The sequence below is a fragment of the Saccostrea echinata genome, unplaced genomic scaffold (genome assembly GCF_033153115.1).
Source record: "Saccostrea echinata isolate AGI-Se365-2 ecotype Australia unplaced genomic scaffold, CSIRO_AGI_Sech_v1 ptg000027l, whole genome shotgun sequence".
NCBI classification, from domain to species: Eukaryota; Metazoa; Mollusca; class Bivalvia; order Ostreida; family Ostreidae; genus Saccostrea; species Saccostrea echinata.
Genome location: NW_026889776.1, coordinates 3,059,689 through 3,131,777, shown reverse-complemented (window position 1 = coordinate 3,131,777; position 72,089 = coordinate 3,059,689). Strand labels below are relative to the sequence as shown.

Sequence of the window (72,089 nt, the reverse complement as noted above, 5' to 3'; positions counted from 1 at the left end):
TTAAAAATCTATATTTGAGAATTGATAATCTTCCCTGTATAATATGATTAACTAAATTGATGAACTTTCAAGAAATAACATGGATATATACACAATATATGTACTTTGTGAATTCAGTGACATGTTTATGAGCATTTTCAATTATTACTGCAGGACCCGAGGAACGGACTACCATAAGCTGAATGGAATACATAAATTAAATGAATTACGATGTATAGATGTATAATAATCAGGGCACACATTACATAAATTATATATATATATATATATATATATATATATATATATATATATATATATATATATATATATATATATATATATATATATATATATATATATATATATATTAATGAAACTAATTTTCACAATATTCATATTAGGATATATTCCAATATTGTGAAAAGGCCTTACAACAGCAAATTGCAGACATCAAACATGATTTGGAAAAAAGAACAAGGGAGCCTCGGTTTTTTTACGATAAAAAGGTGAAATCGAAAGAGGATTTCATTTTTTTAATGAAGATTTTCAATAAAAATTTAAAATTTTTGACAAGTTATTTGAAAAAGCATAAGAAAAGAGAAAAGAAAATTCTAGCAGTATAACATTATACTACTTCAAAATTGTATTAATTCATTTCTTATGCCGTATACTTTTAGTCATTTTCTGGGATTGGTAAAACAGATGAAATGTTGAGTTGGATGTGTGAAAAATATGCTACGGAGTTTCAGAAAGGAAACGCTGTGTATTCAGTGCAAGGTTTGACCAAGGTAAGGACTAGCGGTCACATGCATGTAATACTGTAATAGATGATATCGATACATGTATTAATGGGTCTTGCCTACATAGGCAAACATTTGAGCAATTAAAATGTAGAGACATTAAATTTCTATAATGAAACTGCATGGGCTGTAGATTAATTAATTCCAAATCAGGGATAAGTAAAGAATTAAAAAAAAACCAATATTCCTTCTTTTTAACACATTTTACACAGAAGAAACACAAAAAATGTACATAGATTTTTAAGTTGAAAGCCTTATGAACAAATCTAAAATTTAAATTCACAGACGCGCCTCGGATAGTCCCAGTCCATCACAACAGTTGCTCTCAACAATATTTATGATTATGATTCACATAAAAAAATCTCTTATTGTTTGAATAATGATATTTTCTTCCTTTTCAGATTTATAAAGATTATTGTAAACATAGGCAATTTTTAAACAGTTATCCTGGAATTATGGAGAAGATAGAATCATATGTGAACCTTGCAGTTGAGTTGTGTTGGTTGATGTGTGCACAGACCCCTCCCATGCAGCTACTCTTTGCAAGAAGGAACGATAAAGTTGATAAAACTTACTTCCGGTGCATGGGACACTCTGGAGATAAAGTTGATATTTGTATTTGGCCTGCGGTGTTACTCCATGATGGAGGCCCGGTTGTAATGAAAGGACAAATCTTACCTTTGTAAATTTAGATATAATTGGTCTCAAATATTTTGATAATTTTGCATGATCATCTTTAAGAATTTATTAAATTATGAGTGACTAATAGCATGTTGAGTCATTTGCATTTTTATTTTAAATAAATTGAGTGTCGTCCTGTTAATGCTAGTATTTTTGTACAGTACTGTCGAGTTATAGTACACGGATTTATCACTTTTTCTTGTTAAAAATGAATGAAAGAAACTGGATATCTGATTGGTAAATGACTCAATGTAGATATAAATATACAGATATTAAAACTGCACATCTTTGTATTTTGTTTTAATAGTTTTGAAATTGTTCATCTCAAGCAAATAATTTACATAGATTCACATTATTCCATTTATTCTGTCAAATGTTAATAAAAAAAATTAACAGAATATATTATATTCTTACAGTATACATGTGTAATTTACGGAAGCTCATATAGGACCTATCAAAAATCATTTTGAATTCGATGTATGGAATTGTTGAATTTGTTAAAACGAATTTCATGCGTTATATCAGTTTTTCCTTTGGTTATAATGAATTAAATTTGATAGTATAACAGTATTTGTTATTTGTTGAATTCGTTAATGCACATAGTTCCTACTGTATATTCTACCGCGCAATGATAAGGCTTCAGTGAGTGTAAATACAGTGAGTGTAAATACTGGTATGACAAATTTAAAAACAAGAGGCCCATGGGCCATATCGCTCACCTGAGTAACTTTGGCCATGCTGTTCTTTACCAGATTCCCCCCCCCCCCCCCCTTGTAATACCTATTGTGGCCCCGCCCTATCCCGGGGGGTCCTGTTTGAACAATTTAGAATCCCAGTGGTTCTTGAGAAGAAGATTTTTTAAGATTTTTCCTATATATTTCAATGTAAAACTTGGATTCCCTATTGTGGCCCCGCCCTACCCCCGGGGGTCATGATTTTAACAATTTAGAATCTACACTACCCAAGGATGCTTCCAAATAAGTTTCAGCTTTTCTGGCCCAGTGGTTCTTGAGAAGAAGATTTTTAAAGATTTTTCTTATATATTGCAGTGTGAAACTTGGATTCCCTATTGTGGCTCCGCCCTACCCTCAGGGGTCATGATTTTAACAATTTAGAATCTACATTATCCCAGGATGCTTCCATGTAAGTTTCAGCTTTTCTGGCCCAGTGGTTCTTGAGAAGAAGATTTTTAAAGATTTATTCCTCTATATGTCAATGTAAAACTTGGATTCCCTATTGTGGCCCCGCCCTACCCCCGGGGGTCATGATTTTAACAATTTAGAATCTACACTACCCAAGGATGCTTCCACATAAGTTTCAGCTTTTCTGGCCTAGTGGTTCTATTTTTGTCTTTTCTTGATTATCTCCCCTTGTAAGGGGACTTGGCCCTTTATTTTTACAATTTAAACTCCCCTTCACCCAGGAATACTTTGTACCAAGTTTGGTTAAAATTGGCCCAGTGGTTCTTGAGAAGAAGTTGAAAATGTGAAAAGTTTACAGACGGACGGACGGACGACGGACAACGGGTGATCAGAAAAGCTCACTTGAGCTTTCAGCTCAGGTGAGCTAAAAAAAACTGTTACAACAGATTGAATTCCTTCAAACGACTTCCAGAATTTATTAAACCGAATTAAATTCGTTTTATTGAATCCGACATTTAAGACCTGTAGAAAAATATTCAAAAAAGCGAATTGTCAGATTTCGTTTTAACGAATTTAATAAGCTATTGCAAAATTAAGAGTTTGTTTAAAAAATTTAATTCATTATAACAAAAATTTGATTTTGTCATAATGAATTCAAGAAATTTGTTGTAACACATTAAATTTGTTACAACGAATTTAAAAAAATTGATAGAACGAATTAAATGCGTTTTACAAAGTTAACAATCCATTACAAACCGTTCACGTAGTTCAGTCGGTAGAGCGCTCGCTCCGTGATCGGGAGGTTGTGAGTTCGAATCTCGGCCGCGACTGACCTAAGTCAATAAAAAATGGGTAGCAACTGTTCCTCCGCCATGCGCTCGGCACTTTGAAGTGAAAGTTGCGGGTCCCTCGGATGAGACCTTAAAAACCGAGGCCCCGTGTCACGGCAGGCGTTGGCACGATAAAGATCCCTCGCTGCTCAATGGCCCTGAGTGCCGAGTAAAGGTCAAAATTTGAAGCCCTTCACCGGTATATGGTGACGTCTCTATATGAGTCAAAAATCCTCGAATGGGACGTAAAACAACATACAATCAATCAATCAATCAATCAATCCATTACAATGTACATCGGATTAAAACATATTTTTTATGAGTCCTAAATGGGCTTCCGTAGCAGTTAACTGGATAATCACACATACACACACTTGAACATTTCAGGGTTTTATTACAGTTCAGAAGATAGCAATATCGAAACTATTCATCTATCTATCTACGGTTTAAAGTATACAGAATACTGGACATCTCTAACGTCGCGCAACAGAGATTTGTAAATTTACTTGTAACTACATGTAGTGCGACAATTATAATTCATTAAACATACTGCCTGCGAAAGCCAACTTTGAATGCTATGAGTATGATACAATGTATATTTTATTTTTTTTAAATCAAAGTACAGATTTAGAATCCAGATCATAGATTTTTTATTGGAAAAACCAAACACTAGATTTGGCGCATTCCCAATAATATGACACGTATAATTATATATGCTTTAAATGGACAAAACGGGAACAAAAAATCATTATCAAATCTGCATGTTAACAACATTGCTGTTAGTTATGCTTCAGTGGACAGAGACCCCCATAACCAGGAAGATTGTTCTGAAGGACTGCTAGAATGGCGTCCCTCTCTATTTTCAGTTTTTTCCTTTTGATGTATTTTTTGGACAAAGCTGGTAAGTTGATACATTTATTTGGGTCTAATGGCAGTAGTTTACTTCCCATTTTGTGAATAAATGTATACATCATGAATTTTCGTGAGGTAAACTATGAAAAAAAAAAATTTTAATTAATGAATGTTCTTTTCGATTCTCATGTTTCCCTATTTGGAGACATGATCAATATCTCTTTTCTCTCTGGTATATGATCAGTTGATTTTTTGCTTTAGATTTCAATCCATTATTAAAGTCTGTTAAACTATAATTATTTTTAAACAAATCTTCCTATTAGAATAACGACATTGATATTAAACAAATGTCTATTTCAGTCTGAAGGTATTAAAACTGTGACTAAAATAAAACGAAAGGAGGACAGTGATACTAAAATACAGCAATTTATTTAAAAATAGAGTCGTTATTTTAAACTTATAAGATCTTTAGTTTGGACATGGTGATTTATTTTATAAACAAGATTGACCAACAAAACGCACTCATGAAGAACTAAGCAAAACGTTGATAAATCACCAGGAACCACCAGAACTTATATGTACTTTTGACAATTATCAATTTGAAATAAAAAAGTGTAAATGTAGCTTGCATTGGGGGACCAGTACAGAATATATTTAACAAACGAGACAGAACATGACATATGGAATGACATTATTAAATAGACAAACCTGTACAGTGAGGCAGAACATACGTGGAATGACATTATTAGATAGAAAGAAACTGGGGGGATAAGCCGAGCCATATGCCTACATAACGATCGATAAAAAATCAATAAATTCATTTTACAAAAATTTCACTTTTTGTTGAATTAATGTAATGCTTATTACCATTTGCATATAAATTTGACAAAACCTGAATACTGTAACAGCGAAAATGATTCTGATTAACACAACAAAATGGCATCACGCTCAATTTTCACAGAAACTGACATAAATTGGATGATATAATTACATTTTTTAAATAGAGTGGGTCATCGTACCATTTTTTTGAGAACGATTAATGAAAGGCAATGGAAAGATGTTGCTTTTTACACTTGCAAAAATTTGGTATGAAGACCCACTCTACATAAAAAATTAAGTTAACTTACTTAAATTTTCACCGTGGTCTTAAAAAAATCTAAGTCCAAAAACGCTTGCTAAATATAGAGAACTGTATGCTATTTAAATGGAAATGTAAGTGTGACTCCGTGGTCTAGTAGTTAGCGATGAGCTCTTTAAAGGGACGTTTATTGAGGAAAGTGTTCGAGTCATGCTCCGATTTTTTTTTTTTTTTTTTTGTTGTTGTTGTTGTTGATTTTTTTGGTTTTAATTTTGTTTTACTTTATAAAAAATGTCTATAGGAATAACATATTTTTCACTGGAAATAAAATATATACATGTAGTAATGAACTTATTTACAGTAAATTATTTAAAATGCCGGATAAAAATTATAATAGATATTTGACTACTTTTATTCCCGTTTTATTTATTTTAAATAAAAGCGCTTCTAGATCACCATTATCATTATATACGATGTTAACATTTTTATAATATCCCCACAATAAGTGTAAACACTCAATATGCAGATTAATTAATAGAAGTCCTTACCCATGTTAGACATTTGTGACATTAAATGAAAGTCAACTGTTTAGCTTGTTTAGAATATAAATATCATTTTGAAAACTACGGTAAACATTAAAATGCTTAAGTAAATTCGAACAATTGAGAGATTTTTTCCAATAAATGTTCTTGCATAGCCGAAAAATGGGCATGGGCACATGGCTCGTCTTATCCCCCCAGATTCTTTCCCTTTTAGAAGGAGATCCGTGTTCTACGTACAGTGTATTGTCGGGAGAGATTCGCCGATCTACAGCCTATACCTTGACGCCTTCCGACACTGCCATCTGTGACAACTTCCTGACAGAGCAATGGTATCGGATAGACAGTCCAGCCGGGAACGAGATTGTCCGCTCCTGCCCTTCTATGACGCAGTGTGGAACAATGTATCCGATGTGGATGAATGGTATGTAAATGTTGCTCTCTCCTCGATTTTAAAACGTTATATGTGTGCACTTTAACTTAAAAAAATGAAGAAAAAAAAGGCTTGTAAAAATGGAGAGAAGACCCGGAAATCTTAAAAAAAAAATGAACTTTTTACAAAAAAATAAATCCATTGTATTAATTCGCGACTATTTTTAAAACCTATAATGTGGCGACGAATTCCCAGGGGTATGCATATCCTGTCCATTGCAGTGATTATCAATGAATCGATGTTTTTGGTTCGAACCTCGCATGGAGCGTATTTTTTTTTTTAAACAAACAATTAAGTCGTTTATAGTTTAATTTTATTTACTAATTTAATAAAAAATTTCAATATAATTCAATTTTATTTTTTTTGCACCAAAAGCGAAAGAAATTCTTCCAACGTACTGAAACTATTATGCGTTTACATCTAACTATTCCCAATTATCTTATAGGTGTTTATTATATATGTGAAACGCTGGCGGTTGTAGAGGGGGCAGGGGGCCCGCCTCCTCCCTTTGTGTCCAAAAACATACATAAGAAAACTTATTAATAAATCAATTCTTTAGGGTTTGGGATATTGCATTTGCATTACTTATTCCTAAAATACAGCTAAAGTAAGTCAAAAGACCGTACAAAAAAAATTCTAAAACCCGAGAGCTTTCAGGGGCTTTGCCCTCTGTGCCCCCACCCTACCCCAGCTAGTTCGCCCTCCCCCCCCCCCCCTTTTCAAGAATCCTGGATCCGCCACTGTGAATTGTTACTATTTTATTGTAAATATTAAGATAAAACAGACTTAAATATTACAATTTGACAAAGGTATTTAAATGCATTAATGTGATTTTTTTTTCTACGTGCGTTACTTTGTATGTCCAGCTGTGGGGAGCCGACCAAATCATCTGTTTAAGCTATAATTCGTACATACATGTACGATTCCTGCAGATCACGCGCCAAGTACGCTCATCTTCTTTATTATTCTCAACCACAATATACCTCTTTAAATCTGACATTTTTAAATCATTCACAATATTTCAGATTCCGTGGATTAAAAATTGATCTGTCTCATGTGTATTTTCGCAGGCAACCTTCCGTTGATATCTGACGGTGAAGTGGACAGGACAGTGTGTCAAAGTGGAATAAGCGGATGTTGCGAATCTTCGCTGACTATCAAAGTCAAGAATTGTGGGACATACTATGTGTACTTTCTGAAAAAGCCTTTTGGATGTCCAATTTCATATTGTTTCGGTTCGTATCTACTGCAAGAATAACTTTAAAGAGGCGTATTTTGCACCATTTTTATTTCAATCACATATACAGTATATATATATATAAATTTATGTATTTATAATAAATTTTACAATTACTTTTGGTGTATTTTGGATACAGAGTTTATAGCTTATAATTTTGAATATTTGCCCGTCTTTAGGTACACTGTATGTAAATGCAACAACGACGACAACAACAACAACCACGACCACAACCGCTCCTCCGACAACAGGAGGTCCGTCTACGACAACTGAATGTGACAAAGATGACAGAGACGACGACGAGAGAAATGAAAAAAGTAACTGTTGATATTTACACAATAATGCTTCACTAAAAGATTGGTGTTTTTTTTATTACTGCAAGCTTTTGAAAAAAATCTGAAATGGTATTTCAAAAGTGTAGTTGTAATTTTGATTTAATAAGCTAATTTATTTGTAAAAATATTACATTGTAATGACTAGCCTTTTTATTCTTTACCTGTGTTCGACATACATGTAGTATATTTTATGTGTTTACTTTTTAGAACACAAGCATGGTAGACGCTACAAGAAACATGCGATGATGGCATCCGCTGGTCTTGCTTTCGTGGTATTTCTTATACTGCTATCAATGTGCATCTACAAACTTTACAAGTAAGTTGTTATGCCAGAAAAACTTATTGAAAAATACGTCATAGTTACATAACCCTGCAAACAAAATTTGATGCATGCATATGGATCATCCTGTTTTTCTGTCCCTACGCGTATGCATATGGTCATGAGTTTGGAGCGAAAAAACATCGGAAGCTCACACGCATACTTGTTATACAATTGCTTGTGATCTACTGTATGAGAGATTTATGATCTTAATTTCTACCCAAGATCTCTTGAAAATTTTACCAGAAAAATGTAAAATAGAAAGATTAACTTTTTCATCATGGCATATGATGTTTACTTGCTTGATTTAAATGGCTGAATAGTTACGGTTGTCATGTTGCAAATGTGTCTAAAAACTTCATCTAAGGTTAGTGTCAATTGAAGAACGGAATAAATCGTGATAGGTGAAATCATTCTATGAATTCGTTAACAGTATCTCTAGTTTCACAATATATGATTATTAAAACTCCTGAATTATTGATGGTGTGAAATCTAAATTAATTTATATTTTAAAAACCAAATTTTATTTGTACATTTAACTAGACGGAAGAATCCAAAGGCAAACGATAAGGTGGAACCAATCGACTTTATTGAACCTGTTACTGGTTCTGAAAAGACCCCACTTCCTGAACAATGGGTAGTTGTTGTACCGTCCGCCCCTCCTATTCAGCTGCAAAACTCCTTCATCAAGAAGACCGCGAAGGAGGATGATTCTCAGCCATGATTTGACAGAGAGGAACACAAACTGTTGAATTTTTTTTAAAACTGAATGTTATCAATAAACATTGTCATTTGCTGTTCTGCTTTGGGTAAAAATAATTTTTGAAAGCTGGAATATTATTTTACAATAAAAAATTAATTATATTTTTTTTTATTTCAAAGGTGTGTATGCTTACGTAAAAAATAAGATATATTGCTTAAAGCAATATGAGCTGCAACTGTGATGTCGGAAATTTCTGTTGCAAAATAATTGTTATTAACTACTTCAAGGATAGAAAAAAGACCGATTATAAACTTTTGTTGATCATATTTGCAATGAAAGAACTATTTATAAGCTTTGATTGAAGCAAAACTACATTATTGTCGTCTTGTACAATTTTGATATCTTATATAATACTATATTTTCAATTGTACAGAAGTCTTTCTTCTGAAACAATTTAATACTTTATTTTAGTGTAATTGATCATACAAAAAATACATACAAATGTAGCATAATAACATATTTTAATAGCAAAATAAAATTCTCACAAAATGCAGCTCATATTTGCTTAACAAAATCACCTGATTCACTCATATGACATCGCTATCCACACTTTGTAAGGCACCCTTTGTACTTACAAAGTATGGCTTCTCTAAAATAACTGGTATATTTATCTAAAAAAAAAAAATCTAGTATCTACATGTACATGTGAATGGAAGCAACTTGTGTTGTTTCTTTTCACCCCCAACCTGCTGAATACTAGAGGTGGGATTAAGGCCGAATTTAAGTTGTGGCTAATTCGATCGTTAAGTAACGAATAATGCTAAATATCCGAAAATGCCAAAGTCTTTTGTACAAACAGTTCAGGAGCAGTAAATTAGTTTAAATTATATTTTTTGTTACTGTTAATCTCTTTCTTTCAGTTGTTTTATTTTTTTACTTATTTCTTTTTGCGTGGCGGGCTGTCATCGTTATGTTTATAATGTTATCATAATGTGTTACTCCTCCAAAAGTTTTCTCTGACATTAATAGATCCTGCTTGCTAGTACAAATATAGAATGCAATAGAGGACATTTTTTTATCAACAGTGTTTTTGCTGTTAATATTTTTATAATTATATAAAAGTCTGTAACACTATTCAAAATACTTCACTCCACTGCTGGTAAAGTTCATATGTACATATACCTATACTTAAGTAAATGGTTCTGTTTATAGCTATAGATTTTTCATGTAGAATGCGTTGCCTTTAACACGAGGAAACCAATCTATAAATGTTTTAAAAAATAAATGTTGTTTCCTCCCAAATATCCTTTATTTCAAGCCTGTAAGCTATAGTCGCATTGAAGACTTTTTTCTCCATTTTGAATTCATCTGTACATACTTTTCCAATTATTGAGTAGATTATGAAATTTGAGTACCCATCCGATATAAGTAGGATATACGTTTTTATATTTTGAAGTGGTTACATACATGTATGTAAATTTATCTTTTCAGCGAATCTTCATGTAGACAATTTTTTTCTTTAGAGTTTTAAAACGATGGTCACGAGTGATCAGATTTTTCTTCGTCACATCTTGAAAATTCACGTCGTTGTGAGATCTGATTTTTTTTTAAAATTGCTTTATATATTTTTTACTTCAATAAAACTAACGATTGTTTGAGAATTAAGTTTTATTAGAATTGCTGTGATATTTTTAATAAAAAATAAAATATTTTGTGCATAATTTTTCAACCATAAGATAAGAATTGTTGTTGATTTTTATGATAATTCAAATTATCATATTGTACACTAAATATGGTATTATAATTTGCTTTAAAATTTTCTAAAAGATATTGCAGAGAACACTGCTGGGGATTGTTCTACTTTAATAATTACTGAGAAACAAGTATCGAAATGATAATTTCCATATACTTGATTTCATTAACAAATATAATTATTGGCCACCGGAAATGGTGGGGATTCATTCATAATTTTATTACTTTTTAGTAAGTTACCCTTTTCCTCGGTCTTTTTTTTTTTGATAATTCACTTCTATGTGCCTTAATATATAGTTATATACATGTAATGATCTCTTGTATAGTTTTACTTTGAAGATCTGTCAATTAAATTGACTTGACCGCCAGACAACAGAGTTACCGCCCTTGTGCTCCAAATATTCATAAACATCAAACAAACATCCAAATCAAAATATAAAGTAAGAGTAAACGGGAAACGTGCGAGACAATACATAAAATGAAAAATGTCTCTGAAGATGCATCACAAAGAGATTAATGTCTTATGTATTCCTATGTAAAACTATGATCACTCATATTTCCTATGTAACATGCATGATCAGGTTCTTACAAGGGGTATATAGGTTTTCCTTTTACTCTGTGTGAATTAATGATTGGAATGATTATTAAGACATCTCTGTCTGAGGGTATATATCACACCGTTCTTGAATTTTCTCTTATCTAGAGACCAAGGTCGTATCTACCATTGAGGCAAGCGAGGCAAATGCCTCGCTAAAATTTTAGAATTTTTTGAAAAATGAAAAAAAAAGTTTTACCTTGAACTTTAATTAATTACATGTGTCTTTGTACTTTATTAATATTTTCAACTTTTATTTCAATTTCTGTAAATCGATCATTTCACCGGGTGCTTCATTATCGTTTAAAACGCATGTAAAAAAAATAATTCAAAACGTGAAAACTTTCAAAGATCTTTAAGTCAATTTACTAAAACCCAGGTTTCGGGAATTTCCCCCTCCCTCGGAGAGAACACCCATCAGGACACTACCCTAGACCCGCTTGAAACTCGGGTGGCCCCAGATTCCTTTGCCTCACTAAAAAATTGAGCCTAGTTAGGGCCTTGGAGACGGGGACTGGGTAAGGTACTACTTGCACCGTGTTTCTCCTCTAGGTTCCCACTGATAGATAAGAACTGGGTGTCTCAATCTTCTTCAGATTTACTACACCCAGAACCTAACATCAATTCCGTAGGATACTTGCCAGTAGTGTTTGTTAATTTTATTTTGCTCTTACCCTTAAGGTTTTCCATCACTGAAAGGACCAAATTCTCTATCCTAAAATGTCCATTACAGGCATAAAACTCTGATATTAATTTAAAGCATTTTACAGTAGAAAAGGATTTACCAAGAAAACGTTCAAAAATGTAATTAACTAAGTAGTAATTAATTAACAAAGATAAAAGACTATGGGGACAAGTATTTTTTCAAAAATAAAAATTCAAATAATATCAATAAATACTATGGTGGAAAGATGCATAAAAACATTAGAAATAAAATGACAATTGAAAACATTTTTTTTACCAGATAAGTTTTTTAAACTTGATTTTTTTTATTAATTAAAAACAGAGGGATATAACTCTTACCAAAGTTCAAGGTCATAAATTAAGATAAATCCCACCCTTACATGCTAATAGTTATAAATGGGAATTATGTCTAAATATACTAAGTATTCAACATCAATACACCTGATATGTATTCAATTTCATTGAATCTGTTACTATTAGGGATGGAATACCTTAACTTCTTTATTGCTGATTCAACATCCAACTTCTTCAGCTAGATTCTAAATGCCTGACTTCCTCAAAGCACTGCCTTATATCCCCTTTGGTTTAGCTAGTCCATTCCCCTTCACCCAAGGAATTTTTGTGGCTAGTTTGGTTGAAACTGGCCCAATGGTTCTTGAGAAGAAGTCAAAAATGTGAAAAGTTTACAGACGACGGACGACAGACGGACGCCGGACACACTTTGATCAGAAAAGTTCACTTGAGCCTTCGGCTCAGGTGAGAGCTAAGAAGTGTGCGTATTTAGTAAAATGTAGTGAGATTACTGTCCATAATTAGTGATAAAAATTCGATAAAAGGCCCCATCTGTGTGAGAAATAGCTCCATCGCCTGTTTATGGAGGGACAAAGGGGAACTCGAGTATACCTGCATTAACGAAATTCCCTAGGTAGTTGTTTTTGTTGATTCCGGAATTCTTGTCAGAAAACAACTCGTCAACAAATGTCATCGATAAATATTTCTAATCAAAATGTCATAATCTATTCTACACAACAGAAAATCGAAACACCAGAAATTTTAAGAAATGCTGTTCATGAAAATAGGTAAATAATACATGTGTCTGCAATGAGCAATAAGTTTGTTATAAAGCTTTTATTGGATATCATTTTTTATCAGTAGCTCCATTACAGTATAATGAAATTTATATTTTACAGGAATTTTGTATTTACTATTCCTATCGGACAACAGCAAAATCCGTAGTTAGCATAAAGATGTACAATTAATTTCAATCTTTTGAAATTTCTAAAAATAATTAACCAACCACTGCTTTTTAATAATTAATATACCTACGTTGTTTAGTTGTATAAACTTTCAATTTAGCATTCATGTATATTGCTGACAGTCAAATAATATCTCAAGCAATTAAAAGGCGAGTAAATATTGTCGTCAGACAGATATGTCAAACTTTGCTTGCTTTAAATAATGGTATCAATCCACAACACTGCATGAGAGAAATGAATGACGGTACAACAAGACCCATTCTGCATTCTGTGTTTAACAATGATCAATGATGCAGAACTCGCAGAAATGTAGAAGAAATTTCCAAAAACCACTAACTAAATCTACAACTCAATCAGAAACATGTTAAAGCGCCTCCGTTAGATAATTCCAATCTTAAAGAATTATCAAAATATATTGTTGCACGGAAAAACAATGATTGCTTAAGCTTCTTTACACAGATAAATCAGGGGTAAAGCATCATTATATGTCATGCAAGTATGACGTGCAAGGAAAGAAATCCATATTGAGATATATTAATAGTGAATTTAGATTTCGAATTCTACCCTGATATGAAGGCAACAGTTGTAAGAAGTGTGTGAAACATATGGAACCACTTTCTGTTCAAAAGACACAATCAAACATCAAATGCTTGTACTCGGGTAGTACTCCCGATTGAATCCGACCTATATTTAACTGTTATTCTAAAAATATCACTGTAGAAATTGAATTTTGTATCGAGAAATATTGATATTTCACGCGCTGAATAATGGTTTTTGAGTACATCAATTTTTATATGGTATCGTTTTCTACACGGATTTCTTCTGACTGTCTCTGACGCAGAGTGTTTGGACGTCAGCTTCGTAATTATCTCTTCTTTCTTGATCAGATGTTTTAATTAAGTTTACAGAAAAAAGTCACAGCAGATCGACATAAGCAAAGGAGTCTGCCAGTTATTTTCATATTGAACATATTTTCTGGAAAAATGGCCAAGAATGCTTCAATAGCATCGCCAATTTTAATGGACCACACCGTGATCCCAGTAGGGTTTATCATCACCATTGAGAACATATTTTCTTTCCTGGTTCTTTACCGGTGTACCCGTCTTAATTACCAAATTCGGATTCTATCCATCAATCTGTGCATTTCTGATTTACTAACTGGTCTGTCGCTATGTTTTCCACTGAAATTTTACCACTTCAGTGAGAGTTGTGGATTCAAAAAGTATGTCAATTCATTTTTTGTGACCATTTCCTTGCTAACCGTAACAGTGATGGACATTGATAGATGTTTGGCGATCCACTTTGGAATAAAATACTACATCTACATAAGCAAAAGATTTCTAATTTCGGTGTGTACAGTTTGTTGGTTCATTAGTTTCCTGATCACCTACATGGTGTATTTTGATTTCACTGGATATTATGGAGTTCATTGTGAACCGATATTCAGTACCCCTAAAAACTCCATTACCATTTGTGCAAGCTCCTTTCTATTGCTGTCGATTCTGTCAAATGTGATCATGTTCATCTACCTAGTACGTAAAATTCGTAAAAGGTACCTCTACATCAAAGACAAAAATGTCCTTACTCGATCAACAGGCAGGTACACAGAACAAGGCATTGTGATCAAGAAGCTTTTGGCCATAACCGGATGCTTCATTTTATGTGCCACCCCATACATTATCACAACTTTTCCCGTCCTCGATTACAGCACTCCATTTGGGAAAAAAGTTCATACCATTACAGCCTTGACTATTCTTTCCAACAGTGCTATAAATCCGGTGCTGTATGTATGGAGGTTTCGCGAGGCTAGGTATCAGTTGAGACGATCGTTATGCTTCTGGAATCAAAGTTACGTTGAAAAACTCCAGTTAAGGCACAACGAAGAAAATGCATCATACGTCATTAACTTAGGACCGGCGATTCTTCCAGAAAATCACATACTCACAAAATCCAATGTTCTCTGTCAAACATGCTAACTTAAGCCAGTTTTTGTAATTTTGTTCCTTTGCACATGTTATATATTATTATGAATTTATATCGTTGCTTAGAATAGAAATTCGGACATCAAAATATGAGTTTTCGTTTCAATAGATTTTTAGAACAAAAGAAAAAAAATCAAGATTCAATGCAAATGTATTTTGAACAAGGGAACTCTTTTTCTTAATATTTTGGGACGCATCTAAGGACATTTTGCAAGAATTTCTACTCTACAAATGAAATTGCTAGTTGGGAATAACTGCTTAAGGAATATATTCTTAAGAGGAACCCGCCAATTCTTTATTCCAACAAAAGAATAGGAGAGGTCCTAAAGGAACATCCATTGGCTGCCTATAGGAGCCCGAGGAAATCACCTCTCGACCATTAAAACCAAGAAAGTCAATGAACCATTTGGGAAACATTTCAACCTTGGAGGTCACAAAGTGAAGGACACGACAGTAGTGGTTATTGACATAGCCCAAGATGCTTAGAAAAAAGGCAAAGAAAGTTCTGGGTGAAAAGGCTGAAGTCATACCGTCTCAATAGTCTTAACAAACGAAATGACTTCACCGGGATAAACGTAACCAAAACCTGTCCTTATTTTGATAAAGAAGTCTTAGACTGTTCTCTCTAAATAGTGTGAGCTTTACAGTTAATTAATCCACATCATAATTTTAAATAACCCTAATTGTATAATTTTTACCTTCATTTGTATTTATTGATTATACTTCTATTATCATTATCATTATCATTATCATCCGATAAAATATTTTAAAAATAATATTTCAAAATTTATAGGAACTCCAAATAAATATTCTTCCAAACATCTGAGCCGAAGACTTAACGAGGTATGGAATTTACGAGTAAATTCCATACCAAAAGCATTAAGTTAGGAACTATATTTTGTGGCGGAAGGTTTTTTTTAGAAGAAAATGATCAATTTTTCTATTTCGAAGTATTTAAAGTATGTTAAGTTTGGATTCCTATTTTTACATGCAGTCTGCACACATAGTTATTTTGTGCAGTGGACTGTTTTATACTGGTCCTAAATTATTTACTAAATAAACTGTCATGAATTCTATATCATCATATTTGATAAATACATCATATTTGATAAATATAGCAAATATATTGTGGAAATGAAGAAAAAAATAGCCTTACTTTAAGCTTGAAATTAGCTCTATTTTAGTAATATCTAAAAATTAACATCACAGACCCCCACTTTTAATTTTCTGTTCTGAATATATACGATACTTTTAACCATTCTTCTTAAATTCAGTAAAATGTCATTACTTTCAAATGATTTTTTTGCTTGTAAAATTTTAATGCCAGAAAAATGAAAATGTTTGAGTGCAAAAAGGTCAAATAATTGAACATGCGGAGTAATTCGAAAATTTCTTCGTTGTTACAAATTTTAATGTGTCTATTTAAGATGAAATAAGACTGTGTTTGTTCACCATAATTTATTTGAACAAAAAATATTGAAGGAAAAACTTTAAAAATTGATTTATGTGTAAGACGTATTTACAGTGCAAAAAGGTCAAACTAAATGCTCTGTAGCGCCAAAAGAAGCGCATTGACCCCCATTTTATGTTTTGATTTTTAATAAAGTTATGTGTATAAATTCTAAAAATATACTTGATAAAAAATTCTCATTACTTTTGATGGCAGGATCCAACCTCCTTAAGAGAGCTTTTCGGATCACAATTTTTCCGTTGTTAGTCGTTGCCGTCATTGTTCTATTTACAATTCCATCTTCTTCTCCAGAACCACTGGGCCAATTTCAACTAAACTTGACAAAGAGTATCTTTTGATAAGAAAGACTCAAGTTTGTTCAATTGAAGAGTCGTTCTGTCTTCCAAGGTGAGATAATTAAGAGAAAGTAGACATTGGGTCATTTAAAAATCTTCTTAAGAAAAACTGGGCCAGAAAAGATGAAACTTGTGTGAAAGCTTCCTGATATACTGTAAATTCAAGTTTGAACAAATCATAACCCCTGGGGCGAGGGCGGGAGCAGTATGGCCGATCAAAGTGGGTATGTATATATATTTAGGAAAACTCTTTAAAAATCTTCCTCTCAAGAATAGCAAAGCCATGATCAGTCATATTTATATTGAAATACCCATAGGTAGTGTAGATTTAAGTTAGTTCAAATCCTGACCCCCGGGGGTAGGTTGTGGCACAGGCACTTGTTTCGTATACAGGGCAACCGCTACTTATTTTTACCACAAGGTACATGTACCTAACTCAATTTCAGGGGCAACCCCTGTTCAAGCTCTTATTTTGTTAATATATCAATCATTAACCTACTTTAAATTGACATCGTTCGCACCGAAAGACTTTTTTCTTGTCAAATTAATCGTTTCAGACGTCTCTGGCCGAGGCTCTCTATTGTAAACCACTCATTTATTCCTCAAAAATTACCTCGATTCATAATAAGACTTTGAATGGGATACAAAAGCTTCCGGTTGGGGTTATAAATGTAGGATAAAACCAGAGACTTCCGAGTAATCCATTCCGAGTTCTCTGGTTTTATCCTTCATTTATAACCCCAACCAGAAGCTTTTGTATCCCATTCAAAGTCTTCTTTTGTATCGAGGTAATTTTCGAGGAAGAAATGAGTGGTTTACAAAATATGAGCTTGAAGCGGGGGTGCCTGAAATTGAGTTAAGTACCATGTGGTAAAAATAAGTTGAGGTGCACCGTATACGCAACAAGTGCCTATGGGTTGTGGCCACTAGGGGCGATCAAAGTTTTACATTGGTATAAATAGGAAAAATCTTTAAAATCTTCTCAAGAATAGAAAAGGTGTAACTAATCATATTTATATGGAACCACCCTCAGGTTTTGTAGATTCAAATTTGTTCAATTCATACCCTCGCCGTCGGGGGGGGGGGGGGGTAGGTGTGGCTGCTAGGGTGATCAAAGTTTTGCAAGGATATAAATAGAAAAATAGGAAAAATCTTTAAAAATCATCTTAGGTAGTGTATGTTCAAATTCGATCCCCGGATGGAAGGTGGGCCACAATGAGCAATCGAAGTTTTAATACTAGTTTGTAGAATTACATAGAAAAATTCTATAGCAATCCTCTTCTCAAGAACATCAAAGGCATGATCAGTCATATTCATATGGTTTTATCCACAGGTTGTGTAGATTCAAGTTAGCTCAAATCATGATCCCATGGGTAGGGTATGGCCACAATGGGCGATCAAAGTTTTACAAAAGCATACATAGAAGAAAATCTTTTTCCTTGAAACATCAAAGTCATGATTTGTCATATTTATTTTTAAAAAAATCCTCAGATAGTGTAGATTCAAATTTGTTCAAATTATGACCCCGGGGATGGGGACACAAATGGTGGTCAAATTTTACATGAGAATATATAGGAAAAGAAATCTGCTGATGAACAAGGAGGGCCAAATATATACTCAGGTGAGCGTTGTGGCCAATAGGCCTATTGTTTTGGTTTTCAATCGATGAATCATTGAAATTGCACCTACATATATTAAGCATGTACTTTTGCAATTTTTTTTTATTTACAGATGTAGGGTAAAAATGTTATTGATTAATTTAAAAGCTTTTACAAAATTTTCTTTTTTCTTTTATATTTTTTTTTGGGGGGGGGGGGGGGGGGAGTTGTGTCCAGAATTTTATGAAAATTTTGATAGGTTTTTTACTTTACTGTTCAACTGTTCGTTTTCTGTATGTGTCCTCTCATTGGAGAAAAAATAAAATTATAATACTTACACTTGTATTTAAGCTTGATGCATTGTTTAACTTAAGTGAGCCCAAATTTAAATACATTATATTACTGATGTATCTTCCTCATACTTTATTTGTTTTGGATTTCATTTTATTTTTTTAATTAAAACGAAATGCATGGAATACATGATATGAAGAAATGTAATGGATACTACACTGATATAAAATATAGGCAGTGGTCCGAATATCAAATGTCCATGTGATTTTAGAAGGAATTAAAATTGGTATACTCCAGCCATATCAAAATCATTGTATTTTGGATCAAGTAGAGAAATTTAGAAAGGAGTAGATTTAAAAAAAAATCGGCACATAAAGTGTCTCCGAAAAAAGCTTGCATATTTATTACCGTCTTCCTTGGAAGACGGTATACAGAGTTGAAGTATTTTACAGTCTTCGGACTATATGCACTTCCTCTCTTATGTGATTAGTAGAAATTACATGATGTGAAAATTCCAATTATATCATTGGTTAAAACGCTGTTCAACGCAAGGGAGAAAATTTTCTGTTGATCTAATTTTCGTACAACTTAAGATTTTCAATCTTCAAAAAAATTGACAAACGAACAGTTGAAAATGGCAATAAAATAAATCTAAATAACACTTTGATATTTTATCACAATAATTACTAAAAGGCGTTTCTATATTTTCATTGTAAACAGAAATGTTCTTTATTGCTCGTCAGCTTTATTCTTTTTCTTTGTTTTGCACTGTCTTTCTAATCCCTCGGCTTTCTCCGTAAACTCCGATTAGCAGAGTCGAAGACTACGGAAAAAACCGAGCGTCTGGTTGAACTTTCACAAGGTAGGGCCAATGTCAGTAAAATGTTGATGAAGAAATGCTTAAGAATAATACGGCCTGATAGGATGTCAGTTTACTGTTTAAGGTTGTTGCTAAAGACGGTAAGCTTTTTGAAAAAGCTCTACTTGTACTAAGGTGACGATGATATTGTTATTATACAGGGATACAAGAACTTCCAGCTGGGGTTATAAATGTAGGATAAAACCAGAGCCTTTCGAGTTTTCCATTCTGAGGTCTCTGGTTCTATCGTAGACTACAACCCTAACTTGTATTCCGTCTAGATTCTTAATATGTATAGAAATAATTTTCGAGGAATAGATGGGTGATTTACAATAGACTGTAAAGTCTGTGTTTTATTTTTTGGTTTGTGTGTTTTTTGCGAATGGGTAGGTAGGTTTTTGAAAGATGGATGGACGCTAAATGGACAAAAAAATTGGAAAGGCCTTATTTTACCGTCAGGGTAGCTCAGTCGGTAGAGCGCTTGCTCCGTGATTGGAAGGTCGTGTGTTTGAATCACGGCCACGACTTACCTAAGTCGGTAATAAATAGGTACATGGAGCAACTGTTCCTTCGCCAAGCGCTCGGTACTTTGAAGTGAAAGTCGCGGGTCCTTCGGATGTGACGTTAAAAAACCGAGGCCCCTAGTCACGGTAGGCGTTGGCACGATAAAGAACTCTCATTGCTCAATGGCCCTGAGTGCTGAGTAAAGGTCAAAATTTCAAGCGATTCACCGGTATATGATGACGTCTCTAAGTAAGTGAAAAATTCTCGAACGGGGCGTAAAACAACATAAAATCAATCAATAATCATTCATTGTCCCTTAATAAGGGACAGGGCATCCCGATATATAATGTATACATATATGGAGTCATATGATAATAAACAGGCCCGTAGCAACGGTTTCAAAAGTGGGGGACCAATTTCCCAAGAAAAATCTTACAAGCAAAAAAAACAAAAACAAAAACAAAAAACTAATTTACTGTCCAAATCCTGGTATTTGCCAGTGCTCGATCTTACAACAAAAAGCGGCGGGGGGGGGGGGGACCAACATCTAAAAGAAAATTTACTATAGCAAAATACTACACTCAGAAAAAAGTGAGGGGCCGGGCCCCCCTGCCCCCCCCCCCCCCCCGCGTTCTACGGGCCTGATATACGAGTAAGTGTCGCAAAAACAAAAATTTTGAGTATAATTGTATTATGTGTATTGTACATAAGATTGGTAATTTGCAATATATTGTCTTGTGTAAGAGTATTTTTTTAAGTTTGTTTTTTCTTTCTGAAAGGAACGAAGAAAGGTGATGTGAGTCTAAACTGTTTTATATTGATAACATACATAACAATTATTATATCAATAATACTCCCTGATTAACTTTTTGGGGGCTTGGCAAGAATATCATGTACACCCCCTCCCACACACATTTGAAAATGCTCCCTGTCTGGTTATTTATACAATTATTTATTTTGTGAAATGAAATCATGTATAGTGTGAACAATAGAAGGAAAAATATCTACCAAACTGTCATATACTAACCCCTACGATGTTGACAACGTCGTCACTGGCATTATGTGTACTAATAAATTAAATGTAACATGATAAGAGATTCAGGTACATTTAATTCCGATACGAATTGAATACCGAGATTGATTCACCCAGATCGACGATCTTTTTTTCGAGATTAATAATACATGGGCATGTAAATATCAGTTATAAACTTGATTTGTTTATCGTAGACTTAAACATATGAAAATTCATTCAATTATCCAAAATAATAATGTTAATCATTCCAAGCAAAAGAATGCGTTTATCACCTGCATCTTACATTCAATTACAATAAAATTAATGATTATTGATAGCGCATTAATATAATTATATAATTATTCTTCATTAAACCCATGTTTTTAGTCACTAGCACAAAAACATGATATTTTGAATCACACTTCTTGCTTGATCCATTGTATTATATGTATTACATGTATATATGTTTTTTGTACCTCATGTGCCATTTCCAATGGATTTGAGAAAATAAACTGAACTGAACTGAATCTATGACCCGAGATGAAATGTATCCAAAAGCAGAGTCACTGAGATGTTCCATCATTGGCTGGTAAATGCTGCACGATAAAAGAAAGGCTTAACATGTCTTGGCTTCTGGACCAAATGATCGATCCTCAAGAATTTTAAATGGCCTCCCTGTTTGTCTTCTTTTAAAAAACATTCTGATTCTACACACAAGTACTCTGAAGTTGATATTAAAAAGATGCTTGAGTTTCTAATTGACAATATCTTTATGGTTTTTGGAGACCAGGTCTTCCAACAATCTATTGGAATTCACATGGGTACCAATTGCGCCCCGTTATTAACAGACTTATTTTTGTATTCATATGAAGCAGAATTTGTTCAAAATCTTATACGTGAAAAGAAGAAAACACTTGCTGTGGCCTTCAACTCGACATTTAGATATATCGACGACGTATATATTGTCAATTAACAATGCTTATTTCCATTCTTATGCCGATACGATATATCCCGGTGAGCTTGAAATAAAAGATACCACAGAGTCTGACACATCTGCTTCATATTTGGATATTTTACTTGAAAAGACGTTAATGGTAATCTAACAACCAAGCTTTATAATAAACATGATGACTTTTAACTTTTCAATCGTCAACTTCCCTTACTTATGCAGCAATATACCTTCGTCACCTGCATATGGGGTTTATATCTCTCAGTTGATTCGATACGCAAGAGCACGTTCTACGTATGAACAATTTCTAAAACGAGATAAGTTATTGACAGACAAGCTGATGAAACAAGAAAATCAGCAGTCTCGTTTAAAGTCGTCATTTTGTAAGTTCTATGATCGATACAATGACCTTGTCAGCAAATACAATTTATCATTAAGTCAAATACTGACTGACGTTTTTCATACTAATTGTTAGGCCATTATTTACACACTGAATTGTCGACGGATTTTTCCGTTATATTCCGATCATGACAAGGAGCACACAGCGGGTGTGACCGGTCGGCGGGGGGGGGGGGGGGGGGGGTGCTCACTCCTCCATGGCACCTGATTCCACCTCTGATGTTTTAGAGGTCCGTGTTTGCCCTGCTCCAAAATTTGTATTGTTTAATGGACTTTTGACTTGAATACTGTTCGTTATCTCCATACATTTCATTTTATGTAATTTTTAAGAAAGGCAAGGCCTTCGATGAAATACATTTGAATCATGTACTGAAATGAGCTTTTTTTGATTGAAATTGACTAAGAGGGTCATGAGAAGTCGAAATTATAAAACGTAAAAATGATGAATAAAAACGAATAGACAATGGACATAATTTAATCAGAACAGCTCATTTGAGCATTTGAAAAAGACATCTGAGAGTGTTTTTTCACAGTGCATTGAAAATCATTCTGCTTAGAATCCGATCTTTGTTCTGCATCGATATTCTGACAGTACTAGTGGCTTTATTAGAGACTATAAAGATTGATTGAAAATATAAAAAAACTTTAAAAAAATTACTCTGTTGTCTGGAATATGCTGAACAAAAAAGCTTTCTTCTGGCAACTGATTTTTTCAAAAGCTAGAGGACAATGAAAGGAAAGTAGTGAAAACCTATAAACTAAAGTATAATAACACGGAGTACTATTGTGTCGAATTATAAGATAACATTAATACTAAGAGTACCCGGAGTAAAAAATTTGAATCATCTTGTAATCTCATTTAAAAGAGTTTTGAAGACAAAAAAAACCTTGTATGAAATTAAAACAAATATTCACTTTAACAGATCTGAAGTTCATACAGTAATAATCCTCGTTAAAAGTCATGATCAGTTGACTAAAATAGACAGTGATAGCCTGTGCAAATTGATATAGAAAATCACTTACTCAGCTGGGATATCTTAAATAAAAAAGAAGTTTTTTTTCTGGTGCCAGACTTTTCAGAAGCTGAAGAGTACAAGTTATGCAACAAGAGTAGTTCTAACAAGTTGTGAAAACATTAAATGAGACATCACATCGTGAAGTTTGTCATATTTTAGAGTTTCATTTATGCCTAGAGAACTGTTACATAAAAGTTCAGTGAATCTTCATTAAGGACTTTCTTAGCAGAGTAAGCATACTTTACATCAAATATCTATCACTTATAAATCAGATGGTCGGGGTATGACCAAGATTACCTGTAAATAAAAAAAACATTTGTAAACGGACAAGCAGATTTTCACCATCAATAAATATTATACTTTCATGTAAATTATTTGAATCTGATTCGTCGAGAAACATGTTTTAAAAAACACTATTACCCTCTGAATAATGACACCACGCCCTCCAGCGTAGCAACAGTCAACATTGCTTGACGACGGGTGATATTCCAAAATATATTGACTGCGCAGAATTTATGCACACACGGTTCAGTGTTGCATGCATCTGCATAAAACATTCAGTATAATATAATAAATACAGCATGTAGTTGAGGGTAACATTGAACATTTTCACCCCAAGAAAACCATTGTCAACCGAGGCGCAGCCGAGGTTAACAATGGATTTTTGGGGTGAAAATTTTCAATGTTACCCTCAACTACATCAGTATTTATATAATATCGCTTGATGGTATCAAGTTTACCCGAAATTAGGGATGTGTGATTTTATCGATATATCGGTATAACGTGATTTTTTATTGCGCGATACGTATCGTGATACGGAGATTAAATACCAGTATTTAGTATGTAATTATAAATTCCGGAAATAATTAATTTTTTTGTTCAAACTCTTGATTAAACTACAATTAACAGAATTGTAAAAAATGTTGTAAAATAGTAACACAACGGCATCCTAGCATCAAAACATGTTTAATATAAATATATTAATATATAAATATATTAATATATAAATAAAAATGAAAAAAAGTGAAGTTATGTTTTCAGACTATATTTATTAGAAAAATCATGGAAATTCATTTAAAATCATAGTAAAAATTATGTGAAAAAATATCATGATTTTATCGTGATACTTTTGGGAAAAATCGTGATATATCACGATACAAAATGTTTGGTGATACTATGGCATGTCAATCGTTGCAATATTCGATCTTTTCCATTTGTATTGTATAATTTTCCATTTCTATTGTATAATTCTGATTTTTATTATATTTTTTTAATATTATTATCTATATTCTATATTTTTCCATTTGTATTCTAAAATTTCTGCGTGCCGGGTAAAGGTATCACTTCCTGTGCTATAGGTTCCTATGCTCCAGAGATATCCGGTCTATCAAATTTTCATCCTAAACTCGGAATACAGTGGCGAACAAAAAACGACTAATAAAAAATATTTTCAAGTTTTCCATGCATTACAGGGAAGAAATAGTCATTCCTGGCTTTAAATGTATCCTAGCCTTAAAACATTCCTTTGTTCTTGCAGTCTAAAAATATACCTCTGGCAGTTCGATATTAGTGAGCAGTCTGATATTAATCGTAATATCAGACTGTCTCAGTACTGATATCCTTCAAAATTGGCCTGTTACTAAACAAAAGAAATAAAAAGTGTGATTTTTAAGTAAACAGCAAATTAGTTAAATTTCATATATACAATGATGATTTTGAAACAGGATATTGATCTTATAGAACTGGAAAATAGAAAAATTAAACTCCAAAACACATGTATATCGAATATACTGTAACTGGAAGGAAGAAAATGCGACGGACCAGATCATGCAGAAAAAGGGTCTTAAGAAATGTTTTAACCTCCTTCACACGCAAAAAAACGTTTCTCTGCTTTTCGAAAAAGAGTAGGCTCAATGGGGGAAGCTAGAAAACCCCAAAACGTTCGAAAACCGGTCATAAAAAATAATCTTAAAGGAAATCAAATCAATCAGACTATCGAATGACAAACATAACATTTCTGGAAAATGACTGTCCAGGAAATTCTGGAGAAACATAAGAAAGTGTTTGAAACTGGAATCGGGAAACCGAGTACCGTTACTCAAGGCAAACGGCAAAGTGAGAATTTGCGGTGAATACAAGGTGACAGTTAATCCTCTATGAAAATCGAACAATATCCATTACCAAAGATAGAGGATATCTTTGCGTCTCTTAGCTCTAGTTTTTACTACATGTGTCTATAAAATTCAATCAGTTAAACACGAGGTTACCATAAAGACGGCAATGTAAAATCAAGCTTCAGATGTTTTTAATAGTATTAGATTAATTATGATGTTTATTATATTATTAATTCTAGTTTTAATTCAAAGTCACATATTCATACACGTAAAATCGATCAAGGTAATTTTTCCGCCCTACGACGTTACGTTACAGAAAATGACGTTCAACTAGCATTTTTTTAAAATAAAAACACCATCATACTGCAAACTCTCTTTTTCAAAAAATATAATCGATATCGAAAAAAGAAAAACGGCAAAGCAAAGCTTAAGGTCTTCACTGTCAATTGACAAAACCCCGTTACTTTTTGAGACAGGGCAATTTTTGATGGTTGGTGGCTCTTGCACCATGTGTCAAACCCTGACTACTATTTAGGCATAGTGAATGCAAAGAACAACACTATTATATAAAATATTATTTCTTCTACGCCTACGTTACAAACCGTATCAACAGCATCAAAGACCGTCTTGTGATAGAGCCTTAATGCCATAGCAACCAGTTATAAATGAACGGTTTAATGTATCAAATATTTTGCTTGTTTGCCAATTATTCTTTCCATTTTTTTTACTATCGCTCCAAGTCAGACGTATGTAACCTGTGAGAAATTAAAACATTAGAAAAAACCAAAAGACAAATTTCTCGATGTTTTTTTTTTTGTTTGGATAATTACCATTAATCCTCTCTAGTCTGGCACAATGATACATTTGTCTGCCATACGGTGATAGACAGTGATAAAAAAATTCATTGACACTTGGGTGTAAGAAAACGTTATATTAATATAAAAACGTGAAAACAGAAAAAAACAACATATATATATATATATATATATATATATATATATATATATATATATATATATATATATATATATATATATATATATATATATATATATATATATATAAAATTCACGCCTACAAGACGCCTAACTCTACGGTAGGGAAGCCCAATTAGGACCTGTCAAAAATATTTTTGAATTCGAGATAACGAATTGTCGAATTTGATATAACGAATTTAATTTATTATAACAATTTTTTGAATTCGTAATAACAAATTAAATCTGTTATAATAGATTTGTTGAATTCGTTATAACGAATTCTAAAATTTGTTATGACGCATTTAATTCGCTTAAACGAATGCTAAAATTTGTTATAACGAATTTTGTTCGTTTAAACAAATTCTAAAATTTGTTATAACGAATTAAATTCGTTTAATCAAATTCGACAATTAGGGTCTATTGAAAAATATATGTGACTTCGATATAACGAATTGTAATATAAACAAATAAAATAAACAAATATACATGTAATTCGTTATATCAAATTTAAGAATTCGTTTTAACGAATATAATAAGTTATAGCAAATTTTAGAATTCGTTAAAACGAGTTTAATTCGTTATAACAAATTTTTGAACTTTAACAAATTCAACAAATTTGTTATAACAGATTAAATTCGTTTTAACGAATTCTAAAAAAAAATTGATATAACGAATTAAATTCGATATAACAAATTCGACAATTCGTTATATCGAATTCAAAAATATTTTTGATAGGTCCTTAATGGGCTTCCGTACTACGGTTATAAATGATAAGGGAAAAAACTCTTATGCAACTTTTCATGTAATTGCAGCCCTCGTCATATGCCTGATGATCAATTCTTGAAATCTGATATTTTAATTAACTTGATTTCTGTTGTCACTATGTCTCGAAGGTCTAGTAACATTCAACTTGTATTTCTATTGGTTATAACGAATTCAACAAATTTGTTATAACAGATTAGATTCGTTACAACGAATAAAACAATTTGTTTCCACGAATTTAATTTGTTTAAATAAATTCGGCAATCGTTATATAGAATTTAAAAACATTTTTGATAGGTCCTAAATGGACGTCCGTTTAATATTATGCCGAAATTGAAATTAAATTTTAGTATAGACACATATACTTCACACACCCACTTTTCGGGTATGTCAAAACTGTGGCCACTAGTTTGGCATAGTATATACAAGGCATATAATTATTTTATAAATTGAGTTACTTCTAAATATGATAGAAATAAAATGTCAAAAGCAGTGACTTTTGATCACTGCCTTTATGAATGAAAAGGAGTTCTCTTCGTCGCCCGCGTTGCAAAGAGGTTAGAGCGTTTGCTCTATAGCGGAGTAAGGAGTTAATCCTTACGTCGCAGGTTCATATCCACTGTGTGACGTGGAGACCGGACCTTCGGATGAGACCTATAAAACGAGGTCCCGTGTCGGAGTAGGTACTGGCACGAAAAAGATCTCCCACTGCTCAAAGACCGCAAGTGCCGAGTACAGGTCTCAATTTACAGCCCTCCACCGGCAACTGGTGGAGTCTCAATATGAGTGAAGAATTATTTTAAGGGGCATTAAACAAACTAACATGTTCTCTTCAAATCATAATATAATCACTTTAGCTATGTTTGTCGAAAAGATTTTAATTTTCGCCAAAATGATGCATTTTATTACACGAGCAACTTTGTGGAAATTCCTTAGGCATAAATTATTATTCACAATGCCAGTAAGAAAATTAATATCGTGTTCATTTTCAATATACATTTGGAATAGTAGGATGTACTACATGTTCACTGTGTGAAGAAATTGATCACAATAGTTTCAGTTTTCCATCTTCTACGGCTCCCCATTAGTCCATTAGAATCATGTGATAATGCTATTGGAATATAAAGGTTGTTTCTGTGAAGACAAGGCAACTTGTAATCAGGGGAATTGTAACCGAACAAAGATTTATTGGCAATTAATATATAATAAACACTATAACAAATTTTAAAAAATTCTACTAAAGACAATTTAGTGCAATGGAGCTGAATGATAATTTAACCGTAGCGAAATCTAATATGTCACAGCCAATACTTACTGATGGCATGCTCATCTCCATCGGAGCAACAATTGTTTTTGAAAACTTGGTGGCAATAGTGATTTTATACCGATGTAAAAGACTTAACTTTCAAGTCAAGGTTCTGTCGATGAATTTGGGGATATCAGATATCTCCACGGGCGCTATTTTGTGTTTTCCTCTTTCCGTTTACCAATATGGAAATAATTGCGAATTCAAAAAATACTTGGCATTTTTATGCATCAACGTGTCTTTATTAACTGTAACAACGTACAACCTTGACCGCTGTTTTGTCTTTGTATTAGGCATGAAGTATTATAAGTACGTAACGAGAACACGATTGGTCTGGCTTTGCGTGATTTTTTGGGTTATAGGACTAATCACTTCATACTTTATGTTTTACAGCGAAGATGACCCGTATAAAATTGGATGTACATTTACGTATGATATGAAGAAGAACATTGTCAGCCAAAGCACCAAATATCTTCTTTTGGTCACCATATTCTCCAATATTGTCATGTACATTTTCTTGTTACATCATATTCGTAAAATCACGCGAAAGACTGGGGAAATATCATCCACCACCGCTGGAATCACAAACGAACAATCTCGAATCGCCAAGAAAATTTTAGTCATAACGGTTACTTTTTTGGTCATTGCTACACCTTTCTATGTAACCCTGACATTTCCCATCCTGGATTACAGTACAACATTTGGGAAAACTGCCCACTCATTATGCGGAATGTTATTATGCCTGAACAGTGCAATGAATCCAGTGTTTTATATCTGGAGGATGACGGAACCTCGTTATCATCTGAAACTACTATTCATGTTTTGGAATAAGGCCTACTGCGACAAACTGACACGAGAGTACAATTTGAAATTTGCCTCTTACAATATGACTAATTCTTCAACGAACAATATAACAACTAAATATTGAATACATAAAGGTTCCAAAACTCATGTTAGTGAGTTAACAGTTTTCCTCCAACTCGAGTTCCTTCATTTTTATCATCAAAAGTCCCGAAGCTTTCCAATCTCTTGACAAAAAAATAAAGGAGATTCGAAAGTTCGCGAAAAAAAAAGGTTACTAAAAAGCACGTTATGGAACCTCTTTTCTGCCTTTGCAGAACTGAATTTCTTCAAAGTTTGTGTACATGATTACTTTGCAGATCATGGCAACCAATCAAATCTCATTACCCAGTCAATGCTCGCTACGGATTCTCTTACATGTTGAAGAAACAAAAAAAATCATTGACATTGTGTAAAGCCACAGCTGTGCGTATTGTGAACAGTCGGCATAATGGTGGACATTCCAATGACTTTACTTTTGATGGTGCTCGTGGACTTCGCACAATAGATTATATATTGACCACAACTGATATGTTTGATTTTATTAGTAAATTTATTGAATTGTTTGCAATTTCAATACATTTTCAGACAATGCAATTTTACATACTGAACTCATATGTTCTTTAGCTTTGAAATTGTTTGAAAACACTGATGCGCATGTTTATAAAACACGTAGTATTTTCAAATGGGATCCTACCTATAGTGAATTATGTAAAGATTTTTTTTAATTCATTGGACAACATTTGTAGTCATGTAAACTTTAATGAAATTTCAACTCAAAGTGATCTGGATAATTGTATTGCAAAAATTACTGATAAGCTTAATGTTGATGTTGGTAATTTTTTTCGTTTAAATATTGATCATCACCCTAGAACTTCTGGAGGTCAAAGCATTCCACTTGCTTTTTAACTGTATATTACATACAGTTGGTCATCGTCTGTAATCGAGCCTATTTTCAAAAAAGGTGACATTAAGAACCCAGACAATTACATTAACAGTGAATCTCATGCAAAAAAAAAAAAAAAAAAAAAAAAAAAAAAAAAAAAAAAAAAAACCTGGGCTTTTCAGGTGAAGAAATGCTTAAATGGTCTTGGTTGTAGTGAAGTTTGGTGCACGTGTGTACAACAAATTAATACAGCTTCCTTAAAATTTATTAAACAAAGGATCTTGGATCATATCAGGTTAAACAAGAAATATTTGCTAAAATTGAAATTTAGCAGAAATGTTCTTTCTATAAATATCTACTTGATGGGTTTTACCTACAGTATTATTTAAGAAAATCAATTCCGGCTAAGTTTCAAAAATGTATATCAAAGTTAAGATTATCCTCACACCTATTACAATGTAGCTATTAAAGCCCACATGAAATGTTTTTTCGTGGCATACTTGTGTTGAGAATGAATATAAATTTCTATAGCATGTCCTGTTTATGCAGATTATCGAAGCAAATTTCTTTAAAAACCATCCATGTATAAATTATTGCAATTGTTCAGTACTGAGAACTTTAAGGATATGTGTAACCTCGGTAAATATATTTATTATACAGTGTTATAGCATGAGGCGAAGAGGTGATCTTGTAATCCAATAATTGTAATTTTTCCTTCTTTTTGTTTCACTATTATTTATGTATGTACATATTGTTCTCCTGTAAATTATCCATCTCTGTACTGTATCTGATTGTATCATATTGTGTATACTGCATGATAAACTGTAAAGCAAGTAACAATTTATAAAGAAAGAAAGAAATACTGATTTTCCTAGTCAGTTACTTCTAAATGTTGTGTGCAAATAATTATACAGAGATATATATACACGTGTGTAGGAATAAAGTGTTCTCGAGATCAAAAGTCTGGAAATCGGCATCCAAACCGATAATTTCTTATACCATTGGTATGTATATGTGCGGAATACTTTCAGGTAAAGGCTTTTGTGTAAGTGAGATACTTCTGATTATTACTGATATGTTTTGGACAGATACTTCAGACCGAACATTCTAAATATTTATTGTGTCGGAAAGATTCTTTAGGGAAGGCAATAACAATATATGTAAAGATATTGCAGCTTCTTGAAAGTAACTTTTATTGGTCAGACACAACTAAATGGTCAGGTTCTTCTAAATATTCATGTGTTGAGCATATATCTATAAACTATTTTTGGAGCAATGTTTTTTTTCCTTAGCATTCAATGTAAATGTAATGTGTACATGAATAAATGTTATTGCTATCATAAAATGCCAATTGTTTTGTCAAGTAATTTCAGTACGCATGTGTCTGCAGTTTAATTGAACTTATGACCTCAGATTTCGTCGACAGAGTATTCTTAATGATTACTTGCACCCCTACTAATGTGTTCGGAACCTTTTATTTTTCGATGTTTTGCAAATTATAAAACCCGAGGAGTTCGCAGTAGCTCTGGTGAGATTTAGCGAGACTAAAGCGAGATAAGGTAAATTATTCACGGAAATGTGGCTAGGAAGTGACTAGCACGTGGAGACATAGTAAAACAGAAAAGTTATGTTGTGTTTCAGTTTTCACCACTGTATAATATCTGTAGAAATGTACTTCAATCTCTCTTGAATTAATTCAAACTTAGATTAGTATTCTTTATGTCAGTATACTCTGCAGTTATTCTTTTTGGACAAACATACTTGCATGGGAACTGGGACTATATTTTATTGCGTCAGATTAGCAAATGAGGTACCAGCATGGCTTGAACTGACAATTTCAGCTGAATGAATTGAACTGCGTTGTGGGTCACTACGGATACTACAAGAATGTTACGCTTGAAAAAAACAACAACAAAAAACAAACAAACAAACAAACAAATATACAAGCGATCGGAAATGCACAAAGATTTTTTTCCCGTGTATTTCATAGATGAAAAGCAATCTATCCATTTTTATTTCCATGCTCACAATTACAAACAATTCTATTGTTAAATAAACATGGAATTCTAGGTTTCTCAAAGCCATACTGTAAGGCGATTTGCGTCTGTATTCCTTTGTTGTACTATCAGTGAATACAATTGTCAGGTGGATTCCCTGGCCAAACACAAATATGATCACGGGTATTTTAATGTAAAAATAAAATGTTGTCCATTTAAATGCCTAAAGGATGCCGCTCGTTTTCCTTATCCTTGAAGCGCTTGTGTTCTTAACGTGGCACAGCCTAAATTTATTATATACATTTTCTATCTAAAACAACGTTACAAAAAATTATAAATCCCGTGGGATCTTTATAGTTTCTAATCTTTGTATTTTTTTTCATAAAACAGTTTTTTTCGAATTGGTTTTTTGCAGTCCACTGATTGACCTGAACCACGTGTTGGAAGTTAAATATAAACATGTAGTTGTCCAGTAAACGTTGCTATTCATTCAACGATTGGTCAATTGTTTGTGGTAAGATCCTCTATGTGCATTAATAACAATACCATATAAGGTAAACAAAGGTTTGTCAGTGTAGAAGACATATTACACATTTTTTTTTCTACCAGCGATTTTGGATAAATTGTCACTAATAATCTCCAATTTTCCACGTAAATTATCACATAAGCGAAGATTAAGTAGATTGTGATTTTTAATCTACCAATTCTTTTCTGTTTAATATCATGAAAATCTTTCAGAAATTAAGGTTCGGAAACACATTTTTCATAGGACATGTTTTTAAAAGAAACACATTTTCATAGGATATGTTTTTAAAGCAATTTCCTGTTTACTGCCACTTTTATTTATAAAACAGGTTCTACCCTATAACCTTTGAATGGGTTAACCCACACCACGTGTCTTGAATTTAAATCATAATAACAGTAGTAGGGGTGACTTGTAAGTTCCATCATGGGGGGCGTCACGTTTCAGTGAGCAGAGTGAACACCTTTCATCTCTCTGTGATTTTCTTCTTTTTTTCTTTTGCAATTTTATGCATCCCAAATATAATTATCCAGATGTTTGGATGTTCTGTGTTAAAGATGTAGACGCTATATAAACGCGATGTGAAACAAAATGATAAAATGATTTGAGAAACATGACGTGTAATAAAAATAATTACTATCCGCAAAGTTTTACTAAATAAGTCGTTGTAATTACATAACAGTTAAGCAAGATCTGCAATTAAGAATTCAGCCTTTTCATGAATATTGATGAAGGAAGTGCGTAAACAGTATATAGACACGCATGTCCGCGGGCAATCATAGACGATGAGGTACTTTGCATTTTGACTACGATTTAAAAGGTTAATATCTGTCATTACAGAGTAGATGGTTAATACTGGTTGTTTTAAAAGATAAGTGTCTTTAAGCATTAGATGTGTGCCATCAATGTCAAAAGTTATTTGTATACCAAACGGCCTACCTCGTTTTCTTGACGACGTTTTTGTTTATCAATCTAAAAGTAGCGACGGTGTCACATGACGCATGAATTTAAATAGAGGCATTACTTTCCTAGGAGGAAAATAAATAATTATAATTTGAGATCTTTATAACGCGTTCATTTTCAATTGTGTAATTTACAATATTTTCGTAACTTTATTATGTAAACAAAATAAATAAATTTCCAACTTTATTTTTTACTGACGCAAGTTATAGCTTGTATATCTTTAAATGGTGTATGTGTTTGAGTGATATTCATTCCGAGGGTTGTTTTAGAATTGAATTGAACATGTTGGGATATTCAATGTAAAAGCCCAATATGGTTAATATTTCCCAAATATTAAAAAGATACATGTGTAAATCTCTAGTGCAAAAATATATTTAGCTATAAATTTTGTAATGTAAATTATGAAGATAACGAACAGTGATCAATGTCATAAATCCAGTAAACAAAACGAATCGTAAACAGGAAAAAACCGAACACTGGAAACATCACAGGTGGGATCAGGTACCTAGGAGAAGATAGCATGCACTGTTGACTGTTCACATCCGTCGTGAGACTATGTATTGATCAGGTATACGGAGTACTCCGTAGTCAAATTTAGTATAAAAACAATAACCTTACAAATTACCCCCCCCCCCCCCGCGTTCTACAGGCCTGATATACAAGTAGGTGTCGCAAAAAAAATTAATTATAAATTTATTATGTTTATTGTACATAAGAATGATAATTTGTAATATATTGTCTTGTGTAGGAGTATTTTTTTTAAGTTTGTTTTTTTTCTGAAAGGAACGAAGGGAGGTCGGGGTGAGTCTGAACTGTTTTATACTGATAACATACATAAGAATTATTATAAATACTCCCTGCTTAACTTTTTGGGGGCTTGTCAAGAATATTATGTACCCCCCCCCCTCCCAAACACATTTGAAAATGCTTCCTGCCTGGATATTTATACAATTGTTTATTTTGTGAAATGAAATCAGTAAGTTCACACATGTGTATAGTGTGACCAATAGAAGGAAAAACATCTACCAAACTGTCATATACTAACACCTACGATATTGACAACTTCGTCACTGGCATTAAGTGTACTAATAAATTAAATGTAACATGACAAGAGATTCACGTACATTTAATACCAATACGAATTGAATAGCGAGATTGATTCCCCCAGATCGAGTTTCTTTTTTCTTTTCTTTTTTTTTTTTGGGGGGGGGGATTAATAATACATGGGCATGTAAATATCAGTAATAAGCATTATTGTTTTTCGTAGACTTAAATAGACGAAAATTCATTCATTTATCTGAAATCAACGTGAAGTAATACTTCTGTAACCTGCATCCACGTTAGAATACTTATATTCAAGTAAAATGAAATATATGGGGATAACGAACAGTATTCAAGCTCAAAAAATCCATTAAACAATACAAATTTTGGAGAAGAGCAAACACGGACCTCTTAAACATCAGAGGTGGGATCAGGTGCCATGGAGGAGTGAGCATCCATGCCGACCGGTGACATCCGCCGTGTGCTCCTTGTCATGATCGGGAAATAACGGAAAATCCGTCGGCAATTCAGTGTGTAAATAATGGCCTAACAATTAGCATGAAAAACGTCAGTCAGCAAGTGACTAAATGACAAATTGTATTTGCTGACAATGTCAATGTATCGACCATAGAACTTACGAAATGACGACTTTAAACGAAACTGCTGATATTCTTATTTCATCAACTTGTTTGTCAGTAATTTACCTTGTTTTAGAAATTGTTCATACGTAGACCAAGCTCTAATGTATCGAATCAACTGAGTGATATAAACCTCGTATGCAGGTGATGAAGGTATATTGCTGCATAAGTAAGGAAGTCGACGATTGCAAAGTTAAAGTCATCACGTTTATCATAAAGCTCGGTTGTTCGATTACCATTAACGTCCAAATATGAAACAGATGTTTCAGACTCTGTGGACAATAAAATTAATGATTATTGATGGCACATTAAGTCATTGGCTTATCAATACGATACGACACGATATAAGTAAGGCTTTACATTGTCTTGACTTCCAGACCAAATGTTCATACCTCAAGAATTTTAAATGGCATCCCTGTTTGTCTTTTTTGTGTAATTTCTAAGAATGGAAAGGCCTTCGTTGAAATACATTTGAATTATGTACTAAAAGAAGCTTTCTTTCAAAATTTGCATGGCTAAGAGGGTCTTGAGAATTCGATTGTATAAAACTTAAAAAAGGTAAATAAATTTAAAAAAAAAATAGACAATGGACATAATTTAATCAAAACAGCTCATTTAACTTGAGCATTTGAAAGGGACTTCAGAGGGTTTTTTTTCACAGCGCATTGAAAATCATTCCCTTTAGAATCCGATCTTTGATCTGCATCGACATTCTGACAGTACTCGTGGCTTTATTAGAGACTACATGTATTAGAATTTCGGAGTGAATCAAAGATTCAAGATTGATTGAAAGAAATATCTTTAAGAAATTACTCTTTTATCTGGAATATGACTTCTTCTGAGAGCTAATTTTTAAAAGCTCGAGGACAATGAAAGGAAAGTATTGAAAACCTAACCTAAGGTATAATAACTTTAGATATTAATGCATCTTATCTTTTGCTTGTTTGCCTCATTGTTGTCCCTTGCTTTCGCGAAAGCGAGGGAACATTAAATCTCATTCGTCTGTCCGGCTTTCCATCTGTCACAAAAACTTTAACCTTAGTCATAACTTTTGAATGAGAAAAGATAGGGCTTTCATATTTCACATGTATATTACCTGTGACAAGACCTTTCCAAATATGCTATGATGTTTGACCCCGTGACCTTGAAATTTGACCTACTTTTCAAAAAAATTAACATCACTTTAAATTGGTCATAACTTTTGAAAGAGAAAAGATAGAGCTTTCATACTGCACATGTATACTACCTGTGACAAGACCTTTATAAATATACTATGACCTTGACCATGAAGTTTGACCTACTTTTCCAAAAAATTATCTTTGCTTATAACTTTTGAGTGAGAAAAGATAAGGCTTTCCTATTTGATATGTGCATTACCTGTGACAAGATGTTTCGGAACATTCTATGATTTATGACCCCTTGACCTTGACCTCTATGTTTGACCTAATTTTCAAAAAAGTTACCTTTAGTGATTACTTTTGAATGACATGTGATAGGGTTATCATATTTGACACAATATGCTATAAATAATGGCAACTCACCCACTAAGACACCGAAAGCGGAGAATCATAATTCTTTGAATTTGCTTGTTCTCTCCAATTTCTCGATCGCTCCGAAGTAAGACGTAACCATGATACCTCGCGCAATGCAAATAAAACGTTGAATTTAAATATTATATATATATATATATATATATATATATATATATATATATATATATATATATATATATATATATATATATATATAACACTGAAAATGACCAACGACACGAACAATAGAAATTGTCAAATTTTCGGGACGCCCCGTCTCTTTCTCCGGACATAGGAAAGTTTAAGAAGTCATGAAAGAGCAAAACTTTCAAAAACAAAAACACCTAGCACTTCAACTACGCTACTAAACCCTATTTATTAACATTTTTACGTTTTGAATGACAAGTCCAAAAGTATTATTATCCAGTGGTGAAAATTAAGTTTTCAGTCAGCTTTGGACATTCATTAGACATAAATTATTAGACGCAGGCTAAACTATGCTGTAAATATGGTGTCATGTGTGTAAAACTCAAAATAACATATTTTATGATTTTTTTAAGAAGTAAAACTAGGCAATGCAAGGTTATGTCTTACATTTAAACCTATTAAAAGTCATAAATAACCATTTTTTGGTTGGTAACTCCACTGACTCAGCTGTAACACCAATGACCGAAATTAGTAATACCTGTGAGTTAACACTTAACAGTTAGAATTTAAATATATTATAATATAAAACTTAACGTGAAAAGTAGAATACACTGTAACACCATTGACCAATGACCGAAATTAGTAGTACCGATGACTTAACACTTAACCAATAGCATTTAAACATATCATAATATAAAACTTAACGTGAAAAGTAGAATACACTGTATGACTATTATACAAAAAAAAAATAAAATCATTTCCTGAGATTTCGTACTTTAAATGTTCTTATAACAAAAAGAAAACTGGTAACACCACTGACTTGACTTACCCTATTGTTACCATAGAATAATGCATAGCTGCAAGAGGTGTACTGTCATTTAAACATTTAAAGAATAAGTGAGTTATGTAGATTACCTTAAATAAATATAAAGCAGAAACCCCCTATTTCAAACTTTAACCCTTTCTCTTATACTTTTCTTTAATTAAACCCCATACATATAATGTATACAAATGCGTGGTGAAAGCTGAAAGAAATGCAGTGTTAGTTTATCATTGGTTTGAAGAAAAAAAATGTCGATAGGGTAAAAGGGTCTCAATTGTGTCTGATGTAATGTTTTAAATTCCATAGTCTTCATTAAAGAAATAGTAGATAAAATGTATTATAATCAAAATCTCTTGTCACCGGTGTTACTTCACTATTCATTGGTGTTACTATTAAAAGGTAAATATTCGTAGAGAGATTAAAGAAAACGAAGTTAAACTTGACTAATTTTACTTTACTCATGTGATAAACTCTGACATTCATTCATGTTCTGTGCATTAATCAAAAGGGAAGATATATTTTATGAGCATAAAAAAAATGATTGTCATTGGCGTAACCATGTACTGAAAATAGTCTCTAAGTGGAAAAATGATCAATTGAAAAATAATTCAACTTGCTTTCAAACACCATGAGTTGGGTGGCATAGTAGAATACAAATTAAATAAATTTTCTACATAAGAAGAATACATTTTGCCTCCAAAGTACTTGTTTTGTCAATGGTGTAACCATACCTATCATTAGTGTTAAGCTTTAGGAAGTAATGCTAATGAAAGTAACACTTGTCTATCGCTGTCTATCACCGTATGTGAGACTAATTATATTCTCCCTCGTAAACTCCTCCGAAAATAAATCTTTTCGTGACTAATTTGAATAACAATAACAAATATGTTAGGTTAGGTGCGTTCGTTACAAGATCGCATTTATATATTACTTTCTCAATGCTGTAATATACAATATTAATTTACAACCACATAAAAATACATCTATGGGTCATTATAAAAAAAGCAGCTAAGTGTCACTTCCTTGTAAAATCCTATTTTTTTTTTTATTTTCTCTCCATTTTAGATTGTTACTTTACATTACTTTACTATACCTTCTATGACTAACAGAAATTTCCAAATAATTAATTTCTTTCAAGTCAATGGATGATTTTTATCACACCAATCGGCCAACTTTATACTGTCAATGGAATTTTTCTCTTCAAATAAGGATAAATATGCCAAAAATGGTTTGATTTTTAGTCTAAAAAACATGTATGCATAAAATATATGTTAAAAAGAACATGTCTACGAATAAAAAATATGAGCCCCATGTTCCATTAAACAGAGACAGCATGAAATATGACTGTACAAGAAAGCTGTGTCATTGGTGTTACTACGAGGGTTGTCCGGTAAAATCGTGGACAAGTTGTCTAAGATTGAAAAATAATCATCACTGCGTTCTAAAACTTTCACTACTTTTTAGTACATTTTTCATCAATATACATAGCAAATTTCAAATAGATATCTGCTCAAATAAACAAAATATGAGACTTTCTGTTATGTGTGGTATCGCCTTACGGCGCACAGATGATAACGTCAAAGTGTCTAAAGCAGCGTCACTTTTCCTCTTTGCTAAATAAAAGTTGGATAAGCCCCACTCAAATTCGGGGATTTCATTAATTTCCCTTTATTCCTCCATAACAGTCGAGGAACCAATCTCGCCCACACATAGGACTCTCTGAAGATTATTAGTAAGTTATGGACAGTACTCTCACTATCATTCAACTAAATAGGCTATCTTATATCGACGGTCTACAGTGACATCGTCTTTTGCTATATTGCCAGTAGCTATTTGTCCGTATGTTTTGTTCTACCCGGGGACCCGATCTTAAAGCTTCCTCTTAGAAAACTCCCATTTCACTTGTATACTAAAGACCTAGAGATATTTTTATATTTTTTTTCGTCTGTAGTCATTTAAAGTTTCTTAGGACGTCATTACTACATCTAAATCTAACTGAACTGCTCTCCTGTGCGCCGTAACGTCACCAAACGTCGCCATTTTTCGTGTGTTGAGTTTACCACTTTCCCATTTCAAATGCTAGGGAAACTGCCGAAAATTAAGCAAATGCCTTGATATTTTACAAAAGACGAAATAAGAGCTACTGGAATAAAAATAGGATAATTTTTACCCCAACCTTATCTTTTTAATACTTTTATTTCAAAATAATATTCGTGTATTCGCTAATAAAACTCTGGTTTTTTTGATCGTGCGCCGTAGGACCGTACCCTGTGTACATTCAAGCATAATAAAATCCTTATTTTTGTCTATATTTTATCAAAAAAATTAAGATGCTCCTAATATGATGAATAAACATTTGCTGAAAATTTCAGCTTAGTGCGCATATTATTTTTCGAGAAAATCGCTTTGTCCACGATTTTGCCGGACAACCCTCGTATTTTTGTTTTTGCTACAAAAGAGTTATCAATCCTGATAAGAGAATATAAGCAGTCCTGAGTCATATTACATCACTTCTCACTAAAAACAACAGAAACTGTTCCTTGATATTCATGGTCACAAGATATTGATGGACTTCTGAAGCAAAGAAAGGTGACTAGTACAAACTTTTTTTTTGTCAGTGGTGTTTTCATTGTTATTTCAAAACAATTTTAGATGTTCATTAAACTCTTTTACGAAAGGTGTTCTTTGGGTGAATTTATTACATTGTGGACAGGACTTTTACATTATCCAGGGTCAATTAAAGATACCAGATCATTTTATATCATTGTCATTGGTGTTACTTTCACCAATGATATATATATATATATATATATATAGAGAGAGAGAGAGAGAGAGAGAGAGAGCGAGAGCACTAAAAATGACCAACGACACGAACAATTGAAAATTGTCAAATTTTCGGGTCTTCCCGTTTCTTCTTCAGGACATAGAAAAGGTTTTAAAAGTTTAAAAAGTCATGAAAGAGCAAAACAAACAAAAACTAAAACACCATGCACTACAACTACGCTACGAAACCCTATTTATTAACATTTTTACGTTTTGAATCTTGATGTTGAAAACTTATAGATATGAAATGAATCCGGGCCACGGCGAGGCACGTCCGGTCATGATCAGTCTGGTGTACTGTGGTGATGTCATATATATATATATATATATATATATATATATATATATATATATATATAGTGTTGCAGTAGATGCTGGCAGACTCCTCACTGCTCAAAGGCTGTAAGAACCGAGTACAAGTCCAAATTTGCAGTCCTCCACCGGCAAGTGGTGTTTGTCTCAATTTGAGTGAAAAATTTTGGAAGGGATGTTAAACAATCGAACATGTTCTCTTCAAGTCATAATTTAATCACTTTAGCTATGTTTATCAAACAAAGATTTTATTTTTCATCCAAACGAAGTATTTAGGTACACAAGCAACTTTTTGGAAATTTAAATTAATATTCACAATGCCAATAAGAAAATTAATATCGTGTTCAATTGCAATATGCATTTGGAATTGTAGGATGAACTAAATGTTCAATTTGAGAAGAAATTGATCACAATAGCTTCAGTTTTCCGTCTTCCACGGCTCCCCATTTGTCAATTAAAATCATGTGATAAATAATGCTGTTGAAATATAAAGGTTAATACTGTAAAGAAAACACAGCTCGTAATCAGGGAAATTGTAATCGAAGAAATTAAGTAATATGTAACAAACGATATAAGAAATTAAAAAATCTCTTCTAGAGACAATTTAGAGCAATGGAGCAGAATGAAAATTCAACCCTAGAGAAAGTAAATGTGTCACAGCCAATACTTACGGACGGCATGCTTATCTCCGTTGGAGCAACAATTGTTTTTGAAAACCTGGTGGCAATGGTAATTTTATATCGGTGTAAAAGACTAAACTTTCAAGTCAAGGTTCTGTCGATGAATTTGGGGATTTCAGATATCTCCACGGGCGCTATTTTGTGTTTTCCTCTTTCCGTCTACCAATATGGAAATAACTGCGAATTCAAAAAATACCTGGCATTTTTATTCATAAACGTGTCTTTATTAACTGTAACAACGTACAACCTTGACCGCTGTTTTGTCTTCGTATTAGGTATGAAGTATTATAAGTACGTAACGAAAACACGGTTGGTCTGGCTTTGCGTGATTTTTTGGTTTATCGGACTAATCACTTCATACTTTATGTTTTACAGCGAAGATGACCCGTATAAAATTGGATGGACATTTATGTACGATATGAAGAAGAACATTGTCAGCCAAAGCACCAAGAATCTTCTTTTGATCACCATATTCTCCAATATTGTCATGTACATTTTCTTGTTACATCGTATACGTAAAATCACGCGAAAGACTGGGGAAATATCATCCGCCACCTTTGGAATCACAAACGAACAATCTCGAGTCGCCAAGAAAGTTTCAGTCATAACGGTTAGTTTTTTGGTCATTGCTACACCTTTCTATGTAACCCTGACATTTCCCATCCTGGATTACAGTACAACATTTGGGAAAACTGCCCACTCATTATGCGGAATGTTATTATGCCTGAATAGTGCAATGAATCCAGTGTTTTATATTTGGAGGATGATGGAACCCCGTTATCATCTGAAACTACTATTCATGTTTTGGAATAAGGCATACTGCGACAAGCTGACACGAGAGTACAATTTGAAATTTGCCTCTTACAACATGACTAATGATTCAGCATCAAAAATGAACAATATAACAACTAAATATTGAATACATAAAGGTTCCAAAAACTTGTGTTAGTGAAATAACTGCGAATTCAAAAAATACTTGCACGTGGCATTTTTATGCATCAACGTGTCTTTATTCACTGTACCAACGTAATGACCGCTGGAAAAAAATAAGGAGTAAAAAATGACTAACAAGCACATTATGGAACTTTTTTCCCCTTTGCAAAACTGAATTTCTTCAAAGTTTTTGTACGTGATTACTTTGCAGATCACGGCAATCAAATGCGTCATGGATCTCAGTAACCAGTCAAATGCTCGCTAGGGATAGTACATTTTGAAGAAATCAAAAGAAAAAGTCAGCTAATGGGAGTAATGAAATGTAGCTCTAATGGGAGATAAAGGCATTGTGTAGAACAGATACTTCTGAATACTATTGATATGTTTTGGACAGATACTTCTGGCCAAACATTCTAAATATTTATTGTGTCAGAAAGATCCTATGGGGAAGGCAATCACAATATATGTAAAGATACTGCAGCTTCTTGAAAGTAACTTTTATTAGTCAGACACTTCTAAATCGTCAGGTACGCCTAAATATTTATGTGCCGATCCTATTACTATAAGCTATTTTTGGTTCAATGTTTTTTTTTCTTAGTATTCAATGTAATGTAATGTGCACATGAATAAATGTTATTGCTATCATTAAATACTAACTGTTTTATCAAGTAATTTCGGTACGCATGTGTCTGCAGTTTAATTGAACTGATTACTTCAGATTCACATTATGTGAACAGAGTGAACACCTTTCACTTCTCTCTGTGATTTTTATGCATCCCAAATATATCCAGGTTGTTTGATGTTCTTTGTTAAATGGTATATGTGTTTGTGTGATTTGTCTTAAAATTGCATTGAACAGGTTAGGATATACACTGTGATAGCCCGTTAAGGTTAATATTTCCCAAATATTAACAAGATACATGTGTATATCTATAGTGCAAAAATATGTACAAACTTTTTAATGTAAATTATGTAGATGCCCAACAGTGACCAATCTCATAAATCCAGTAATTAAAACGATTCGTAAACAGGGAAACAACCAGACCGCTGGAAACACCAGGGATCAGGTGCCTAGGAGGAATAAGCATCCTCTGTTGACAGGTCATACCAGCCGTGAGACTATGTATTGATCAGGTATACGGAGTACTCCGTAGTCAAATTTAGTAGAAAAACCACTTACAAATGGTATCAAAGATGTCAGACAAAATACGACTCAACGATACGTTGTATTTACAAACAAGTTCATTATATAATGACCGTAGAATTTACGAAAAGCTGACTCAGCATGAATATACATGTACATTGAATGCAACAGCTTTAAGCAAGCAAGTTTTTCTATGACTCAACAGTTCTTGAGATTGATCCCAAAGAAGTTTTGGTCTTTCTGTGGGATCAATGTCTTCAAAAGTTGGGATACAGAAAAACGTGTTTACAAAAAGTTTTTCCTGTATTTCAATGCAGATATCTTTTTCTCATTTTATGTTGTTATACTATAACTTTATATCCCTTTTGGGATATTATAGCACAAAAGTGGGTCCAACCTGTTGAAAAGTATGTATTCCGTTCTATTCAACTGACATCTAGTGTATACATGTATAGATTTTCAGCTGTAAACAGTTTAGCAAACAGATTGGTTAACGTTTTTCCTCAGTTATATAAAAAAGCACATTTATTCAAACCAACAGCGTGTTTGCGACAACTGAAAGGACTACAAGATGAGAAAGAGGAATCAATCAGTGACCTTTTTCACAATAAAATCTGAGGACTAATTTAAACAAAAATAAAACACTCTATAGTTTTTTATAGTTTTTTCTTTTTTTTTTGCTTATTAAAGATATTTATTTCTTTTCTACAGTATCTATTGCAATGTAACTTTATTTAACGGAAATGTAAGATTTCTGCGATCTACTGCAGCTTAGATACTTGTTGGAGAATAGCAGAATTTGTTGCGAGATTTTTCCGTTTACCCGATCATGATAAGGAGCATACAGCAGGTGTGTCCGTTTGACAGGAGGTGTTCGCTTCTACATGGCGCCGGAGTCCACCTCTGATGTTTTTGGAGGCCCGTGCTTGCTTTTCTCACAATTTGTGTTGTATCAATGGCATTTTTGAGCTTGATTACTGTTATTTATCTTATATTTTATAAATAAACTTTTTTGGTTTATGCTGAAAAAATATATATGAGAAAATGTATAAACTTGCAAATCTAACAGCACAGAGTTAGAGAATCTCAATATATGACAAGGGTCTACTTTCGTCCGTCATTTTACATAAAGATGAAAACGGTAAAAAAAAATTATTGTGTTTTAAAATCAAAAACCCAAGGATGCAAGCTCTGCTACACAAAATCTTTAACCTTGAAAATAAAATACTTTTATTTAAAGAATGTAGGAGAAATAACACAATTAGGGATGTCAACGAATATTCGAATATTCATTCGATGAGTTGATATTCGAATATGAAATTAAGATTCGAATATTCGGCTATATCACAATATGAATAAAAAAGAGAGGTAACTCTGGAGAATTTCAAGGTAAAGGTACAGGGGTTATCTATCTTATTTACTTGCTATTAATTTAGATCCTCCGGTTTAAATTGTTTCATGAGTATTATTCACTACGTTCTTAGTATAGTGAATCTTTTCATTTTGAGTTCGGTGTTTTATAAGATCAGTCATGCCTCCCAAGTCAAATTTCTGGCGGTTTTTCAAGAAGGAAAATAATGGAGATTCAGTTCAGTGTTCGTTGTGCGAAACAACTTTGAATTATTGTGGAACTACTTCGAACATGTTGAATCATCTAAAAAATAAACACCCAAGTTGTCAAAATCAGGAATTACATAACAGCTCTTCCAGCTCATTTTCTCAGCCTACCATGGGAACTTTCATGTGCTCGCCGAAGAAAATGGGTCCAGGACAATCGGAAAAAATTACAGCTGCGATTTCCAATATATTTGCCACCAAGTATAGTATCTGGAGAAGGGTTGCATATATAGCAAGTCCGTATTGTTGTGATTAAAGGGTTCAATTTCATAATAGATCTATAGTTTATTTGTTTATCTCGTAATTGTCGTTTGCAATCTAATATAATTATAGTCATTAGATTGGAAAGCTAGTTAAGAGAATGGCCTAGGCCTAATTATGATCAATACGCCGTTTCAAACAGGTGTTACGTCTCTAATAGTTATCTTTCTTGTTGCTTGCTTAGACGATCGATTCATCAAGTGTATTGGAGCTTCAATTAAACTTCCATTTTTTGTGCTTTGACTGTTTTAACAGTCAACATATTAACATCAAATATTAAATATATATATTGTACAGTGTCTCCCTAATTAAACAAGTCTAGATTTAACTTTCAAACACTGAAGCAAAGTGTGTACTATGGGCAGGGCAATGCGTATATCAGAACTTATTTATTGTTAAATGATATCAATTTTTATCGAATATTCGAATATATTCGAATACTGTTATCGAATATTCGAATATTAATTATTGACTATTTTGACATCCCTAAACACAATTACACTGAAAAATATGGTATCATGTCAAAATAACAAGAGGCCGAAGGGCCTTAACGGTCACCTGAGTACGATACAACAATTTAGACGATCCATAAACTGATAAATGAAGCTTTGTTGCCCAAAAGCAAGAAAAATAGTATGATAAGCATCAACAAAATAATTGGTATAGAATCTATCTGTCCCCCATTTATCACAATTACCATGCAGACTATTAACAAAATGTCTATTTTTAACCTCCATATTATTACTTCTCACATTGGTCTCTCTTGGCCTTTGAAGAACATTAAAAAGATAAGTTATTTTTGCCTCTCCTTTATTCATCTATTATTTCCAAGTCTACCTGATCATTAAAAGTATGAAAGTACTTTTTGTATTATACAAAAAATATTCTTGCATAATTCTCTTATTCTATTAACCTTTAAAATACATTTTTTACAGTGATTAATTATCAAAGGTAAATGGCAAAGGGGAAAAACTTTGCTTAGCGGAATACAAGTTCATAGAGCCCTGGCCAGGACCAGAACACTTGACTAAATAATCCAGGTGTTCAAAATTCTGGTAAAAATACCCTTGCATATTCAAATTTTACTCTGTTTGCCTCGAATATGCCCAGAAGCATAGAAGATTTTCAAAGAAATGCATTTTCACTATATTATTAAATAAATAAAGCCCCCCCCCCCTACACCAGAACATCTTACTCAGGGGTCATTAAATCACAATTCTGGAAGAAGCACCTTGCTCATCATAACTATACACTTGTTTCTTTGCTTTATTACCAGCAGTAGAAAAAAAAATTGAAAGAAATTATGCATTTTCACTATATAGTCAAAAGAGCCCCCCCCCCCTTTTCACCTGAACCTCTGACCCAGGAACCATGAATTTCACAATTTTGGAAGAGGCATTCTTTCTTATCATAACCATGCACTTCCTTTGTTTGAATAATACCCTGGAGAAAAGAAGAATATTTTGAAAGAATTTATGCATTTTCCATATATAATCAATAGAGCCCCGCCCTATCACAAAAACCCTTCACACAGGGGCCACAAAATTCACAATTTTGAGGAGGCAGCCATGCTCATCATAACTATGTACTTAGGCAATTTAATATCCAGGAGAGAAGAAGATTTTCAAAGAATTAATCAATAAAGCCCTGCCCTAACACCAGAACCCCTGACCCTGGGGCCATGAAATTCACAATTTTGGAAGAGGCACTCTTGCTCATCATAACTATGTACTTAGTTACTTTATTTAATACCCAGGAGCAGAGAAGATTTTCAAAGAATTAATGCATTTTCACTATATAATCAATAGAGCCCCGCCCTAAAACCAGAACCCCTGACCCTGGGGCCATGAAATTCACAATTTTGGAAGAGGCACTCTTCCTCATCATAACTGTGTACTTAAGATATCCTCTAAATACCCAGGAGCAGAGAAGTTTTTTAAAGAATTAATGCATTTTCACTATATAATTATTAGAGCCCCGCCCTAACACCTGAACCCCTGACCCAGTAGCCATGAAATTCAGAATTTTAGAATAGGCTCTCTTGCTCATCATAACTGTATACTTAGTTACTTTATTTAAAAGAAGAGAAGATTTTCAAAGAGTTAATGCATTTTCACTATATAATCAATAAAGCCCTGCCCTAACACCAGAACCCCTGAATCTGGGGCCATGAAATTCGCAATTTTGGAAGAGGCATTCTTGCTCATCATAACTATGTACTTAGTTACTTTATTTAATACCCAGGAGCAGAGAAGATTTTCAAAGAATTAATGCATTTTCACTATATATAATCAATAGAGCCCCGCCCTTACACCTGAACCCCTGACCCTGGGGCCATGAAATTCACAATTTTGGAAGAGGCACTCTACCTCATCATAACTGTGTACTTAGGTTATCGGCTAAATAGCCAGGAGCAGAGGAGAAGATTTTTAAAGAATTAATGCATTTTCACTATATAATCATTAGAGCCCCGCTCTAACACCAGAACCCCTGACCCATGGGCCAAGAAATTCACAATATTGGAAGAGGCACTCTTGCTCATCATAACTATGTACTTACTTCGTCGGCTAAATACCCAGGAGCAGAGAAGATTTTTAAAGAATTAATGCATTTTCACTATATAATCATTAGAGCCCCACCCTAGCGCCAGAAGCCCTGATCCTGGGCCATGAATTTCGCAATTTTGGTAGAGCGCTTAATGCTTATTACAATCATGCCAACAGTTTGACTGCTTGATGTCCAGGAGTAAAGAAGAAGATTTTTTAAGATTGCATTAATTTTGATGGTTTTAGCCCCACCCCTCAGACCCCAGGGGGGCAGGGGCCATGAATTTCAAAATTTTTACTCCCCTTCACCCATAGATACTATATGCCCAATTTGGTTGAAATTGGTTCAGTGGTTCCAGAGAAGAAGCTAAAAATGTTCAAAAGTTTACGACCGATTGACGACGAACGACGTACGACGACGGAAGAAGGTCACCTGAGTGACTCAGGTGACCTAAAAACGTACATGGAACAAAACTATATCTAGACTTTAATGATCTTCGATTCTCAAAAACTACACACTTTCACATACATACACCTGGGTATAACGTTGAAGTTTGTCAACGTTGTTTTGCGATCAAGCAATCAATAAGAAATAGTAAAACAAAAATAATTAAATCAAAATTAATATTTTGCTTTGGGAAGGCAACGTTTTGGCCGAATCTGCAAATCCTTAAAACTGCAGCTAGTTCCCACATGGATTTGAAAGTAAAACATTTCCTCAAGTCCAACAGGTAGTTCCAGGGGATCAAAATGTTTTACATCACACTTAAAACGTTTAAAGATATATTTCATGTGATTGAAAAGTTTTATTTCCTTACAGATCCCTGAATCGATGAAAATCACCTTTTTGATATCCGATCATGCCATACCTTGAAATAAAAGAGAAAATGAATTTTAGGAACATCACAATTCCTGTTCTCTGTATATATAAGCTACAAAAACACCTTCAGTTTCCTGAATACGAGTTCTCATATTCACAGTGCTGTTAAAACGGATATAAGACCACGGAACATTAACTGGCAAAATTGGAAATATGCAGCTTACGTCATTTCCATCTTTTACAGTCAAAACATTTAATGATAGACAATGAAATGGGCTGGTGACAATTCGACACGGACGTCCGAGAAAGCATTGGATAGAAATTCTAGTTTGAAATTCATTTTTCAACACACCTCAGCTACACTAGAACACACGGTGTTACTGATTGACCCAGAAGACAAATAATTTCAATTTTGGAATAGTTTGAAATTTATATAAATCAGAATTTCCTGTCCAGTGTTTTTAAAGAAATATAAAGGAACAAATATTTGATTTCTGATTGGTATGTGTTTGCTGGGAGGGTGGGGGGAAGGGGTTGAACGATCTTAGAATAAATATGAAAGTTTTCTTTTAGTTTGGACAACCCCCCCCCTGCTCTTGTTTGTCAAACATTTTTCAGTGAAGACAAAACTAAAAAGAATAAGCTTTTGTCATCCTAGAAATAAATATAATCTGTCATGTGAAGGCATGATCTGACTCGACAATTTTTGACAGCCCCCCCCCCCTTTAGAATCAAATGACCATCCCCTGAAAAAAATAATCTATGTCTTCTATTACTTTTACGTGTCCTTAAAATTATAGCCTAAAGTACTCATATAAATATGAATTTCAAACAACATGTATTTGGGAATTGTAATCATGGTAATCATTTGTCTTTTGGATCATACATTCACACTTTAGGTTTGAAAACAGTTCAGGTGGATTGAAAATGAATTTGAAAATAGAATTTCAATCCAATGTTTTCTTTGACGTCCGTGTCGAATTGTATCCGCCCATTTTATTGTCTATCATTAAACATTTTGACTGTAACAGATGGAAATGACGTAGGCTGCATATTTCCAATTTTGCCAGTAAATGTTCTGCGGTCTTATAAGAATGGCTTTCAATCTTCCCTTAAAATCATCTTCTATATTTGTACATTTTGGGGTCAATCCCAGAGTGTTTCTGTACTTGAACGGAGGAAAAGGGACTTCGTTCGTTTCAAGTTAAATACCAGTATTATACAGCAAAAAAAAAAAGAAGCAAAAATGGCAAATTTTGGGATCCAGTGCTCCTCATTTCCTGATTTCTAGCCTCAGAGATGACAAAACCACTAATGATTATAACCAGTTTTTGTGGTATTATACCACTATCATATGACCTATACCTACCTTTTCACTGAAATCACAAAATATACAAAATTATGAACAAGTCGATTTTTTTTCTATCTGGTAGGCACAAATGTTGTCAGATGAACTAATTTATTAAATGTACAAATTTCGATAGATAAAAAGGGTCAAAATATTCATATATTATTCACTTGCATGGCCAGATAAACTTGTTTCTTTTCCCAATTCTATTTTCTCCAAACTGCGATATTATTTTCAGAGCACTAACTTATTACAAGTAAGAACTGTCCATTTTTAGTACGAATATATCTATATATAAAATATATTTATAGTCAAAATTTTCTCTTCACTTCTTTTTTCTTAGCACAAATGAGGAAAAACAAAATATCGCTCCGTTTTTCCTCTCCTTTTAAAATTGATATGAGGTAGTCAATCAATATATTTTTTAAAAAGTTTGCTTGTTCAAAATTGAAGTACTTTCTTTGGTAAAATATCTCTTCAATCGTTCGTGTAAATTAACCCGTGACTCTTACTTTAGTGGCGGCTCTGTGCACGAGTGTATGACGTAACGCCAATCTATTGATATCTCTGTCATAGCCTCCTCCAATCACAGTAGCAACTGGAATACCACGTGACACACAAGAGTCAATTACAAACCAGTCTCTCAAGAATAGCCCTTTTGAAATAAATTTAAATGAAAAAAGATAAGCAGACTAGCATTCAGTTTGATGTTATACACAAAATACGAAAGTAATTCACAAAATACTGTAGACTGGGTTATTTTCGCCCCAGTGTTACTTTCGCCATTTCACACTTTCAAACAATTTTGTCCCGTTTTAAATTCGCCCACATGCGACGAGGGTGAAAGGGGCGAAATTAAAAAGGGGCGAAAATGCCCCTGTAAATTCGCGGATAAGGATGACCCTAGAAAAATGATGATTTGTCAGTATTACATGAAATTCAACAAAATAAATGCTTATTACGAGTAAATTATCATTTTTTGAGAATTGCAAAATAGTTTAACCATAGACAGCAATTCCTAAGTTCTATGTGCAGGTCCATTATATCTTTGATTTACACATCATATGGGAAGCAATGTACACCTACATGTGTATAAGCACGCCTGCAGTGTCTTACAAAAATGCTGTATTTTAAAATTTGCTCTATATACTTTTGTGCACACAATGATACGTTTAATTAAAGAAATGCATGATGTAGTGATACCAAATAATTTTCAACAATAAACAAGAGGCCCAAGGGCCTTAACGGTCACCTGAATACAATACAACAATTTAGAGGATCCATAGAGTATAAAATGAAATGAAAGGTGAAGCTTTGTTGCCCAAAAGCAAGAAAAATAGGGTGATGAGGATCAACAAAATAATTAGTCTAGTATTCATTAACAGTTCAGAAATTAGGTTCTAATCTGTTCCCCATTTATCACTATCACCATACAATATATTAACAAACTATCAGTGCTTCTGTACTATTTTAATTCCTTGTGGAAATCTCTTACATTGGCCTCTCTTTGTTGAAAATTTAATAAGACAAGTTATTTTTGTCTCATTTTTATTTATCTATTACTTACAAGTCCACCTGATCATTAAAACTATGAAAATACTTTTTGTATTATTCAATAAAAATTCTTGCATAATTCTCTTATTCTATTAATCTTTCAAGTACATTATTTACAGTGGTTAATTATCAAAAGTAAATGGCAAAGGGGAATAACTCCTCTCAGTAGAATACAAATTAATAGAGCCCTGGCTAGGACCAGAACACTTGACCAAATGGTCCAGATGTTCAAAAATCTGGTAAAAATAACCCTTCCTTATTACAACTTTTACTCTTTTTGCCTCTGATATGCCCAAGTGCAGAGAAGACTTTTAAAGAAATAATGCATTTTTACTACAGATTCACAATATTATCAATAGACCCCCCCCCCCCTTTCACCACCGAGAAACACCATAGCCTCTCACCCTGGAACCAGAAGTTTGCTCATCATAAGTAATCACTTTGTTTATCTGCTTAACATTAAGGAGCAGACAGGATTATTTAATAGAATTAATGCATTTTCACTATATTATCCAGAGCCCCACATTTACACCAGCACATCTGACCCAGGGGTCATGAAATACACTACTCTGGAAGAAGCACTCTTGCTCATCATAACTATATACTTAGCTTCTTTGCTTTTTAACCAGAAGCAGAAAAGAATATTTTCAGAGAAATTTTGCTTTTTCACTATATAATCAATAGAGCCCCCCACCCACCTTTTCACCAGAACCCTTGACCCTGGGGCCATGAATTTCACAATTTTGGAAGAGGCATCCTTGCTTATAATAACAATGTATTTAGTTCGTTTAAATAATATCCAGGAGCAGAGAAGAAGATTTTTAAAGCACTAATGCATTTTCACTATATAATAAATAGAGCCCCGCCCTAAAATCAGAACTCCTGATCCAGGGGCCATGAAATTCACAATTGTGGTAGAGTCACTCTTGCTTATCATAACTATTTATTTAATTTGTTTAAATAATACCCAGGAGAAGAAAATAAGATTTTCAAAGAAATAATGCACTTTCACTATATGATCTATATAGCCCTGCCCTAGCACCAGAACCCCTAACCCTGGGGCTATGAATTTCACAATTTTGGTAGAGTCACTCTTGCATATCATAACTTTGTATTTAATTTGTTTAAATAATACCCAGGAGTAGAAAAGAAGATTTTCAAAGAAATAATGCACTTTCACTATATGATCTATATAGCCCCCCCCCCCCCATAAGCACCAGAACCCCTGACCCTGGGGCTATGAATTTCACAATGTTGGTAGAGTCACTCTTGCATATCATAACTTTGTATTTAATTTGTTTAAATAATACCCAGGAGTAGAAAAGAAGATTTTCAAAGAAATAATGCACTTTCACTATATGATCTATATAGCCCCCCTCCCCCTTAGGCACCAGAACCCCTGACCCTGAGGCTATGAATTTCATAATTTTGGTAGAGTCTTTCTTGCTTATCATAACTATGTATTTAATTTGTTTAAATAATACCCAGGGGTAGAGAAGAAGATTTTCAAAGAAATAATGCACTTTCACTATATGATCTATACCCCCCCCCCCCCCAGCACCACAACCCATGACCCTGGGGTCATGAATTTCACAATTTTGGTAGAGTCACTCTTGCTCATCATAACCATGTATTCAATTTGTTTCAATAATACCCAGGAGTAAAGAAGAAGATTTTCAAAGAAATAATGCACTTTTACTATATGATCTATATAGCCCAGCCCTAGCACCAGAACCCCTGACCCTGGGGACATGAATCAGACGTTCTTATTGAGGGACAAAAGCATAAAGTATCTCTGTTTACTATAGTAATCTATATATCGGCAAAATTATTGGGGGGCGTGCCCCCCCCCCCCCCCCCTACGGCCATGAAATAAATAAATAAATTCAGAATTAATCTAGCATCAGAAATGTATTCATATGATACAGAGGGGTGGGATTCGTTTCATAGCTGCATTTAAATGAATAAAAGTGTTTTAAAAACATACTCTCCTATACGGAAGCCCATTTAGGACCTATCAAAAATATTTTTGAATTCGATATAACGAATTGTAAAATTTGTTATAACGAATTTAATTCGTTATAACAATTTCTTTGAATTCGTTATAACGAATTTAATCTGTTATAACAAATTCGTTGAATTTGTTATAACGAATTCAAAAATTTGTTATAACAAATTAAATTCGTTTAAACGAATTCAAAAATTTGTTATAAGGATTTAAATTCGTTAAAACGAATTCGCCAAATCATTATATCAAATTCATACATATCTTTCTAAAGGCCCTGATTGTTGAATTTGATTTAACGAATTTAATTCGTTATAACAAATTTTTGAATTTGTTATAACGAATTAAATTTGTTTAAACAAATTTTAGATTTCGTTTAAACGAATCTTATTAGTTATAACAAATTTTTGAATTCGTTATAATGAATTCAACAAATTTGGTATAACAGATTAAATTCGATATAACGAATTCAAAGAAATTGTTATAACGAATTAAATTCGTTATAACAAATTCTACAATTCGTTATATCGAATTCGAAAATATTTTTTGATAGGTCCTAAATGGGCTTCCGTACTCCTACATGTTTGTGCTGTTAGATATAATAGTTGTCAGAGTACAATGAGTATATGTGCATCTGACTGCTAGCATTCAAGTTCAAGAAGATACAGTCATTTGCTAAACCTCTTTATGATTAAAGCGCTGCAATTCTGCGAAAGCCTGACGTTAGTAGGCCGAAAATTAATTTGTATTGAATTAATAACTTTAATATCTACAGCCAAAACAAAACCGATGTAAAATATGTGATGTACCTTTGAAGTACATTGTCCTGACAAGTTAATTTGCAGGATAAAGTACAATTACTGTACGTGTATAATTGTAGTATTTCAGGTACAAAAAGATACATCTTTGTTATTGTGTGTATGACTATAAGTGTATTTTCGACTTTTTACAATTTACAATGAATGACTGTAATTGAAAAATAAATATAAATACTTAAGTGAATGAAAACAATAATACAAAATGTTCATTAAGGAATGTTTACAAGATATAATTACCTAGGTCTTACCTTCATCTGTTAGACTAAGCTTCCCTAATTCATCCTTTTCATGTGGGTCAACACCAGCATCATACAGAACAAGATCAGGTCTAAAACTGTCCAGCAGCCAAGGGAGATAGGACTGTACGTGGTTTAAGTAGTCTGTATCCTACATGTAAAGCATATGATTTCCAGCCAACGCTAATTGTAAATATTTATATATAATCATGATTGATTTTAATAATAAACTAGAGGTACACTGAGCACTGAGCTCACAAAATGATACCCTCCGCCTCTCATATGTTTATAATGACAAAGTCCATGTCTGGGAGACCCAAAATAAAAGTCCGATCAAAAACTAAAATAGAAGGTGCCCAATGGCACTATAAAATAAAGATTCTGTGAAAGTATCATTAAATTTTGTTCAGTGGCAGGGCTAAACATTTAGGCACGTCCGACCGACTCAGACAAGTAAACGTTAGGTCCGGTCTTGTTTATTTTGCTTCTTGGTAGCCTGACTGGTCGTGTAAATATATTTCGACCGAAGTTTAAATGAAGCAAAACTTCAACAAATTTACAAATTTTTCTTGTTTATCGATGTGTTAGATCAGGTTCCACTTTCATTTTTGATCCCAATGTAAAATAAAATAACCGATGAACCATGATTTTTCCCCTGCCAAATCTGTGTTTGATCAATCAGCTGATGCAGTTATTACCAAGAATGTTAATTGTAGCTTTATTTGAGATATAAAATGTGTCAACCTAGTCAACATTCAACTTAATTACGAAGAGTAATGATCATTATTATATCATCTAGCATTTCCCCCACAACTTTTTGAACTTCGTTCTCAACCGCAAGACAGCCATGATGGGTGCCCACTGTAAATATCACACCTGGTTAGTTCAGTCCGTGAATGTTTGACCCTATATTATAAGTCAGTATGTGAGGTAGTTTATATTAGCCGAAAAAAATCCCTATCGACCAACACTTGCTTCTGTTGAATGTAACAGGAAACATATTTTTTTGGCCTTAGTATACATATCAATATTTCATTAATCATGCTACCATTTGACTTGCTTTTTAAAGCTAACTCTACCAAGATGTTTTCTTCCTGCTAGGTCATTTATGATAGATGTTGCACTGTGTGTTTAATTTAACCAGTGATAGAACTTAATCGAGTTGAAATATAATACATCCCCCTTTCTGATATTTTCTTGAATTTAGTAAAAAGAGTTATATTATATAATTTTCTTTGCACCAAAACCAACTTAAGGTAAGCATCGATTTGCTTACACTGATAATGTTTTTCAACTCTGGGGTTTTCTCTTCATGATCATATTCACGTTGTAACATAGGCGTCAGAAGCAAATTGAAAGTGGGGGGTTAATTAAAAGTGGGGACTAAACCAACAAAAAAAAACGTATGGGGACTTAGCCCCAATTTTCAATGCCTATATTATGTCTATCTTTGCTAAAAAAAAAAAGTAGGGAGGCTACCCCCCCCCCAGCCTCCTCCCCTGGTTCCGACGCCTATGTAATATTGATTGGTTCAGTGAACCATGGATATTAGGTCAGGTCTAGTGAAATTGAGGTCAGGTCTAGTGAAATTTTCATGTACTAGTCCGACTGGTCTAGTTTATTTTAAAGTTAATGTTGAGCCCTGCAGTGGTATAGAAGAAGTTGCAGATAAGAGATGGGTACCCCTCAATATTACAGAAATTGTTTTTCTATTGGAAACCCGAAATATGTGTCCGATCAAAAAGTAAAAATAGGAAGTGCACAATGGCACTATGAAACAAAGATTCTGAAAAAGTCTAATTAAATTAAATCTTGTTCAGTGGTATAAGAGGAGTTGCAGATAAGAGATTTGTACCCTAAAGCGTAACAGATGGACGTGCAGACAGAAGGATGAGCGGAGGTACGCCACATCACTATACATTCCCTTCTTTTCAAGCGGGGGGGGGGGGGGGTGTTAATTAACACTATACCATTTTCACAACTTTGTCCAAAGGGGGGGGGGGGGGAGAGGGAAAAAATTAAAATCCTAATAAAACTTCACTTAAGATGTATTCTTATAATGAAAACAGCTGTCTCCCTTTTCTGAACTCTAATCTTGATAAGGAAATTATTAACAAAAGCTTGAACCTCAAAGTTAATTTCATGGGCAATAACATAAGTATACTGAAGTATGAATTTTCTGCCGAAAACTTAAAGTTATACAGCCTTGATACATAGGAGCAGCAATAGTCTAAAATTTGAAATTATTGCAATCAAGATCTCTAAAGTTCTGGACCTGACACCTTAAAATTTAATATTCCCCAAACTAGTTGGACGATGACCATGCCCTTTAATTTGACGTAGAGGCAATATCTTTCAATGCAATTTTAAAGATTTGAGGAGTACTGGTCCCGACACCATTTCGCTACTATTGCCCAACGATCTTGACTTGCGAGATACAGTCTTTAGTCAAGGTCGTGATGTATTTGGAATAGTTTACAAATATTAACATAAGTAGTTGGTCTTTGATATGTTGATTTAGACTTTACATTATATAAAATGTGGAACGCATGTATTTTCAATATTTTCAAGTAAGATGAAAAATCTCTTTGAACAGTTGAGTGAAAGGACCTTCTATCACTGGACTGGGTGAAGTTTAACTGGAATAGGGAAAGAATGATCGTCAGAACTCGCTGGAGTATTGTCGACACTTTCTCCATATTAAATTTAGGATTGATTGATTGATTGATTGCGTTTTGTTTTACGTCTCATTCGAGAACTTTTCACTCATATAGAGACGTCACCATGTACCGGTGAAGGGCTTCAAATTTAGACCTTTACTCGGCTCTCAGGACCATTGAGCAGTGAAGGATCTTTATCGTGCCAACGTCTGTCGTGACACGGGGCCTCGGTTTTTAAGGTCTCATCCGAAGGACCCGCAACTTTCACTTCAAAGTGCCGAGCGCTTGGCGAAGGAACAGTTACTACCTATTTTTTATCGACTTAGGTCAGCCGCGGCCGAGATGCGAAGTCACGACCTTCCGATCACGGAGCGAGCTTTTAACTTCCACATACTAGTCTGTTGCAGCCATCCATCATTTAGAAATTAAAATTGCTCAGCTAGTAATTTGCGCGTTTTTTTAATCAGAGGAATCGATACGTTGAACGCAGCAATATCATAAGACAAGAAGAACAGCGTCAGATCCTTCTATTTGAATACTCAAAATGTCTTTCGATTGTGAGTCACATATAACTTTTCAGGGCCTAGTCCGGAATGAAAATAAAAAGGGTCAGAGAGAAGTTATCTCTTATGCGTTGTTAAGGCTTCTGATAGGGTGTCAGTAAGGGAATTCTGCTCAAGACACAACACTTTGGTAAAAACAGTACAAATGGTTCAGGAATGAGCACGGTGAGTGCTCCATGATGTCTGAACAAAACAAAGGATTCCAGCCTCTAATGCCAATTGTTAAGTCTTCAACTTATCCTTCATCAGTGTTTAGAAATGTCACCCATATTCTTTTCCAACATCATCTACATGAAAATTAATTCATCAGATGACCGTAAATGGATACAAGATTTGGATGTTAAGCTTAACAATAGAAAGAAGGACGTGTTATGTAGTCCATTCACAGAAGTTTCCGATTTTTTACATTCTTGGTAAAGACCTCAATCGAACTAAATGAACAGTGACCATTGCCAGTTTGACAGGGTAGAGAAGAAAAAAAAAATTGGGCATCATAATTTACAAGACTCTCTGTTGGTATGACCAAATCGAACTCACAACAAAGAATGCAAATAATATGCATGCTTCTGGCCAAAATTGTCTACCAATAGCCTTTGGACAGAAAGTGAAAGGTCACAACACAATCGCATTAACAGTCATCCAAGAGTACAGAAGCATCAATTGGAATCCTCTAAAAATGATTCAAATTGCGTCACAGGAGGGAAAGTTAATCTCTTTCAGATTTAATTATTCTTATTACTTTTTCCCCGTTATCAACACAAATACATACAAATAATAAGACGAGTCTATGCCAGAGATGAAATGCATCAAAAAGAAATGACAGAGAGCCTCACACTTATACTGGTTTAAAAAATTTCTTTTCTAGACATGCATCTGGGTCCGTAATATTTTTTAAAAGGCAAGTCCACTTTGTCGAGTTATTTGTACTTTTGATGGGTGACAAAGCCTTATTTAAATTCTTAATTAATGGAAAAAATTCAGGAAGTCTACTTGAAATTGGTGGTTCAAAAGAAGTCAAAATACTCAAGTTAAACTGTTATAATTTTTAAAAAAAACTAAGAGAAAAAAATTTGATTAGAAGAGTTCATCTGATGCCCTTATTAAGAGCTCTCCCAAAGTTAGTTTCTAGTTTAGGTGGTCTGAGTTTAGTAGTATCACTTGCAGAATACTTACGGAAATTCCCGTTATAAGCCCTATATCCATGTCGCTTGCCTGTTTCTTTAAAGGATAGTTTTTTTCACAGTGCATTGAGAAAGTAAAAATTGCACAACTGTCGCTGAAGATGTAAGCTGTGCCGTCACCCTGTACAATAAATCAATATATATAAATTTTTATTTCAATCAGTTGATTTATTTAAATTTTAATTTTGACTTAAAATGAACCAGAAGCATGGTCTTTGGTACATGTACGTCGATGTATGACTCCAAAACTACAGTTTTTTAGATTAATTTTCATGATTAACTCCATCCTTCGTCTTAAGAGTCTAGACGGGCAGAAAAATCAAAATTTTTATTCCGTTTTGATAACAAATTTATTCTGATATTGGTTCAGAAATTTCCGAGAAAATGCTGAAAATAAGTTTACGTTGTTCACACATTCAATATTCGCACGGAGGGTCGGAATGAATTCTTTTTTTATAGGAATAAAATTCGTTTAAACGAAATCAACTTTGTTATAACGAATTATACATGTATTTGTTTAAAGGAATTCGACAATTCGTTATATGGATTTCATAATATTTTTCTGTAGGCCATAAAAGTTTAATTTGATTAAACGAATTATAACAAATTTAAGAATTCGTTCCAAAAATTTTTATTCGTTATATCAAATTTTGGAACTCGTTTGAACAAATTTAATCTATTATAACAACTTTTTGAATGCGTTATAACGAATTTAACAAATCTGCTTTAACAAATTAAATACGGTATAACGAATTAAAAAAAATGCTGTAACGAAAATTAAATTAATTTAAACAAATTTGACAGTTCGTTATATCAAATTCAATTTTTTTTTTTGATAGGTCCTTATGGGTTTCCGCACGGAAGCCCATTTAAAACCTATCAAAAAATATTTTTGAATTCGATATAAAGAATTGTCAAATTTGTTAAAACAAATTTTTATTTAATTCGTTATAATATTTTTTTGAATATGTTATGATGAATTAAATCTGTTAAAACAGATTTCTTGAATTCGTTATAACGAATAAAAAAAAATTATAACAAATTAAACTCGTTTAAACGGATTCTAAAATTTGTTATAACAAATTAAATTCGTTATAACAATTTTTGAATTCGTTATAACGAATTAATTTGTTATAACAAATTTTTGTATTTGTTATAACGAATTCACAAATACTTTTCTATAGGTCCTAATTGTCAATTTTTACGGAAGCCCATTTATATTTAGGACCTATCAAAAAATATTTTTGAATTCAATATTTCGAATTGTCAAATTTGTTATAACGAATTTAATCCTTTATAACAATTTCTTTGAATTATAACGATTTCAATTTGTCGTAACAAGTTTGTCAAATTCGTTATAACGAATTCAAAACATTGGAATACCAATATAAATTCGTTTTAACGATTTCTAAAATTTGTTATTATATCAAATCAAATTTGTTTAAACAGATTCTTAGATTTGTTATAACGAATTAAATTCGTTGAATCAAATTCAACAATAAGGGCCTGTAGAAAAATATATATGCATTCGATATACCGATTTGTTGAATTCGTTTTAACAAATTAAAGAATCTGTTTAAACAAATTTAATCTGTTATAACAAATTTTAGAATTCGTTAAAACGAATTTATTTTGTTATGACAAATTTTTGAATTGGTTTTAATGAATTCAACGAATTTGTTATAATAGATTTAATTCATTATAATGAATTCAGAGAGATTGTTATAACGAATTAAATTCGTTATAACAAATTCGATTACAAGTATTCTTTATATCGAATTCAAAAATATTTTTTGAAAGGTCCTAAATGGGCTTCCGTAGATTTTGAATAAACGACTTTAATTTGTTATAATAAATTTAAGAATTTGTTTAAACGAATTTAATTAAATATTACAAATTTTAGAATTCATTTAAACAACTTTAATCTGTTATAAAAAAAAATTTGCTGAATTCGTTATATCAAATTCAACAGATATGTTATAACAAATTTAATTCGTTTTGACGAATTCAAACTAGAAATATGTCCATAGGACATGAATGCCCCGCCAAGGGTATATTAGTAATGCAACATTTAAACACTAATTGAGAAAAGTGAGGTCAAGGTCAAAGGAAAGGTCAAGGTCAAAAAATGTTGATGCAGTTGCATAGCTCTCATCAATATCTACCAGCATATGAAGTTTGATAAAAATAACTTGAATAGTTTCTTTGAAACTGAGCTTTGAACAGAGCTAAACGCACAGTGTGACGGAAGGACAGACAGAAGGACGGAAGACGGACATGACAAACACTATATGCCCCGGCCATATTCATGGCGGGGTATAAAAATTGTTATAACGAATTAAATTCGTTCAAACAAATTCAACGTTATATCGAATTCAAATTTTTTTTTGATAGGTCCTTAATGGGCTTCCGTACTTTCGTACGAGCATTAAAAACGAACTATCAACTTTTCAATAGAGCGTAACTGTGACACACTGCAGGCGCGTAGTAACAGGAGGGGGGGCTGCCCCCTTTTTTCCGAAGACTTTTTTTTACTATTTGAAATGTTATTTGAAAGGCCGGTTGGCCTCCCCACTTTTTGTTGTAGAATAGTCAAATAAGGGTTTTGTAGTAGTGTATGAATAAATGAATAAAAATTTGGTACTGAAAGAAGTTGGAACCTACCTACCCCCCCCCCCCCCCCCCCGAAATAGGATTTTCGAGTTCGGACAATCCCCCCCCCCCTTTTTTTTTTTGGCTTGTCAAGTTTTTCCCAGGTAAGTTGATTTTTTTTTCTCTGGCTGCCCCCCCCCCCACTTTCAAAAACGATGCTACGTCCCTGCACTGCATGATGGTATCTGCTTCCATAATACATCGGAAATGAACTAAACCTATCTATATCCCAGCACAGTTATTCAAAACCAACCTGATGAACATCCAGGTCCACAATCAGGACTTTTTGGACTTGGCACTCTTTAAACAAAACAGCAGCAGTGACCGCCATATCATTCAAAAGGCAATACCCAGCCCCGTGGCTAGGAAAGGCGTGGTGAGTACCACCTCCTGTGCTGCATGCTATCCCATGCTCCATAGCAATTCGACCCGCCAAAAGTGTTCCTCCTATTTTAAAGCATTTAACAGAACTGAGAGTACGAACACAACACGTAGTTAAACATTGAACAAAAACATTAAATTTTTTCCCGCAATGCATTTAATTTTTTTTTTTTTATTAATGTTCCCCAACTTCAGTTGTAAAAGCACAGTGTATTAAACGTTTAATTTATGGATAACATAAATCAACGAAATTATATCCCAGTGAAAACGTTATGTGAACATAAAAAATATTTTAAAAAAAAGGTATTACATAAAAAAACAAGATGTGTTTGTGAAACACTATGCCCCCGATGGTAACACAATTCTGGAGTGGGACGTAGACTACAGTGCAATAGTTATGGCCAATGTTAAAAGTTTTTCAAATGTAGGTCAAAGGTCACAGTTGAGGTCACATGATCAAAAATTTCTGTACCAATGGAAAGGTCTTGTCATAATGAACACTCATGTCAAATATTAAAGCCTTACCCTTGACAGCGCAGTAGTTATGGGCTAGGTTAAAGTTGACAACAGACAGACAAACAAACAGACAGACAGGATAAAAACAATATACCCCCGGGATCTTTCGATCCCGGGGCATAAAAATGCTAAATTATGATGCAAATAAAACTGCATGATGTATTTTTTTTTTATTTTCGGTATAATTCATTCCTTGAAAGGGAACTGTAAAGCTACGGATCTCTAAACTTATCCCATATTTTCTCTGCAATCTTTGAAGAAGACATTATTCAGTATACAATATCACATTCAAGGATATCTTGATATCTAGATATTTTATGTATATTCTTTGAAAAAAAAGGTATTAGTAATTTCACGTCTAATTCAATCTTTTGTGATATTACATGTAGCGAGAAGGAGAATTAAGTTTTTAGAACTTGTGCCCAATCATTTCTTGCAATAAAATATGTTCAGATCAAATCATTAGTAATTTTAAAAACTGCTAAAATCTATTGCAAATAAAACTGATATTTGTTATGTTTTGCGTATATTGCCAAATGCAATATACATATAGTGACTTATTTTTCTTTTATTTTAAGTGCAAAAACGTCCGATTCAATTTAAGCTGTAGTACTCGTTTTATTCCTTAGTTCATTCTTTCATTCATTTTTTTTTTCTCTTTTACAGATTTTTTTTTACACGGCAATTAGAATTACAATTTAACACGACAAATACAGGAAAATATGACAAGACCAACCCCAACCCCCCACCCTCCCACCCCGGCGTACTACGGGTCTGCTTCACTGTGAAAAAATCTAAAAATGCAAAAATGCTGCCGATTCTAATTAGGTTGGTTACTAAAAACAACAGCATTTATTAGTATATCCCATATTTCATTTCAGTTTACAATATATGATTAATAGGAAGTATATGAACATAATTTACAGTTTGCGATGTTTCTCTTAACAAAATAGGAAGTAGAGACAATAAACTATTTTAAAATTAGAAGAATGTATGTAACTCACAGTTGGAGATTGTTCTTAACAATGTATGATTATTAGTGTTGTTTATTAGTTTTCAATCCAAAAATTCAAAATTACTTTATGAAGTCATTTTCAACTTTAGATTGAACATCAATAAACGATAATAGGAAGTAAATAATTTTCAGCTGGTCATTGTTTTTAAACTACATGATTAAAAGGAGGGGTGTAATTTACAGCTAGTAATTGTTTTTAACACACCTCAGGCCCGCAGCAACTGTTTCAAAAGTGCGGGGAGTGACCTCTGACAAGCAAAATAATAATTAAAAAATCCTTAACAGTCCAAATCTGGAATCTGTCAGTGCTCGAGCTTAGAGCAGCAAAAAATGGGGGGGGGGGGGGGGCAGCATCTAAATGAAAATGTACTGCAGCAAAATACTATACTCAGAAAAAGGGGCTGTACCTTTTTCACAATATTGACATTTCTTTAGAATCAAATTAAGATATCGTAGCGTGAAGTATAGTGCTAAGATCTATAATAGTATATTAGGAATAACAATGGCGTATATTCCATATAGGCAAAAAGGTTGTAGCCTACACATCATTTTCTTGAAGTAAAAATATTATATTTATACATGTATTTGGTTGAAAATGGGGGAAAGTTGATCATAAATCTTATTTATTTACCAGTTTACTAGAATCATCAAATGCAATAAAAGTATTTTTAGCAATCCACACTTTTATGCCTATCCAACTTTTACGTAGTTCACTTCTCCGACCCCCACCCTCCATCGAGGGTGAGGGGCTCCCTCCTTGCCTACCCGCAATTCGCGTTTCAGGTGAAATCTGTGACTTCACATTAGCCCACACATTAGCAGAAAGGAATATACACCACTGAATAATATCTAAAACACACGTAATAATACTCACTGTCATACACAATATTTTATTATTATCATACAATATGCAAAATTTCGTTGCTTTTTTATTTTCTAGAATCCACATTTGCTTTACACCACTTCTTGAATATGATGTATAACAATTTGTCTGAGGTAACTCCTTTACAGCATTAACATTTTGATGAGGAATAAGCATTAGGGTTTACTTGACCCTGCAATATACATGTAAGTCTTTTATGAAGTTTCCGAAAGGGTACGGTAAATCAAACTCATTTCCATTGACTAGAATTGTTTTAAAACGTATTTAAAACTGAAAGGTGATTTTTGAAGAATTTCATTCCTTGCAAGGGAACTGTCAGTATAGGTTGGATTACCAGATGTGGAATTAAAACTTCTAAAATTATTCTAAAATGCAGTTGTAATAATGAGTCTTACAAACAAAGGCTATAATGATCTGACTATAGTTGAAAGGAGAGAAAGAACAAGCACAGTTACATAAGAGGATTTTGTTTTAGACGTTCACTGTCCACACTGTGGAGTTTGTTTTTAGAAAATTTTGGATGCAACAGTTGGGGAATATCTGTAGGAAAACAAGGGAGTACTCTTCAACTTGGAAGGTGGAATACAAGACTAAGCTTTTCACTTTGAGGAACATGGAGCACAAGCTTGCCTATATGAGATTTTTATACACAAGATGCGTCTGATACTAGTGTATGAAATATATATTTGCAAGCTTGTGCTCTATGTTTTCTGAAACAAAATTGCTGTAAAATCGATGAAAATTTACATAAAAATGAGAAATTTCGGAACTTCTTATATTTTCTGACCTTCCTGTGGCCTCTGTGTATCCCAGAACTTAGAACAATAATCATTTTGTGACAGGGGTGACAACAGGATTTTATTGATAAACTGTTACATCATTCTAAAAGCCACTCCAAACCAGGGGCCAAAAAGGGGTCTTAGCCTATCTTGTTCTTTGACTCTACACTACCCAAGGATGCTTCCAAATAAATATGACATACTAATTTTGCCTTTGCTGTTCTTGAGAAGAAGATTTTTAAAGATTGTTTCCTATATATTCCTGTGCAAAACTTTGATCATCCATTGTGGCCCCGCACTACCCCCAGAGGTTATGATTTGAATAAATTTGAATCTATTTAACAAAGCTTTCACATAAGTTTCAATTCTTCTGGCCCAGTGGTTTTTGAGAAGATTTTTTCTCTGAATTTCTAATATGTAAATCTTTGATCGCTCATTGTAGCCCCATCCAACCCTAGTGGTCATGATTTAATTAAACTTACATCTATACAAGGTAATACAGCTTTCACATAAATTTCATCTTTTCTGGATAAATTTCTATCAGAAAAGCCCACTGAATTCTTTGGCTCAGGTGAGCTAAAAATGTCTGGAAGACTAACTATGATGGAATGACAACAGCAGAGTGACAAAATGATGGACAGAAATTGATAACACTATATGCCCTGGCCATTTCCTGGCAGCTGGTATAAAAATAGAATTTTTTTTAAAAACAGAACATATTTTACAGCAGCTAGATCAGAGCCTTTGAAAGAAATGTTTACTAGATAATATTGCCCATTGTCCGATACCCACGGGTGATCTCGTCTATTACTTATCATACATGTAATATCATCCTGATAAGTAAAAGTCGAGATCACCCATGGGTATCCGACAATGAATATTGCCTAGCAATGATCAATATTAGACTCTCAAAGTTGCAACTCCTGAAAATGTATCATAATTCATCTTTCAACATCGCAATGAATGATTTTTTTTTTTTCAAAAACAAAACAACGATCTAGCTGGTTTTACAGTTCATTAGACATTGATAAATCAGAGATTGATTCATTTAATTCTCATGGTGCTATTCTAGTCTTTCTGGAGTATAAGGTACTTTGGTCTAACTGCTTTGGGAGAATAATGTGACTTTTCAGAGGCAATATAATTATAAATTCCTAGAATCATGCAACTATTAAGTAATTTTATTAGACATAATACAACCTAAAAATAAGAAAAGATTGTAATGAAACTAAGGTATGCACACCTGTTTCTAATCTGCATCTTGATACAATTCCCAGACTCCATTTAAATCCAGTGAGTCTCTGCTCTTCAACTGTTGTTTTCCCAGTAAGGAATCGGTCAACATAGTTGGGAGTATGCACAAGTTTTAGCAAATCTGGGTCTATAGCAGTTGGTTTAAAGATCTGTTTCATTGATATCACATTATCAGTTCTGAGATATCGTAAAACTCCATGGAATTTTCTCATCGCAAATCTATGTTTAAAGGGAAATTCACACACGTATCCATCATGATGTACAATGGGAAGACCATGTATTTCCAGCCTTTTGACCTGAAAGATTTGAAAAAATAAAATATTTTTATAGGGAATATGTCTCTATAGTGTCTATCTTCTTATATCAAAATCTGAAAAGTCTACCATCCCCGAGAAAACCCTTGAAACTTAAGAATTCATCGCTGAGATACTGCATGTACTATATTACTTAGGAGAATTCATCACAAAACAGATATAATGAGGTATTCCTTGGGAAGGAGATTTTACTTATTAAATAGACTCAATCCAAATTACAAAACAATTTATATCATGTTATAAAAATTGAACAATATCTAGACAAAATTTAACCTGTATAATTCCAAGCAATCTGTAAAAATTTTTTATGATAAAGTGTAACTGTTTAAATACCTGGTAATGGATAACATTCTGCTTTCAGGGGTTATCATGTTAATTGTAATGACTTTTAAAATAGAAGAATAACCTTCTGCAACAAGAGATGTTTGTGAAACATTTATGCCCCCTCCCAATAATGGAATTTTTCTAAGTCCAAGGGGGATAACTCTGACAAAAATTGCTCAATTGTACCCAAAACAGAACTTGAGTTAGATATTTTTATAATAAACCTGTATACCAAATTTCATTTCAGTATGTGCAACCTCTGCGAAGAAAAAGAACGGAAACTGCAAATAATTGGAATTTTTCTTAAGTCCAAGGGGCATAACTCTGTCAAAAATTGATCGATCATACCTAAAACAGAAATTGACTTAAATATTCTTATGATAAATCTGTATACCAAATTTCATTTCAGTATGTGTAACCCCTGCAAAGAAAACCTACCGACCTACAGACAGCATCAAAGCAATATGCCCTCCCTTCTTCAAAGGGGGACATAAATATAACAATGCTAAGTTTTCTGAATGTAAATTATTAGTGCTATACTGTCTTACCTTTTCAAGAATATCCCTACTGTTTGAGTGCTTTTTGCTTAAATCAAGTGAACATGACCTCTTTTGATCAGATGACTTGAATTTCATTTTTCTGCAGCAATTCAATTTCCTTATATCTGACACAGATATTACATTCCTCATCTTCATCACTTCCTCCCATCAGCCAAAATTTTCTGTAAATATTAATCAATTAAATAACAAGCATTCTGAGAGTATTGCATAAGTAACACTAGTCCCCTACTGATAAGTGTAATCTAGGGTCCCTTAAAAATTAAAAAGGCCAACATTCTGCCAAAAATCATCGAGGCGGAATAAGATGCAAACTTTATCAGCATCTCTTCAAGGTACACTCACAAACCAAAAATCAGATCAATATCTGCATGCATTTAGAAAATCATAGGTATTCAAAGATTACTAAGCTTACCTCAAAGAATATCTATAAGGGGAAAAATACTTTCTGCGTGTGCTAAAGTACTGGTATTTTTAAAGATAAATTATTGGAATATTTTCTATTATCAGATTATATGAAATAATGTATTTTCAGTAACACAATAAAAGGAGGGTAATGTTAGACTTCAAAGCAGATTAATGAAAATGATGGAAACAATAAAAATAGTTAATTAACATAGCCAGATAGTTCAGTTGGTAGAGCCCCAGTGGGCTCGGGATCAAATCCTGTCTGGTCCATTGCATTTTCCTCCTTGCTGGTTACATGTACATTGGTGCCATGACCATGCCCTGGAAGTGACAGGTGAGAGACCTGTTAGGGAAGAGCCTGTGTTAGTGCCTTTGGGGTTGAGGACCTTTAAGGAGGGAGTAGTGTGGTGGTCAGACATCTTTGAGTGCTTGTTGCCAGATAGCTCTCCATTGGTAGAGCACCTGACTAGTTATTCAGAGTTTCTTGGGTTCAAATCCTGGTTAGGTTCGTCGCTTTTTCTTTCTGGCCAGTCAGGTATTTTTTATGTCTTCTTTTCAAAATAATGATTATATGTACCTAGCTGCAGAACTGTATCTCTCTGGTTGAAAAAAATTGTACAGACAACAAATCTCGCATCATATTTTTTTTCTAGTTAATTTGCATCCCAAAATCAATATCTAAGCAAGTTTGATTTAAGTAGGACTTATAGTTACTTGGAAATGGACCTGCTCCAAAAACTTTAACCTTTCACTAATCAAGAAAATGTCTGTCAGTTCAAACATCCGAAGCAAGTCTGGAAGTGTCCATCCCTCGATGCATCATCTATGTATAACCATAACAGGCCACATAGCTATACTGCTACTCCAGAAACATTATCCTCATGGTCACTCATCTGGAAAATGTAGGTCAGATTCAGGATCCAAGGCTGGTCTGGAAGTGGCCATATCTAAATTCATCATCCATGCTAATTTGGTTAAAGTATTGCTAAAATTCACTCATCTGGAAAATAAAGGTCAGATCCAGCATCCGATGCAGGCTGGGAAATGGACATCCTTAGATGCACCATCAATGAAAGTTGTGGACGGTATGCGTCTTACCAGGGTGTAAACTGTAGAAATCATGCAAGGCAACAAACTTTGTGAGGAAGACCCTGTCTCTCCTTTTTTTCTGCATTAGTCAGACCCAGCACAATCAGCAGTATAGATTACCAAACCAGAGCGACAGATTCATGCATTGTAAAAATCTTCAATTTACAGGAACACTTATTTTGTCGCTGGCTTCGGGTATTATTTCTTGCATTATATGTGTTTCCCCATTTAAAGGATGATATTACTTAATTAACCATATTTTATTAGTAATCCTGATACTTTATTTACCTTTCAACTGTTACAAACAGCTATGTGGCCGGGTTGGAATGTCAGCTTTTAAATTCACATTCCTACGTCCATATGGTGGGGTCATCCTAAATTAACGTGACCTAAAGGTAAATAGAGTATCAGGAATAAGAGTTAAATATATGGTTAATTAACAGATACCATACTTTAAGCTGGAGAATGCATATACTATACATTAATACAAGAAATAATACCCAAAGAGAGAATAAAAAAGCTTTGCTGTAAATTGAAGGTTTTTACAATGCTTGGAGATGTAGCTCTCTAGTACGAATTTTCTCAAGCAGAGATCGAGCTACAGTTCTGCAACTAACATGTACCATGCACATATCAAAAATATAAAAGTGGGGATAAGAGTCAGAAGAATATCGTATTACCCCCTCCCCAAACTGAAAAAAAAATCCATTAACTGATCAACTGCTGACATTAAACTGTTGCACATCTAACACTGTGGTGATCGAGGGCTTGTCCTGAGACACTGCTTATTCTAGCTTCAAGAGTGTGCAATTACCATCGCCCGACGCCCGGGGCTACCAATTTTAGAGGTCAGGCTATCATAAATCTATACTGCATTAGCCCGTCGGGCTAGTAAATCTAAAACGAAAGTATAATATATAGTATATATAACCCTGCCTGACCACTGCAATGTTCAGGCTTTAACCAATGTTAAATTTACAGTGAAGACTTGACTTTCATCAAGCTGCATGCTTTAAAAACTAATGTATTTTAAAAACAAATGCAAACTATGGTTATGATCATGTATAATGCTGTAATAGTATGACACAGTAGCTTTGTGCAGATATACCTGGTTTAAAAACATAAACATATCCAGGTGTTTTTGTTTACCATCAGAAAACTAAATAAATCGTACGTAAATTTGTCCGCTCAAAAATATATTTAGGACTAGGATATATGATATCTAAAAATTCATTTGAATGATATAAAAAAAGTCATTTAAGCACATAGGTAGTTTTTTGCTATTAATATTTTTCAGTTGTATTATATTTAAGTGTTACATATCTCGAATTAGGTTTTGGTCAAGTTACTCAAAATTAAAAATGGACGCAAAAATAGTGCAGAAATGTCCACTGAACAAAAAATAGCAATGAAACTGTCATTCAAAAGCAATTTTTATATACAAGAACGATAAAAGCAAAATTCTTTCTAGGTAGTTTTCATGGATAAATCTTAGAGGCAAGTTTTTAAACATTTATTCGCTGTTAATGGTCTATACAATGTGTGTATCGATACAGACAGATGCAGTCTATCTTCTGCTCATTAAACAGTTAAACTTACGATCTGGTAAATCTTTTCAAGGTTTAAGCTTTGCCTGGAGCTAATAATTGCGTCTTCGTGAGTGGTAGAAATATTATTTGATGAAAAATATTATGTTATTTCATAGTTTTTTTTATGTTTGACATCCTCGTTACACCACAGCCAATGAAAACGCCGATATGAAACACACCTCTTAAACAGCTGGCAGCAATGAATCAGAACAGAATATTTTTGTTTTTGAATAATATCCAATGTGATAGGGATTCTGTTCTTTTTTTAATTTGTCCAGTGTACAAGAAATGATCCAATATGATATATACAATATATATGAATAATATGATACTATTATATATATTTACATTGCATTCCTATAAATTAACTTTTAAAAATTAGATGAGTTGATTCCTTGATAATTAAACATGAATATTAATTTTTGTCAAGGACAGGAGCCTAACTTGCATGTCAATCTGTTGCGGCTGTCTTTGTTATCGCTTATATTTCAAGACAGTTATCATGTATTTTGTTTATCCTGCAACATATTTTTACATTTGAAGTCCAAAAACTAGCTATTTTCAACAGATTTAGTCACATCTCTGCAGTTGAAGCTATGATGCCATGGCACAAATATTGCAATATATGACTTCACAATGCTTTT

At 33.3% G+C, this 72,089-nt stretch overlaps 4 protein-coding genes across 6 annotated transcripts in view; 3 read left to right on the top strand and 1 right to left on the bottom strand.

Moving 5' to 3' along the window:
- LOC133193446 (uncharacterized) overlaps positions 1-2,033 on the top strand; it is a 15,216-nt gene extending 13,183 nt beyond the window's left edge. For both annotated transcript variants that reach the window (XM_061329394.1, XM_061329393.1), the window contains 3 exons: positions 384-488; positions 660-770; positions 1,184-2,033. In XM_061329394.1, coding sequence (XP_061185378.1) covers positions 384-488; positions 660-770; positions 1,184-1,468 — 501 coding nt within the window. In that variant the 3' untranslated portion in view covers positions 1,469-2,033. The remainder of the gene's footprint in view (positions 1-383; positions 489-659; positions 771-1,183) is intronic.
- A 4,036-nt stretch (positions 2,034-6,069) lies between these two features.
- LOC133193104 (oncoprotein-induced transcript 3 protein-like) lies at positions 6,070-9,097 on the top strand. The gene is made up of 5 exons (XM_061329079.1): positions 6,070-6,328; positions 7,408-7,572; positions 7,754-7,891; positions 8,117-8,225; positions 8,772-9,097. Exons 1-5 carry the CDS (start codon positions 6,070-6,072, stop codon positions 8,950-8,952), a joined length of 852 nt encoding a protein of 283 aa, XP_061185063.1. The 3' UTR covers positions 8,953-9,097.
- A 5,104-nt stretch (positions 9,098-14,201) lies between these two features.
- Positions 14,202-15,194, top strand: LOC133193103 (proto-oncogene Mas-like). The gene has a single exon (XM_061329078.1). The coding sequence runs from the start codon at positions 14,202-14,204 to the stop codon at positions 15,192-15,194; it is 993 nt and encodes a 330-aa protein (XP_061185062.1).
- A 33,775-nt stretch (positions 15,195-48,969) lies between these two features.
- LOC133193312 (uncharacterized protein SYNPCC7002_A1628-like) lies at positions 48,970-71,007 on the bottom strand. Of its 2 annotated transcripts, none has more exons than XM_061329261.1 (8): positions 70,965-71,007; positions 68,351-68,523; positions 67,154-67,460; positions 62,590-62,783; positions 59,677-59,805; positions 55,293-55,431; positions 51,180-51,322; positions 48,970-49,368 (listed from the first exon to the last, which is right to left on the bottom strand). In XM_061329261.1, the coding sequence occupies exons 2-8, from the start codon at positions 68,495-68,497 to the stop codon at positions 49,339-49,341; spliced, it is 1,089 nt and encodes a 362-aa protein (XP_061185245.1). In that variant the 5' UTR covers positions 68,498-68,523; positions 70,965-71,007; the 3' UTR covers positions 48,970-49,338. The 2 variants fall into 2 exon arrangements, with proteins under 2 accessions (XP_061185245.1, XP_061185244.1); XM_061329260.1 differs by lacking the exon at positions 70,965-71,007 and adding an exon at positions 70,145-70,224.
- Between the last annotated feature and the right edge of the window lie 1,082 nt (positions 71,008-72,089).

Coding starts and splice junctions, on each gene's coding strand:
- LOC133193312 (XM_061329261.1), bottom strand. CDS start 68,497: ATGAAGATGAGGAATGTAATATCTGTGTCAGATATAAGGAAATTGAAT. Junction 62,784..67,153: donor AAGATGCAGATTAGAAACAG/GTGTGCATACCT, acceptor GCTTTAAAATAG/GAGGAACACTTTTGGCGGGT. Junction 51,323..55,292: donor GCTTAGTCTAACAGATGAAG/GTAAGACCTAGG, acceptor TTATTTCAAAAG/GGCTATTCTTGAGAGACTGG.
- LOC133193103 (XM_061329078.1), top strand. CDS start 14,202: ATGGCCAAGAATGCTTCAATAGCATCGCCAATTTTAATGGACCACACC.
- LOC133193104 (XM_061329079.1), top strand. CDS start 6,070: ATGGGCATGGGCACATGGCTCGTCTTATCCCCCCAGATTCTTTCCCTT. Junction 6,329..7,407: donor GTATCCGATGTGGATGAATG/GTATGTAAATGT, acceptor GTATTTTCGCAG/GCAACCTTCCGTTGATATCT. Junction 7,573..7,753: donor TCCAATTTCATATTGTTTCG/GTTCGTATCTAC, acceptor GCCCGTCTTTAG/GTACACTGTATGTAAATGCA.